General features: G+C 37.8%; 1 pseudogene, besides 5 other annotated features; it reads left to right on the top strand.

Moving 5' to 3' along the window:
- Positions 28,401 to 29,393: an enhancer, noted in NCBI's record as "OCT4-NANOG hESC enhancer chrY:13658561-13659553 (GRCh37/hg19 assembly coordinates)". NCBI's record gives its function as "activates a minimal SCP1, AML or CMV promoter by ChIP-STARR-seq in primed H9 embryonic stem cells {active_cell/tissue: H9 hESC(primed)}" and the evidence as "EXISTENCE:reporter gene assay evidence [ECO:0000049][PMID:30033119]".
- Positions 36,928 to 37,625: an enhancer, noted in NCBI's record as "OCT4-NANOG hESC enhancer chrY:13650329-13651026 (GRCh37/hg19 assembly coordinates)". NCBI's record gives its function as "activates a minimal SCP1, AML or CMV promoter by ChIP-STARR-seq in naive H9 embryonic stem cells {active_cell/tissue: H9 hESC(naive)}" and the evidence as "EXISTENCE:reporter gene assay evidence [ECO:0000049][PMID:30033119]".
- Positions 38,024 to 38,587: an enhancer, noted in NCBI's record as "OCT4-NANOG hESC enhancer chrY:13649367-13649930 (GRCh37/hg19 assembly coordinates)". NCBI's record gives its function as "activates a minimal SCP1, AML or CMV promoter by ChIP-STARR-seq in naive H9 embryonic stem cells {active_cell/tissue: H9 hESC(naive)}" and the evidence as "EXISTENCE:reporter gene assay evidence [ECO:0000049][PMID:30033119]".
- Positions 38,721 to 39,271: an enhancer, noted in NCBI's record as "OCT4-NANOG hESC enhancer chrY:13648683-13649233 (GRCh37/hg19 assembly coordinates)". NCBI's record gives its function as "activates a minimal SCP1, AML or CMV promoter by ChIP-STARR-seq in naive H9 embryonic stem cells {active_cell/tissue: H9 hESC(naive)}" and the evidence as "EXISTENCE:reporter gene assay evidence [ECO:0000049][PMID:30033119]".
- Positions 43,531 to 44,134: an enhancer, noted in NCBI's record as "OCT4-NANOG hESC enhancer chrY:13643820-13644423 (GRCh37/hg19 assembly coordinates)". NCBI's record gives its function as "activates a minimal SCP1, AML or CMV promoter by ChIP-STARR-seq in naive H9 embryonic stem cells {active_cell/tissue: H9 hESC(naive)}" and the evidence as "EXISTENCE:reporter gene assay evidence [ECO:0000049][PMID:30033119]".
- IGKV1ORY-1 (immunoglobulin kappa variable 1/ORY-1 (pseudogene)) lies at positions 58,040 to 58,516 on the top strand (annotated as a pseudogene).

Genomic DNA, 72,089 nt, shown 5'->3' with positions numbered 1-72,089 from the left:
TTCATTCGAGTCCTTTCCATTCCAGTCCATTCCATTCGTGTCCACTCAATTCCATTCCATTACTTTTAATATCTTTCCATTAAACTCCATTCCATTCTATTCCTTTCTATTCCATTCAATTCCATTTTATTCGATTCCATTCCTTTAGATTCCATTACATGTCACTCCATTCCATTCGAGTCCATTCCATTCCATTACATTCGATGGCATTCCTTTCGATTCTATTCAATTCTACCCCATTCCAATCTGTCCCGTTATATCCGATTCCATTCCCTTCTATTCCTTTTCTTTGCATTCCATTCTATTCTATACCATTCGATTCCAATTCACTCGAGTCCATTCCGCTCCATTCTATTCCTTTCAAGTTCATTCCATTCCAGTCCTTTCCGTTTGTGTCCATTCCATTCAATTCCATTCAATTCGATATCTTTCCATTACACTTCATTCCATTCTATTTCTTTCAATTAACTTCATTCACATTCCATTCGGTTCGATTGCATTCGATTCCTTTCCATTTGATTCTATTCTCTTCGACTCCGTTTCATTCGAGTCCATTGCATTCTATTTTGTTCTGTTTGATTAAAATCCTTTCCATTCCATTTGTTTCCAATCCATTCCATTCGTGTCCATTCCATTCTTTTCCATTGCATTCGATTCCATTCCTCTAGATTCAACTGAGTTCTCTTCCATTGTTTGCATTCCATTTTATTCCATTCCAATGCACTCCATTCCATTCCATTTGATTATATTCCATTTTATTCCATTCCATTTGAATCACTTACATTGCAATCCATTATATTCGAGTCTGTTCTATACCTGTGTATTTCATTCCATTCCACTCCATTCTATTCCATTCCATTTGATGCTATTCCATAGTTTTGCATTCCATTCCATTCCATTCCATTCAACTTGATTAAATTCCATTCGAGCCCATTGTTTTCTAATCCATTCTATTAAAGTCCATTTCATTAGAGTTCATTACATTTGGGTGCATTCCATTCCATTCCATTCCATTCCATTCCATTCCATTCCATTCCATTCGTGTCCATTACATTCGAGTCCATTCCATTCCATTCCTTTCCAATCGATGCCATTCCATTCGATTCTATTAAACTAGATTCCATTCCATTCGAGTACCTTCCGTTCCATTCCGTTCCATTTCGTTCGATTCCAATTCGTTCGATTGCATATTTTTCCATTCCATTCAATTCGTGTCCATTACATTCGATTCGATTCCATTGGTTGCCATTTCATTGGAATCCATTACACTCGATTCCACTCCGTTCCATTTCATTGCATTACATTCTATTCCATTCCATTGCATAAGTTTCCATTCCATTTGATTGCATTAAAACCGATTCCATTCCATTCATAGTAATTACATTGAAATCCATTACATTTCTGTCTGTTCTATTAATTTCCATTCCATTCTGGTGCCTTCCATTGGAATCTATTCCCTTAGAATCTATTAAATACTATTTCATTAAATTCGATTCCATTCTAATCGAATGAATTGTTTTGAGACCATTCCTTTCAAATCCATTATATTTGAGTACAGTCCATTACATTTCGGTCCATACCATTCCATTCCATTCCATTCCTTTCCCTTCGATGCCATACCATTCTAGTCTATTCCATTCGAATCCATTCCATTTCAGTTCACTCCATTCCATTCTTTTCGATTTAATTCGATGCCTTTCCATTCAATTCAATTCCATTGGGGTCCTTCCCATTCGAGTCAACTCCCTTCAATTCCATTCGATTCAATGCCATTCCATTCGATTCTATTCTATTAGACTCCATTCCCTTCCATTCCATTCCAACCGATTCCATTTAATTCTATTCGTTTCCATAGAGTTCCATTCCATTCCATTCCTTTCCTTCCTATTCCGTTTATTTCCTTTCCATTCTCGTCCATTCCACTCCACTGGATTGCATTCGAGTGCATTCCATTCGAATCAATTCCTTTCCAATCCATTCGATATCTTTCCAATACACTCGATTCCATTCTATTCCTTTTGACTCCATTCATTCTCATTCCATTAGAGTGCATTCCTTTGGATTCCGTTCCATTCGACTCCATTCCAATCGATTCCATTCTGTACGGTTCTAAGCCGTTCGATTGCATTTTTTTCCCTTCCATTCCATTCAGATACATTCCATTCCAGATCATCCCATTCGATTCCATTCCATTCGATTCCCTTTCACTCAATTCCACTCCATTCCATTCCATTGCATTCCTTTCTGTTCCATTCCATTGCAGTCCATTCCATTCCCTTTGATTACATTGTTTCGATTCCATTCCATTCGTTTCAAATACACCGCTATCCAGTACATTCGAGTCCGTTCTATTCCAGTCCATTCCATTGCCTTCCTTTCCATTTGATGCCGGTCCATTCGATTCCTTTCCATACTATTGTATTCCATTCCTTTCAATTCTAATCAAATCAACTCCATTCGAGGCCATTCCTTTCGAGTCCATTCTATTTGAGTCCCTTTGATTCGAGTCCATTACATTTGGGTCTATTCCATTCCATTCCATTCCATTCCATTCTATACCGTTCCATGCCATTCCATTCTATTCGACTCCATTCCATTCGACTCCATTCCAATCCATTCCATTCTGATCGATTCTAAGCCGTTCAATTGCATTTTTTTCCCTTCCATTCCATTTGGATACATTGCTTTCCAGACCCTACCATTCGATTCCATTCCATTTGATTCCTTTTCACTCCATTCCACTCCATTCTATTCAATTGCACTCCTTTCTATTCCATTCTATTGCACTCTATTCCATTCCATTTGATTATATTTTTTCGATCCATTCCATTCGTTTCAACTACACCGCTATCAAGTACATTCAAGTCCATTCTATTTCAGACCATTCCATTCCATTGCCTTCCTTTCCATTTGATACCTTTACATTCGATTATTTTCCATACTATCGTATTCCATTCCATTCCTCTCTATTCAAATTAACTCCATTCGAGGCCATTCCTTTGGAGTCCGTTCTATTTGACTGCCTTGGATTCGAGTCCATTACATTTGAGTCTATTCCATTCCATTCCATTACACTCCATTCCATTCCATTCCACTCCATTCCATTGTATTCCATTCCATTCCATTCCATTCCATTCCATTCCATTCCATTCCATTTCATTCCATGATATTCCATTCTATTCTATTCCATTGGAGTCGATTATATTCGGGTGCATTCCATTAAATTACATTCCATTATATTCGATACCCTTCTCTTCGGTGCCATTCCATTTTATTCTATTCCATTTCACTCCTTTCTATTCATTTCCGTTACATCCAATTACATGCATTCTATTCCTTTCCTTTCCATTCCTTTCCATTCCATTCCTTTCCTTTAATTTCCATTCCATTCGTGTCCTTTCAACTCCAGTCCATTCCATTCGATTATATTCCATTCGTCTCCATTCCATTCGAGTACATTCCATTCCTTCCAATCCATTCTATTCCATTAAATTCTATTCTATTCCATTTGAGTCCATTCCATTCGAGTCCATTCCATTCCCTTCCATTCAATGCCATTCCATTTGATTCTATTGCATTCGAGTCCATTCCATTCCATTCTGTTCCATCTGGTTCCATTCCATTCTATTCCATTCCATTCGTTTCCATTCCATTCGAGTCTTTCCTTTCTATTTCATTCGATGCCATTCCATTTGATTATAATCCATTCGACTCCATTCCATTTCATTCTGTTCCAGCCGTTTCTATTCCATTCTATTCCTTTCCCTTCCATTCCATTCCATCCGTTTCCATTTCTTTCGAGTCCATTCCAGTTCACTCCTTTCCATTCAAGACCATTTCATTGAAGTCCATTCCATTCGATTCCATTCCATTCTGTTCCATTCAATATCTTTCCATTAAATTCCTTTTATGCTATTCCCTTGCATTCCTTTCGATTCCTTTCACTTTGATTCCATTCCATTCGACTCAATTCCTTTTGAAGCCATTCCATTCCGTTGCATTCCTTTCCATTCCGTTTGATTCCTACTCGTTCGATTCCATTTTTCCATTCCATTCCATTCGAGTCTGTATCATTCCAGTATATTCCAATCTACTCCATTCCATTGAAATCCATTCCCTTCGATTCAATTCCACTCGATTGCAATCCATTCCATTTCATTGCATTCCATTTTATTCCATTCCATTGCATTCCATTCCATTCAATTTCAGTACATTACATTCGATTCCATTCCATTCGAATCTATTTCTTTGTAGCTCATTACAATAGAGTCCTTTCTATTCCAGTATATTCCGTTCCTGTCCATTTCATTCGATTCCTTTCTATTCTATTACATATCATAAAAGTGTATTCCAGTCGATTCAATTCTATACGAACAATTGCCTTTCGAGACCATTCCTTTCAACTCCATTCTGTTTGATTCCTTTACATTTGTGTCCATTCCATTCCATGCCATTCCATGCCATTCCATCTCTTTCTATTCCATTCAAGTCCATTCCATTTGAGTCCATTCTCTTCCATTCAACGCCATTACATTCAATTCTATTCCGTTCGTCTCCACTCCGTTCTATTGCATACCATCCACTTCCATTTCATTCTATTACTTTCCATTGTGTTCCATTCAATTATATTTTATTCCATTCCATTCCATTCCATTCCATTCCATTCCATTCTTTTCCATTCCATTCGACTCCATTCCACTCCCGTGCATTCCATTAGAGTCTATTCCATTATTTTCCATTCAATTTGTGTCCATTTAGTTGCATTCCATGCCATTCGATATCTTTCCATTTCACTCCATTCCATTCTAATCCTTTCAACTCCATTCAATTCCATTCCATCCGTTTCCATTCCATTCGATGCCATTTCGTTCTACTCCATTCCATTCCATTCTATTCCATTTGATTCCAATCCGTTTGATAGCATTTTGTTCCAGTCAATTACATTCGAGTCCATTCCATTCCAGTCCATTCCATTCTATTCCATTCTACTCGATTCCACTCCATTCCCTTCCATTGCATTCCATTCTCTTCCATTCCATTGCACTCCTCTCCATTCCGTTTGATTACATTGCATTCGATTCCATTCCATTCATATCAATTATATTGCATTTCATGAAATATTCCAATCTATTCCATTCTGGACCATTCTATTCGATTCAATTCCATTCGATTCAATTGCACAGTACTGCAATCCTTTTGATTCCTTTCTATTCAAATATTTCCCATCCGAGTCCATTCTTTCGAGTCCATTCTATTTGATTCCACTGCATTCAAATAAAGTAAATTTCAATACATTCCATTCCATTCCATTCCTTTCCATTCTATTTGATGCCATTACATTCAATGCTATTCAATTCGAGTACATTCCGTTACAGTCCATTCCATTGCATGCCATTCCATTTGATTCATTGCCATTCCATTCTATTCTATTCCATTCGAATCCTTTCCACTCCATTCCATTCCACTCCATCCCATTACATTCTATTTTATTCCATCCCGATCCATTCCATTCCATTAGTTTCCATTCCATTCGAGTCCATTCCACTCCAGTCCAGTCCATTCTAGTCCATTCCATTCCAGTAAATTGCAATCGAGTCCATTCCATTGTATTCGGTATCTTTACATCACACTGCAGTCCATTTGATTCTTACGATTCCATTCAATTCCATTCAATTAGATTCTATTTAATTTGACTCGATTCCATGTGAGTCCATTCCATTCCATTCCATTCAATGCCATTGCATTTGATGCTATTGCATTTGAGTCCATTCCATTCGAGTCCATTCCATTCCATGCCATTCCAATCTATTCCATTCCTTTCAATATTATTCCTTTCCATTCTATTCCATTAGAGGCTATTACATTACATTCCTTTCCATATGATCCCATTCCCTTTTATTCCATTCCATTCCATTCCACTGCATTCCTTTCCTTACCATTCCATTCATTTCCATTCCATTCTATTCCATTCAATTCTAGTCCTTTCCATACGAGTCCATTCCATTCCAGTCCATTCCAATTGAATCCATTCCTATCCAGTCCATTCTATTCCTTTCCATTTGATTACAATCCGTCCTATTCCATTTTGTCCCAGTCCATTACATTCGACTCCATTCCATTGTATTCCATTCCATTCCATTCCATCTGATTCAATTCCATTCTATTCCTTTCCATTCCATTCCACTCGATTCAATTCCGTTGGTCTCCATTCCTTTTGATTCCTTTCCATTCCATTACATTCAATTCCGTTCCTTTTTATTCCAGTCTCTTTGATTCCATCTTTTTCAGTCCATTTCATTCGAGTCCATTTCATTCGATTCCATTTCATACGATTCCATTCTCTCGATTCCACTTCGTTCCATTCCATTGCATTGCATTGCATTCCATTTGATTACATCGCATTCGATTCCACTACTTTCAAATCAATTACATTTTAATCCATTATATTAGTGTCCTTTCTATTCCAGTCCATTCCTTTCCGGTCCGTAACCTTCGATTCCATTCCATTCGTTTCCATTCCATACTATTGCATTCCACTTGTTTCCATTCTATTCTAATAAATTCCATTCGATTCATTTCTTTCAAATCCATTCTATTTGAGTCCATTCCATTCGAGACCACTTCATTTTGTTCTATTCTATTTCATTCCATTTCATTCCAGTCCATTCCATTCAATTCAATTCCATTCCAATCCATGCGATATCTTTCCACTACACTCTGTTCCATTTTATTCCTTTTGATTCCATTCCATTCCATTCCATTCCATTCCATTCGACTCCATTCTATTCGATTCCATTCCATTCCGTTCCACTCACTTCTATTCTATTTGATTCCATTTTGTTCCAGTGCATTCCATTCCAGTCCAGTGCATTCGAGTCCATTTCTTTCGAATCCATTCCAATCCATTCCGTTCATTTCCATTACATTGGAGACCATTCCACTCCATTTCATTCCATTCGAATCCATTCCATTCCAGTCCATTCCATTCGATTCCATTCCATTCCATTCGATATCTTTCCACTACACTCTGTTCCATTTTATTCCTTTCGATTCCATTCCATGACATTCCATTCCATTCCATTCCTTTCGACTCCATTCCTTTCGAGTCCATTCCATTCCGTTCCACTCATTTCCATTCTATTTGATTCCATTTTGTTCCATTCCATTCCATTCCAGTCCATTCCATTCGAGTCCATTCCATTCCATTCCATTCAGTTCTGTTCTATTCCAATCCGTTCTGTTCCATTTTGTTTCAGTCCTTTCCATTCCATTCCATTCCATAATATTCGATTACAATTCGTTTAATGCCATTTACTTCCAGTCCAATCCTTTCTACTCCATTCCTTTCCATTCCATTCCATTCCACTCGATTGCACTCCGTTCCATTCCATTGCAACCCATTCTATCCCATTCATTGCATTACATTGCATTGCATTTGATTCTATTCCATTTGATTCCATTCCCTTCAAATTAACTACATTGCTATTCGTTACATTCTATTCCGTTCTTTTCCAGTCCAGTCCATTCCTTTCCACTCCATTCGATTCCATTCCATTTGATTCCATTCCATACTAATGCATTCCATTTAATTCCATTCTAATGGAATCAACTCCATTCGAGACACTTCCTTTCGAGTGCATTCTATTTGAGTCCATACCATTAGAGTCCGTTACATTTGGGTCCATTCAAAACCATTCCATTCATTCCCATTTCATTCAAATCCATTCCATTCCATTCTATTGCACTCGAGTACATTCCATTTGATTCCATTCCATTCCACTCCATTCCATTCCCTTCCATTCCATCCGATTCCATTGTATTCTATGCATTTCTATTCCTTTTCATTCCATTCCATTCATTTCCATTCCATTCAAGTCCATTTCACTGCAGTTCATATTATTCAAGTCCATTCCTGTCTTGTCCATTCCATTCGAGTCCATTCCATTCCATTCAGTATCTTTCCATAACACTCCATTCCATTCTATTCTTTTTGATTCCATTCAATTCCATTCCATGCGATTCCATTCCATTCGGTTCCATTCCATTCAACTCCACTCCATTTGAGTCCATTCCATTCCATTCCTTTCCATTCCTTCAATTCCAATATGTTCGATTCCATTTTTTCTTGTCCATTCTTTTCGAGTCCATTCCATTCCATTTGATTCCATTCCATTCGATTCCATTCTACTCTATTCCACTCCATTGCATTCGAATGGATTCCCTTCTATTCCATTCCAATGCATTCAACTCTATTCCATTTGATAACATTCCATTCGATTCCATTGAAATCGTATCAATTATATTGCAATAAATTACAATCTAGTCCATTTAATTCCAGTCCATTCCATTCCAGTGCATTCCATTCAATTCCCTTCCATTCGATTCCATTCCATACTACTGCATTCCATTCGGTTCCAATCTATTCGAATAAATTCCATTCGAGACCGTTCCTTTCGAGTCCACTCTAATTTAGTCAGTTTCATTCGATTCACTTAATTTTCGCTCCAGTCGTTTCCAGTCCATTCCATTCCATTCGATGCCTTTCCATGCTAATCTGTTCCATTCTTGGACACCCCATTTCATTCCATTCTATTTGTTTCCATTCCATTCGATTCCATCCAACTCCTGACTATTCCACTCGAGTCCATTCCATTTCATTCCATTCCATTCGAGTTCATTCCATTCCATTCCATTCCATTTGATTCCGTTCCATTCCATTCCATTCGATATCATTGCATTACACTCCATTCCATTCACTTCCTTACGATTGCATTCATTTCCATTCCAATCGGTTCCATTCCATTCAAGTCCATTCCATTCCATTCTGTTCCGTTTGATTCCAATCCATTCCATTCCATTTTGTTACACTCCATTGCATTCTGTTCTATTCCATTGTAGGCCACTCGATTCCATTTCATTCCATTCAATTCCATTCCACTCGATTTCCCGCTGTTCCATTCTATTATATTCCATTGTTTTAAATCTCATGGCATTCCATTCCCTTCCATTTGGTAACATTCCATTCTATTCTATTCCATTTCATTCCATTCCATTCCATTTGATTACATTCCATTTGATTCCATTCCATTAGAATCAATTACATTGCAATCCATTAAATTTGAGTCTGTTCTATTCCAGTCCTTTCCCATCCAAAATATTCCTTTTGATTCCAAGCCATTCGATTCCATTCCATACTATTGCATTCCATTTTATTTCATTCTCTTCGAACAAAATCCATTCGAGAACATTCATTTTGAGTTCATTCTATTTGAGTCCATTCCATTCGGGTCCATTACATTTGGGTCCATTCGCTTCCATTCCATTCCATTCCTTTCCATTCGATGCCATTCCATTGGGTTCTATTCCATTCGAATCTATTCCTTTCGAGTACATTCCATTCCATTCCATTCAATGCCATTACAATTGATTCTATTCCATTCGAATCCATTCAATTCCAATCCATTCCTTCCGATTCCATTCCATTCTATTCCTTTCCATTCCATTTCGTTCCATTCCAATCAATTCTTTTGCATTCCATTCGAGCTCATTCCACTACAGTCCATTGTATTCAAGTCCATTCCATTCCAGTCCTTTCCATTCCATTCCATTCCATTCAATATCTTTATTAAACTCTATTCCATTCTATTCATTTTGATTCCATTCAATTCCATTCCATTTGTTTCTATTCCTTTCGATTCCATTCCATTCGACTCCATTCCATTCGAGCCCATTCTGTTCCATTCCTATACGTTTCATTCCAATACTTTCGACATTTGAGTCCATTCTATTCCAGTCCTTTCCATTCTTGTCCACTCTATTGGATTCCATTCCATTCGATGCCATTCCATTCTTTTGCATTCCATTCGATTCCATTCTATTCGAATAAATTCCATTTGATACCATTCCTTTAGAGTCAATTTAATTTGAGTCCATTCCATTCTACTCCATTATATTTGGGTCCATTCCATTCCATTTCATTCCCTTCCATTCCAGTCGAAGCCATTTCATTTGATTCTATGTCATTCGAGTCCATTTTATTCCAGTCCATTCCATTCGAGTCAATACCATTCCATTCCATTCCATTCCATTTGATATATTTCCATTACACTCCCTTCCATTTTATTCCTTTCGATTCCATTCAATTCCATTCCATTCGATTCCATTCCATTCGTGTCCATTCCATTCGTGTCCATTTCATTGCATTCCATTCCACTCAATTTGATTACGTTCCATTCTATTGAAAGCAATTACATTGCAATCCATTATATTCCAGTCTGTTGTATTCCAGTCCATTCCATTCCGTTCCATTCCATTTCATTGCATTCCATTCGATTGCATTCCATACTATTGCATTACTTTTGATTCCATTCTATTCGAATAAATTCCATTCGAGGCCATACCTTTCTAATGCATCCTATATGATTCCGTTCCATTTGAGTCCATTACATTTGGGTTTATTCCATTCCATTCCATTCCATTCCATTCCGTTCCATTCCATTCCATTCCATGACATTCCATTTCATTCTTTTCCACTCAATTCCTTTCCATTCACATCCCTTCCACTACATTAAATTCCAATCCATTCGATGCCATTTAATTCAATTCTATGCCATTCGACTACATTCCATTCCATTCCGTTCCATCCAATTCCATTCCATTGCATTCCATTCCATTCCATTCCATTTCATTCCAATCCACTCCATTCCATTCGAGTCCATTCAAATCCAGTCAATTCCATTCGATTCCATTCCATTCCATTACATTACATTCATTATACTTCCATTACACTCCATAACATTCTATTCCTTTGGCATACATTCAATTCCATTCCATTCGATTCCATTCCTTTCGATTCCTTTAAAATCGATTACATTCCATTTGATTCCATTCCACTCGATTCCACTGTGTCAATTCCTTTGCATTCCATTCTATTACAGTCCATTGCATTCCATTGCATTATATTTGACGACATTCCATTCGATTCCATGCCATTAAAAACAGTTAGATTACTATCCATTATATTTGTGTACGTTCTATTCCATTCCATTCCATTCTTGTGCATTCCATTCGATTCCATTCCATTCGATTCCGTTGCATACTTTGAATTCCATTCCATTCCATTTTATTTGAAGAAATTCCATTCGAGACCATTCCTTTCGATTCCATTCTAGTAGAGCCCATTCCGTTCGGGTCCATTTGTGTCCCTTCCATTCCATTTCATTCCATTCCATTCTCATCCATTCGAGTCCATTCCATTCCATTCCATTCCATTCCATTCCATTCCATTCCATTCCATTCCATTCCACTGCATTCCATTCCAATCGATTCCATTCCATTCTATTCTATTCCATTCGACTCTATTACATTACATTTCATTCCATCCGATTCCGTTTTATTCTTCCCCTTTCCATTGCATTGATTCCATTCCATTCATTTCCATTCCATTCGAGTCCATTCCACTCCAGTCCATTCCATTCTAGTCCATTACATTCCTTTCAATTCCATTCCATATGTTTCCATCACACTCCATTAAATTCTTTTTCTTTCTATTTTTTCTATTCCACCCCATTAGATTCCATTTCTTTCTACCCCAATCCATTCAAGTCCTTTCCAATCCTTTCCATTCTGTTCCACTTGATTCCAATCCATTTGATTCCATTTTGTTCCAGTAGATTCCACTCGAATCGATTCCATTCCAGTACATTCCATTCGATTCCATTCCATTTGATTCCATTCCACTCGATTCCACTACCTTTCATTCCATTGCATTCCATTCTATTCTATTCCAATGCATTCCTTTCCATTCCATTCGATTGCATTCCATTGGATTTCATTCTATTCCAAACTATTTCTTTGCAATCCATTACATTCGAGTCAATTCTCCTGCAGTCCAGTCCATTAAGCTCCATTCCATTCGATTCCATTCCATTCGATTCCTTTCCACACTATTGCACTCCATTCTATTTGATTCTATTCGCGTGAATTCCACTAGAGTCCATTTCTTTTGATGCCGTTCTATTTAAGTGAATTCCATTTGAGTCCTTTACTTCTGAGTGCATTCCTTTCCATACTATTTCATGCCATTCCATTCTCTGTCATTCCATTCGATTCTATTCCATTTGTTTCCATTCCATTCCCTTTCATTCCTTTTGATGCCATTCCATTCGATTCTATTCCATTTGATAACATTCCATTCCATTCCGTTCCATACGATTCCATTCCATTCTATTCTTTTCCATTCTGTTTCATTCCATTCCATTCCATTCAGTTCCATTCCATTCGTTTACATTCCTTTTGAGTCCATTCCACTCCAGTCTACTGCATTTGAATCCATTCCACTCCAGTCCGTTCCGTTTGAGTCCATTAGATTCCAGTCTATTCCATTCGAGTGAATTCCATTCCAATCCATTGGATATATTTGCATTACAATCCATTGCATTCTATTCCTTTCGATTTCATTCAATTCCATTCCATTCGATTCCATTGCATTTGATTCCACACCTTTCAATTCCATTCCATTCTATTCCACTCCATTCCATTCCATTGCATTCCATTCTGTTCCATACGTTTGCACTGCATTCCATTCCTTTCCATTTCATTTCATTCCATTCGATTCCACTCCATTCGAATAAACTGCTTTGCAATCAATTACATTCGAGTCCATTCTATTCCTGTCCTTTCCATTCTGGTACATTCAATTTGATTCTACTCCATTGCATTCCATTACATACTATTTCAATCCATTCTTTTCCATTCTATTCGAATAAATTCCGCTTGATACCATTCCTTTTTGGTCCATTCTATGTGAGTCCATTCCATTCTTGTCCATTACATTTGGGCCCATTCCACTCCATTCCATTCCATTCCATGCCATTCCATTTGATTCAATTCCATTGGTGTCCATTCCATTCCATTCCATTCCATTCCATTCCATGCCATTCCATTTGAGTCCATTCCATTCCACTCCTTTCATTTCCATTACTTTCCATCCTATTCCATTCCATTCTATTTATTTCCATTACATTCCATTCCATATATTTCCATTCCATTCGAATCCATTCCACTCCATTCTAATCCATTTGAGTTCATTCCATTGTAGTCCATTCCATTTGAGTCCATTCCATTCCATTCCATTCGATATCATTCCATTAGATTCCATTCCATTCTATTCCTTTCGATTCCATTAAATAATATTCCATTTGATTCCATTCCATTCTATTCCATTCCATTCGACTTTTTTCCACTCGAGTCCATTCCATTCCATTCCATTCCGTTCCATTCTATTCCAATCCGTTCTATTCCATTTTGTTCCAGTCCGTTCCATTCGAGTACATTCAATTCCAGTTCACTCCAGTTGATTCCTTTCCATTCGATTATATTCCGTTCTATTCCATTCCACTCAATTCCACTCAGTTCCACTACATTGCATTCCATTATATTCCATTCCATTGCTTTCCATTTCACTACTTTTGATTTCATTCCATTCGATTCCATTCCATTCGAATCTAGTATGCAGCAGTCCATTATGTTCAAGTCCTATCTATTCCAGTCCATTCCGTTCAGGTCGATTGCATTCGTTTCCATTCCATTCGATTAAATTCCATTCGACACCATTCCTTTCAAGTCCATTCTATTTGAGTCCATTCCATTTGAGCCCATTACATTTGGGTCCATTCCATTCCATTCCATTCTTTCCTTTACATTCTATTCTATTCCATTCTATTCCATTTCATTCGAGACTATTCCATTCCATTCCATTCCATTCCATTCCATTCCATTCCATTCCATTCTATTCGATGTCATTCCAATGAATTTGATTCTATTCAACTCCATTTCATTCCATTCCGTTATATGCAATTCCATTTCATTCTATGCCTTTCCTTTCCATTCTAATTCATTCCCTTGGTTTCCATTCCATTAGAGTACATTTCACTCCAGTCCATTACATTGGAATCCATTCCATTCCAGTCCATTCCTTTCCATTCAATTCCATTCGATATGTTTCAATTACACTCCATTCCATTGCATTCGTTTCAATTCCATTCAATTCCATTCCTTTCAATACCATTGCATTAGTTTCCATTACATTCGACTCCATTCCTTTTGAGTCGGTTCTATTCCTTTCAATTCCGTTCCTTTCCATTCCATTCCATTCCGTTCTACTCCAATCCGTTGTATTCCATTTTGTTCCTTTCCATTTCATTCGTGTCATTTCCATTCCATTCTATTTCATTCAATTCCATTTCATTCGCTTCCATTCCATTTGATTCTGTTGAATTTGATTCCATTCCATTCGATTTCATTTCACTCGATTCCACTCCGTTCCATTGCATTGCATTCCATTCTATTGCATTTTTTGCATACCATTCCATTCCATTTGATTACATTACTTTGAATTCCATTCCATTCAAATCAATTGCATTCCAATCCAGTACATTCGAGTTCATTCTATTCCATTCCATTCCATTCCAATCCATTCCATTCATTTCCTTTCAATTACATTCCATATTATTGCAGTCCATTCGATTTCTATTCGAATAAATTCCTTTCAAGACCTTTCCTTTTGAGTCCATTCCATATGAATCAATTCCATTAGAGCTCAGTACATTTGGGTTCATTTCATTCCATTCCATTCGAATCCATTCCATTCCATTTGATGCCATTCCATTCGATTTTATTCCATTCTACTCCTTTCCATTCCAATTGATTCCATTCCTTTATATTCCTTTCTATTACATCCCATTCCATTCCATTCCATTCCTTCCCATTCGTTAACGTTCCATTCGAGTCCATTCCACTCCAGTCCATTCCATTCAAATACATTCCATTCCATTCCACTCCATTCCATTCCCTTCTGTTCCATTCAGTTTGATTCCAATCCTTTTGATTCCTATTTGTTCCAGTCCATTCCATCGCTCTACCATCCGTTCGATTCCATTCCATTGGATTGCATTCCATACTATTTTATCCCATTCTTTTCTGTTCTATTCGAATAAATTCCATTTGAGACCATTTCTTTCGAGTCAATTCTATTTGAATCCATTGCATTTGAATCCTTTTCATTTGGGTATATTCCATTCCATTACATTCCATGATATTACATTCCATTTTATGCCATTCCGTTCGATTCGTTAACACTCGAGTCAATTCCATTCACATCCTTTCCATTCCATTATATTCCGTTATTTGCCATTACATTCGATTTTATTCCATTCCACTCCATTCCATTCCATTCCATTCCTTCAGCTTCCATTACATTGTATTCCTTTCCTTTCAATTCCATTCCATTCCATCCCATTGGTTTCCATTCCATTCGAGTACATTCCCCTTCAGTGAATTCCATTCAAGTCCATTGAATTCCCGTCCATTCCATTCCAGTCCATTCTATTCCATTCCATTACACTCTATATCTTTCCATTACACTCTATTCCATTGTATTCATTTCTATTCCATTCAGTTGCATTCCATTCGATTCCATTCCATTCAATTCCTTTCCATTTGACTATTTTCCATTCGAATCCATTCCATTCCATTCCGTTCCGTTCCGTTCCGTTCCGTTGAATTCAAATCCATACGATTCCATTATTTTTCCATTCCATTTCATTCGAGTCCATTCCAATCCAGTCCATTCCAATCGATTCCATTCCGTTCTTTCCACTGCATTCGTTTCTATTCTATTCCATTGCATTCCACTCCATTCCTTTTGATTTCATCCCATTTGATTCAATTCAATTCGAATCAATTTCATTGCAATCTATTACATTCATGTCCGTTCTATTCCACTCTATTCAATTCTGGTACATTCCATTAGATTCCATTCCATTCAATTCCTTTCGATACTATTGCAATACATTCGATTCCAGCCTATATGAAGAAAATCCATTCGAGATTATTTTTTTCGAGTCCATTCTATTTGAGTCGATTCCCTTCGAGTCCATTATATTTTGTCCATCCGTTTCCATTCCATTCCATTGCATTCGATGCAATTCCATTCGATTCCATTCCACTAGAATCAATTCCTTTCAGTCCATTCCATTCCATACCTTTCCATTCCATTCAATGCCATCCCATAAGATTCTTTGCCATTACACTCCATTCGATTCCATTCCATCGAATTCCATTCCATTCTATTCCTTTCCATTACGCTCCAATCCATTCCATTCCATTCGTTTCCTTTCCATTCGAGTCCACCCCACTCCACTCCTTTCCATTCAATTTCATTCCATTTCAGTCCATTCCATTCGAGTCCAATCCATTTCATTTCATTCCATTCGATATATTTCCATTACACTCCATTCTATTCTATTCCATTCCATTCCATTCAAATCCATTTCATTCTCTTCAATTCCTTTGAATTCCATTGCATTCGATTCCATTCCATTCAACTCCATTCCATGCAAGTCCATTCCACTCCATTACATTTCTTTCCATTCAGTTCGATTCCAGTCTTTTTGATTCCATTTTGTTCCAGTCCATTCCATTTTGTTCCATTCCATTGCAGTGCATTCCATTCTATTCCATTACATTGCATTCCACTCTTTTCCGTTTGATTCCATTCCATTAGATTCCATTCCATTCGAATCAATTACATTGCAATCCATTACATGAGGGTCTGTTCTATTCCAGTCTATTCCATTCCTGTTCATTCCATTCGATTCTATTCCATTCAATTCTATTCCATACTATTGCATTACATTCTATTTCATTCTATTCGAATAAATTGCATTTGAAACAATTCCTTTAGAGTCCATTCTATTTAAGTCTATTCCATTCGATTCCATTACATTTGGTTCCATTCCCTTCCATATCATTCCATTCCATTCTGTTCGATGCCATTCCATTCTATTACATTCCGTTCCAGGCCATTCAATTCGAATCCATTCCATTCCATTCAATTCCATTCCATTTTTCCATTTTATGTCAGTCTATTAGATTCTATTCCATACGACTGCATTCCATTCCTTTCCATTCTATCAGATTCCATTCCATTCTATTGCATTCATTTCCATTCCATTCCATTCCATTCCTTTCGTTTCCATTAAATTCTAGTCCATTCCACTCCAGTTCATTTCATTCGAGTCCATTCCACTCACGTATATAACTTTTGATTCCATTCTTTTCCTGTCAATTCCATTCGAGTCCATTTCATTCCATTTCATTCCATTTGATTTCGTTCCATTACACTCCATACCATTCAATTCCTTTAATTCCTTTCAATTCCATTTCTTCCAATGCTATTCTATTCAATTCCATAGCTTTCGACTCCATTCCGTTCGAGTTCTTTCCATTCCAGTCCATGCCATGTGAGTCCATTCCATTCCATTCCGTTCCATTCGATATCTTTCAATTACACTGAATTCCAATCTATTCCTTTTGATTCCATTCAATTCCAACCCATTCAATTACATTCCATTCAATTCCATTCCAATTAACTCCATTCCATTCGAGTCCATTTCACTCCATTCCGTTTGGTTCGATTCCACTCAATTAGATTCCTTTCCATTCAATTCCTTTGCATACCATTCCATTCCATTCCTTTTGTTTCCATTCTTTCAAGTCCATTCCACTGCAGTACATTCCATTCGTGTCCATTCTATTCCAGTCGATTCCATGTGATTCCATTCCATTCCACTCCATTCTATTTGATAACATTTCATTACAATCCTTTCCAATCTATTCCTTTTGGTTCCGTTCTACTCCATTCCATTCGTTTCCATTCCAATTGATTCCATTCCATTCGACTCCATTCCATTCGATTCGATTCCATTCCTTTCCGTTCCATTCAATTCCAATCGTTCGATTCCGTTTTGTTCCAATCCATTCGATTCGAGTCCATTCCTTCCCAATACATTTTATTCAATTCCAATCTATTCAATTCCATTCAATTAGATTCCATTCCAATCGATTCCTTTCTATTCCATTCCATTTAATTGCATTCCATTCCATTCCATTCCATTGCATTCCATTCCATTCCATTCCGTTGGTTTATATTCCGTTCAATTCCATTCAATTCGAATCAATTTCATTGCAATGCATTACATTCATTTCCATTCTATTCCTGTCCTTTTCTTTCCGGTCCATTCCATTCAATTCCATTCCATACGATTCCATTCCATTCGATTCCAATCCATTTGAATCAATTACATTGCAATCCATGACGTTCGAGTCCGTTCTATTCCAGTCCATTCCATTCTGGTACATTCCATTCAATTACATTTTATTTGATTCCATTGCATATTATTGCATTCCTTTCAGTTACATTGTATTCGAATAACTTCCATTCGAGACCATGACTTTTAACTCCATTCTTTTGAGTCCATTCGTTTCTAGTAAATTATATTTTGGGCCATTCCATTCCATTCCATTCCATTGCATTCCATTTGATGCCATTCCATTCAATTCTATTCCATTTGACACCATTCCATTCCATTCCATTCCATTCCATTCCATTCCATTCCATTCCATTCCATCTGATTTCATTCCATTCTATGCCTTTCCATTCCATTCCATTAGTTTTCATTCCTTTAGAGTCCATTTCACTCCAGTCCATTCCATTCGCATCCATTCCATTGCAGCCCATTCCTTTAGGGTCCATTTCATTCCATTCTATCCCATTCCATATATTTCCTTTACACTCCATTCCATTCTATTTCTTTCAATTACATTCAATTCATTTCAATTGGATTCCATTGCATTACTTTCCATTCCTTTAGACTCCATTTGATTCGAGTCCATTCCATTACATTCTATTCCATTCCATTCCATTCCATTCCTTTCCGTTCTACTCCAGTCCGTTCTCTTCCATTTCGTTCCCATCCATTTCATTCTTGTCCTTTCCATTCCATTTCATTCTATTCAATTCCATTCCATTCGTTTACATTCTATTCGATTCCATTCCATTCAATTGGATTCCATTCCATTTGAGGCCATTCCTTTCGTTTTTATTCCATTTGACACCATTCTATTCCATTCCATTATATCTGATTCCATTTCATTATATGTCTTTCCATTCTATTCCATTCGTTTCCATTCCATTAGAGTCCATTTAACTCCAGTACATTCCATTCGCATCCAATCCATTCCAGCCCTTTCCTTTAGGGTCCATTTCATTCCATTCTATCCTATTCGATATATTTCCATTAAAATCCATTCCATTCTTTTCCTTTCATTTCCATTCAATTCATTTCCAGTCGATTCCATCGCATTACTTTCCATTGCATTATACTCGATTTGATTCGAGTCCATTCCATTCAATTCTGTTCTACTCCATTCCGATCGGTTCCAGTTTTTTTCCTGTCCATTTCATTCGTGTCCTTTCTATTCGATTCCATTCTGTTCAATTCCATTCCATTCGTTTCCACTCCATTTGATTCCATTCCATTTGATTCCATTCCATTCGATTCCATTCCACTTGATTCCACTGCGTTTCATTCCAATGCATTCCATTCTATTGCATTCCATTGCATACCCTTCCTTTCCATTTGATTACATTACATTTGATTCCATTCCATTCCAATCAATTGCATTGTAATCCAGTATATTCATGTCCTTTCTATTCCATTCCATTGTATTCCATTTCATTCCATTCTATTCCGCTCCATTCTATTACGTTCCATACTATTGCAGTCCATTCGATTACATTCTGTTCCCATAAATTCCTTTGAAGACCATTCCTTTTGAGTCCATTCTATTTGAGTCCTTTCCATTACAGCCTAGTACTTTTGGGTCCATTTCATTCCATTCCATTCCAATCCATTCCATTCGATTCCATTCAATGCCATTCCATTTGAATCTATTCCATTCAAAGCCATTCTATTACATTCCATCTGAAACAATTCCATTATATTCCTTTGCATTCCATTCCATCCCTTTCCATTCCATTCGTTTCCATTCCATTCGTCTCCATTCCACTCCAGTCCATTCCATTTGAGACCATTCCATTACATTCCATTCCACTCAATTCCATTCCCTTCCATTCTGTTCAGTTCGATTTCAATCTGTTCGATTCCATTTTTTCCAGTTCATTCCATTGCGCTATATTCTGTTCAATTCCATTCCTTTCTATTGCAATCCATACTATTGCTTCCCATTCTTTTAGATTCTATTCGAATATATTCCATTCGAGATCAATTCTTTCGAGTCCATTCTATTTGAATCCATTGCTTTCGAGTTCATTACTTTTGGGTCCATTCCATTCCATTCCATTCCAATCCATTCGATGCCATTCCTTTTGATTCTATTCAACCTGAGTGTGTTCCATTCTAGTCCATTCCATTCCATTCGATGCCATTCCATTAGATTCTATTCCGCTCAACTCCATTCCCTTCCATTCCATTCCATCCGATTCAATTCCATTCCTTTCCTTTTGTTGCCATTCAATTCCATTCCCTTCCTTCACATTCGTTTCCATTCCATTTGAGTTCTTTCCACTACAATGCATTCCTTCCCAGTCCCTTCCAGACCAGTCCATTCCATTCGTGTCCATTCGATTCCATTCCATTCCATTCCATTCTATATCATTCCATTACACTCCATTCAATTCCATTATATTCGGTTCCATTCAGTTGCATTCCATTCGATTCCATTCCATTCGAGTACATCCCATTCGAGTCCACTCCATTCAATTCCATTCCGTTCTGTTCCATTTGATTCCAATCCTTACGATTCCATTTACTTCAAGTCCATTCCATTCGAGTCCATTCCATTCTATTCCTTTCCATTTGATTCCATTCCACTCGATTCCACTGAATTCCATTCCATTGCATTCCATTCTATTCCATTCAATTGCATTGAATTCCATTCCATTTGATTACATTCCATTCGATTTAATTCCATTCGAATCAATTTCATTGCAATCCATTATATTCTTGCCCATTCTTTTCCTCTCCATTCCATTCTGGTACATTCCATTCGATTCCATTCCATTCAATTCTTTTCGATCCTATTACAATACTTTCGATTCCATTTGTTACGAATAAAATCCATTCGAAACCCTTTTTTTTCAAGTCCATTGTATTTGAGTCCGTTCCGTTTGAGTCCATTACATTTGGGTCCATTCCATTCCATTCCTTTCCATTCCATTATATTCCATTCCATTCCATTTGATGCCGTTCTACTCGACTCTATTCCATTTGAATCCATTCCATTTGATTTCATTCCATTCCACTCCCTTCCATTCCACTCAATCCGATTCCATTCGATTCTATTCCATTCGATTCCATTCCATTCGACCCCATACAGTTCGACTCCATTCCATTCCATTCTATTTCATTCCATTCAGTTCGATTCCAATCTGTTCAATTCCATTTTGTTGCAGTCCATTCCATTTGATTCCTTTCCATTCCAGTGCATTGCATTCGATTCCATTCCTTTTGATTCCACTGAACTCGATTGCACTCCATTTCATTACACTGCTTTCCATTCTATTCCATTCCATTGCCTTCCATTCCATTACATTTGATTATATTCCATTCAATTCCATTCCATTCGAATCAATTTCATTGGAACCCATAACATTCGAGTCCGTTGTATACCAATCCATTCCATTCTGGTACATTCAATTTGATTCCATTATTTTAGATTGCAATCCATTCTATTACCTTCCATTTGATTACATTCTAATTGAATAAATACATTCGAAACCCTTCCTTTTGAGTCCATTCTATTTGAGTGCATTCCATTTGAGTCCAATATATTTGGGTCCTTTCCATTCCAATCCATTCCATACCATTCCATTCCATTCCATTCGATGCTATTCCATTCGATTCTATTCCATACGAATCCATCCCATTTGTTTCCACTCCACTCCATTCCACTCCATTCAATTCAATGCCATTCCATTCTATTCTATTCCATTCGACTCCATTCCATTCCATCCAATTCCGTTCCATTCTATTCCTTTCCATTAATTCCATTCAATTCCTTTCCTTTCGTTTACTTTGCATTCGAGTCCATTCCACTCCAGTCCATTCCCTTCAAGACCATTCCAATCAACTCCTGACCATTTGAGTCAATTACATTCCATTCCATTCGATGTCTTTCCATTATACTGCATTCCATTCTATTCTTTTCGATTCCCTTCAATTTCATTCCATTCGATTCCATTCCATACTATTGCATTTTATTCAATTCCATTGTATTTGAATAAATTCCATTCGCTACCTTTCCTTTCGATTCCATTCTCTTTGAGTCTATTAAATTGGATCCAGTGTATTCCATTCCATTCCATTCCATTCCACTCTATTCCATTCTGTTCTACTCCGTTTTTTCCCTGTCTAATCCATTCGAGTCCATTACATTCCGGTCAATTCCACTCGATTGCATTCCATTTGATTCTATTCCATTCAATTCCATTCCACTCATTTCCACTCCATTCCTTTCCTTTGCATTCCATGGACTTCCATTCCATTGCATTACAATCTATTCCGTGTGATTACTTTCCATTTAATTCCATTCCATTTGATTCCATTCCATAGTGTTGCATTCCATTAGATTCCATTCCATTCGAATAAATTCCATTCGAGACCAATCCTTTTGGAGTCCATTCTATTTGAGTACATCACATGTGTGTCCAGTCCATTCCATTCCATTCCTTTACATTCCATCCCATTCCATTGCATTTCATGCCATTAAATTCGATTCTATTCCATTTGAGTACGTTGCATTTCAATCCAATCCATTCCATTCAATTCCATGCCATTTGATGTATTCGATTCTATTCAATTTGAGTCCATTGCATTTCAATCCAATCCATTCCATTCCCTTCCATTCGAAACCATTCCATTTTATTTTATCCCATTCGAGTCTATTGCATTGGAATCCAATCCATTCCATTCCATTCCATTTCATTCCATCCCATGCGAAACCATTCCATTGTATTCAATTGCATTCTACTGCATTCCATTCCATTCCGTTCCATCCGTTTCCGTTCCATTCTTTTCCTTTGCATGCAATTTCATTCCTATTCATTCAATTCCATTCGTTTCCAATTCATTCGTGTCCATTCCACTCCATTCCTTTCCATTCGCGTCCATTCCACTCTTGTCCAATCCATTTGATTCCATTCCATTCCATTCAATATCTTTCCACTACACTCCATTCCATTCTATTCCTTTTGAATCCACTCAATTCCATTACATTCGATTCCATTCCAATCGGTTACATTCCATTCAACTCCATTACTTTCAAGTCCTTTCCATTCCATTTCATTCCATTCCATTCCATTCCATTCCATTCCATTCCATTCCATTCCATTCCTTTCTGTTCGATTCCAATCCGTTCCATTCCATTTTGTTCCAGTGCATTCCATGCGTGTCCACTCCATTCCACTCCATTCCATTTGATTTGGTTCCATTCGACTCCATCCCATTAGAGTCCATTCCATTCTATTCTATTTCATTCCATTCAGTTCGATTCCAATCTGTTCAGTTCCATTTTGTTGCAGTCCATTCCATTGGATTCCTTTCCATTCCAGTCCATTCCATTCGATTCCATTCCATTCGATTCCATTCCACACTATTCTACTCTGTTTCATTCCATTGCATTGCATTCTATTCCATTCCATTGCATTCCATTCCATTCCATTTGATTACATTCCATTTGATTCCATTTCATTCGAAACTATTACATTGCAATCCATGAGAGTCCGTTCAATTCCATTCCAGTCCATTCCATTCTATTCTATTCGATTCCATTCCATTCTATTACATTCCATAATATTACATTACATTCGATTCCATTCTATTCGAATAAAATCTGTTCGAAACCATTCCCTTCATGTTCATTCTATTTAAGTACATTCCATTAGACTCCATTACATTTGGTTCCTTTCCCTTCCATCCCATTCCATTCCATTCCACTCGATGCCATTCCATTCAATTATATTCTGTTCGAATCCATTTCATTTGAGTCCATTCCATTCTAGTCTTTCCATCCTATGCCTTTCCATTAGATTCTATTCCATGCGTCTGCATTCCATTCCTTTCTGTTCTATAAGGTTCCATTTCATAGTATTCCATTCCATTCCATTCCATTCCTTCATTTCAATTCGATTCTAGTACATTCCACTCCAGTCCATTTCATTCGAGTCCATTCCACTCCAGTCCATTCCATTCAAGTCCATTCAATTCCAGTCCATTCCATTCCATTCCATATGATATATTTCTTTTTCACTCCATTCCTTTCTATTCCTTTAATTCCTTTCAATTTCATTCCTTTCAATTTCATTACATTCGATTCCATTCCTTTCGACTCCATTTGATTCGAGTTCATTCCTTTCCAGTCTATGCCATTCGAGTCCATTCCATTCCATTCGTTTCCATTCCATTCCATTCCATTCAATTCCAGTTCCTTCCATTGCACCTCATTCTATTCTATAACTTTCGATTCCTTTCAATTCCATTTCATTCGATTCAATTCCATTTAATTCCAATCCATTCAATTGCATTCCATTCGACCCCATTCCATTCGAGTCCATTCCATTCCATTCGTTTCCATTCAATTTCGTTCCGTTCGTTTCCAATCCATTCTATTCCAATTTATTCCAGTCCATTCCATTCAACTCCATTCCACTCGGTTCCATTCCACTCGATTCCATTCCATTCGATTCCATTCAACTTAATTCCACTCTGTTCCATTCCATTTCATTTCTTTCAATTCCATTGCATTGCATTCCATTCCATTACTTTTGATTATATTCCTTTCGATTCCATTTGAATCCGTTACATTGCAATATGTAACAATCGAGTCCGTTCTATTCCATTCCATTCCATTCCGGTCCATTCCATTCGTTTCCATTCCATTCGATTCCTTTCCATACTATTGCATTCCATCCTATTCCCGTCTATTCATATTAATTACATTCGAGACCATTCTTTTCATATCCATTCTATTTGTGTCCATTCCATTTGACTCCATTAAATTTGGGTCCATTCTATTCCATTCCATTAAATTCGATGTCATTCCATTTGATTTTATTCCGTTTGTCTAGATTGAATTCCATTCCATTCCATTCCATTCTGTTCCATCTGATTCCTTTCCATTCCATTCCTTTCCGCTCCATCCGGTTTCCATTCCATTCTATTCCTTTCCTTTACATTCCATTTATTTCCTTTCTTTCGAGTCCATTCCACTCCACTCTATTTCATTCGAATCCGTTCCATTGCAGTCCATTCCATTCGAGACCATTCCTTTCCATTCCATTCCATTCGATATATTTCCATTACACTCTATTCAATTATTTTCCTTTTGATTCCAATCAATTCCATTCCATTTGATTCCACTGTATTTGAATCCATTCCATTCCATTCCATTCAATTCCTTTCCTTTGCCTTTGATTCCAATCCGTTCAATTCCGGTTTTTTCCAGTCTATTGCATTACAGTCCATTCCATTCAAGCCCAATCTATTCGATTCCATTCCATTCGTTCCCATTCCAATCAATTCCACTCTGTTCAATTCCATTGCATTCCATTCTATTCCATTCCATTTTATTCCATTCCATTTCGTTGATTATGTTCCATTCGACTAAATTCCTTTTGAATAAATTACTTTGCAATACATTGCATTCGGGTCTGTACTTTTCCAGGCCATTCCATTCCTCTCAATTCCATTCGATTCTATTTCATTCGATTACGTACCATACTATTGCATTCCATTCAACTCCATTCTATTCGAATAAATTCTATTCAAGTCCATCCTTTTGTTTCCATTCTATATCAATCCATTCCATTCGAGTCCATTCCGTTTCAGTCCACTATATTACATTCCATTCCATTCGAGGCCATTCCAAATGATTCTATTACATTTGACTCCATTCAATTACATTCCATTCCAACCGATTCCATTCCATTCGATTGTTTCCATTCCATTAAATTCCATTCCATTCCATTCCATTCCATTCCATTCCATTCCATTCCTTTCGTTTGCATTCCATTCTAGTCCATTGCACTCCAGTCCATACCATTCGAGTCCATTCCATTCCAGTATATTCCATCCGAGTCCATTGCATTCCATTCCATTCGATTTATTTCCATTACCCTCCATTCCATTATATTCCTTTCTATGTCATTGAATTCCATTATATTCCATTCCATTCGATTCCATTCCATTCGACTACATTACATTCAACTCAATTCCATTCAATTCTATTCCATTCCATTCCCTTCTGTTCAATTCCAGTCTGTACGATTTGATTTTTTTCTAGTCAAAACCATTCGAGTCCATTACATTCCAGTCCATTCCAATCAATTCCATTCCATCCGATTCCATTCCTTTTGATTTCATTACACTCGATTCCACTCCTTTCCATTCCACTGCATTCCACTCTATTCCATTCTATTGCCTTCCATTCCATTACATTTTATTATATTCCATTCAATTCCATTCCATTCAAAGCAATTACTTTGGAATCCATTACATTCGAGTCCGTTCTATTACAGTCCCTTCCATTCCATTCCATTCAATTCTATTCCATTATCTTCGATTCCATTCCATTCTATTGTATTCCGTTCGATTACATTCTAATAGAATAAATTCATTTGAAACCATTCCTTTTGAATCAATTCTATTTGAGTGCATTCCATTTGAGTCCAATATATTTGGGTCCTTTCCATTCCATTCCATTGAATTCCATTCCATTCCATTGCATTCCATTCCATTCCATGCCATTCCATTCGATTCTATTCCATTCGAATCCATCCCTTTCATAACCATTCTATTCCCTTCCACTCCATTCTATTCAATGCCACTCCATTCTATTCTCTTCCATTCGACTCCATTCCATTCCATTCCATTCCATCTAATTCCTTTCCATTGTATTCCTTTCCATTCCATTCCATTCATTTCCTTTCTATTCTTTTACTTTCCATTCGAATCCATTCCACACTAGTCCATTCCATTCAAAACCATTCCATTAACGTCCTGTCCATTTGAGTCCATTCCATTACATTCCATTCAATATCTTTCCATTACACTGCATTCCATTCTATTTCTTTCGATTGCAATCAATTCCATTCCATTCTATTCCATTCCATACTATTGCATTTTATTCAATTCCATTGTATTCGAATAAATTCCATTCGCTGCCATTCTTTTCGAGTACATTGTATTAGAGTCTATTACCTTTAGGTCCATTCTATTCCATTCCATTACATTCCATTCCATATGATTCCGTTCCATTAGAATCCATTCCACTCGATTTAACTCCGTTCCATTCAAATGCCTTCCATTTGCTTTCATTCCGCTGCATTCCATTCCATTCCATTTGATTACATTGCGTTCGATTCCATTCCATTCGAATCAGTTACCTTGCAATCCATTGCATTCGTGTCCGTTATTTTCCAGTCCATTCCATTCCGGTCCATTCCCAGCGACTCCATTCCATTCCATTCAATTCCATTCTATTCCATTCCATTCGATTCCATTCTATTTGTATAAACCCCATTCAAGACCATTCCTTTCGAGTCCATTCTATTTGAGTCAATTCCATTCGAGTCCATTACATTTGGGTCCATTCCATTAAATTCCATTCCATTTCATTTGATCCCATCCCATTTGATTGTATTCCATTCCAATCCTTTTAATTCTATTCTGTTCCATATAATTACATTCTATTATATTGATTTCCTTTTCATTCCATTCCACTCCTTTCCATTACATTCCATTCTTTTCTATTCCATTCCATTCCATTCCATTCCACTCCTTTCCATTACATTCCATTCGTTTCCATTCCATTCGAGTCCATTCAACAACAGTCCATTACATTCGTATCCATTCTTTTCGATTTCTTTCCATACACTCCATTCCATTGTATTCCTTTCGATTCCATTCAATTCCGTTGTATATCATTCCATTCCATTCGACTGCATTCCATTCGACTCCATTCCATTATAGTGCATTCCATGCAATACCATTCCGTTATGTTTGAATCAAATCTGTTCGATTCCATTTTGTTCAATTCCTATCCATTGGAGTCCACAACTGTCCAATCCATTCCAATCGATTCCATTCCTTTCAATTTCATGCCACTCGATTCCATTCCACTCGATTCTACTCGTTTCCATTCCTTTGCATTTCATTCTGTTCCATTCAATTGCATTCAATTCCATTCCTTTTGATTACATTCCATTTGATTCCATTCAGTTTGAATCAATTACATTGGAGTACATTACCTTCTAGTCCATTCTATTCCAGTCCATTCAATTCCGGTCCATTACATTCAACTCCATTCCATTCTATTTCATTCCATACTATTGCATTGCATTCAATTCCATTCTATTCGAATAAATTCCATTCGAGTCCATTCCTTTCAAGTTCATTCTATTTGATTCCATTGCATTTGAGAACATTACATTTGTTTCTATTCCGTTCCATTCCATTCCATTCCATTCGATGCCATTCCAGTATATTCTGTTCCATTCTAGTCCATTCCATTCGAATGCGTTCTATTCCATTAAATTCCATTCCATTCAAACACATTCCATTGGATTCTATTCCAATCGACTGCATTCTATTCCATTCCGTTCCATCCAATTCCATTCCATGCTATTCCTTTACTTTCCATTGCATTCCATTCCATTCCATGTCATTCCATTCGTTTCCATTCAATTCGAGTCCATTCCTCTCCAGTCCATTCCATTCCACATCATTAATTTCCAGTCCATTCCATTCTATTACATTCCATTCGATTCCATTCCATTCGATTCCACTTCGTTCCATTCCATTGCATTACATTCTATTCGATCCCATTGCCTTCCACTCCATTCCAATTGTTTACATTCCATTCGATTCCATTTCATTCAAATCAATTACATTGCAATGCATTACTTTCGAGTCCGTTCTATTCCAGTACATTCCATTCCGGTCCATTACATTCTCCTCCATTACATTCCTTTCCATTCTATGCTATTGCATTCTATTCTATTCCATTCTATTCATATAAATTACTTTCGAGACCATTTCTTTTGGGGTCATTCTATTTGAGTCCATTCCATTACATCCCATTACATTAGTGTCCATTCCATTACAATCCATTTCATTCCATGTCACTCCATTCAATTCTATTCCCTTTGAGTCCATTCAATTCCATTTGATGCCATTGCATTCGATTCTATTCCATTCGACTCCATTCCATTCCATTCCGTTCCATCCGATTCCATTCCATTCTAATTCTTTCCATTACACTTCATTCCATTCCATTCCATTCCTTTCCATTCCATTTCATTCAATTCGTCTCCATTCCACTCGGGGCCATTCTACTCCAGTCCCTTCCATTCGAGTCCATTCCATTGCAGTCCATTCCTTTCGAGTCCATTCCATTCCATTTGATATGTTTCTGTTACACTCCTTTCCTTTCTATTCCTTTTGATTCCATTTAATTCCATTCCATCCGCTTCCCTTCCATTCTATTCCTTTCCGTTCTACTCCTTTGAACACTACTCCATTCCATTCCATTCGTTTCCATTGCATTCGAGTCCATTCAACTCCAGTCCATGACATTCAAGTCCATTTAATTCCGATACATTCTATTCGAGTCCATTCCATTCCATTCCATTCGATTTCTTTCCATTACACTCTATTCCATTCTATACTTTCAATTCCATTCCAGTCCATTCCATTCGATTTCATTCCATTTGACTCCATTAAATTCGACTCCATTCCTTTTGAGTCTATTCCATTCCATTCCATTCCATTTCGTTCCATTCCATTCCATTAGATTCCAATCTGTTCGACACCATTTTTTTCCTGTTTAATCCATTCGAGTCCATTACATTCCAGTCAATTCCATTCGATTTCATTCCATTTAATACCATTCCATTCGACTCCATTGCACTCAATTCCACTCCTTTCTTTTCTTTTGCATTCCACTGAATTCCATTCCTTTGCATTCCAATCCATTCAGATTGATTACATTTCATTCAATTCCATTCCATTTGATTCCATTCCGTAGTATTGCATTCCATTAGATTCCATTCTATTGGAATAAATTCCATTCGAGACCAATCCTTTTGGAGTCCATTCTATTTGAGTCCATTACATTTCAATACATTACATTTGTGTCCATTCCATTCCGTTCTTTCCTTTCCATTCCATTCCATTCCTTTGCATTTCATGCCAGTATATTCAATTCTATTCCATTCCATTCAAGTCCATTGCATTTCAATCCAATCCATTCCATTCGATTCCATGCCATTCGATGCCATTCCATTCGATTCTATTCCATTTGAGTCCATTGCATTTGAATCGAATCCATTCCATTATTTTCCATTTCAATGCATTCCATTCTAAACCAGTCCATTGTGTTCTATTCCTTTCGAGTCCATTGCATTTGAATCCAGTCCCATTTCATTCTATTCCTTTTGAAACCATTGCATGGTATTCTATTCCATTCTACTGCATTCCATTCCATTCCGTTCCATCCGATTCCATTCCATTCTATTCCTATGGATGCAATTGCATTCCTTTTCGTTCAATTCCATTCGTTTCCAATTCATTCGTGTCCAATCCACTCCAGTCCCTTGCATTAGCGTACATTCCACTCCTGTCCAATTCATTTGAGTCCATTCCATTCCATTCCATTCAATATCTTTCCATTACACTCTATTCCATTCTCTTCCTTTTGAATCCTTTCAATTCCATTCTATTCGGTTCCATTCCAATCGGTTCCGTTCCATTCATATCCATTCCGTTGAAGTCCATTCCATTCCATTCCATTCCGTTCCATTCCATTCCTTTCTGTTCGATTCAAATCCGTTCCATTGCATTTTCTTCCAGTGCGAGTCCATTCCATTCCACTCCAGTCTGTTCGATTCCATTCCGTTCGATTCCTTTCCATTCGATTCCATTCCACTCGATGCCACACTGTTCCTTTCCTTTGCATTCCATTCTACTACTTTCCATTGCATTCCATTCCATTCCATTTGATTAAGTTCCATTCGATTCCATTCCATTCGAATCAATTACATTAAAATCCATTACCTTTGAGTCCATTCTATTCCAGTTCACTCCATTCAATTCCATTTCATTCCATTCGATATTTTTGCATTAAATTCGATTTCATTTTATTCGGACAAATTCCATTCGATACCATTTCTTTCAAGTCCATTCTATTTGATTCCACTTCATTTGAATCCTGTACATTTGGGTCCATTCCATTCCACTCCATTCCATTTGATGCTGTTCCATTCTATTCCATTCCATACGACTCCATTCTATTCCATTTTGTTCCATCCGAGTTAATTCCATTCTATTCCTTTCCATTCCATTCAATTCCCTTCTTTCCCATTCCATTTCTGACTGTTCCACTCCATTGCATTACATTCGAATCCATTCAATTTCAATCCATCCCATTCGAGCACATTCCATTCCATTCCTTTCCATTCAATATCTATCCATTACTCTCCATTCAATTATATTCCTTTTGATTACATTCAATTCCATTCCATTCTATTCCATTAAATTCGGTATAATTCCATTGAACTCCATTCCAATAGAGTTCATTCCATTCCATTTCATTCCTTTCCATTCGATTCCAATTCCTTCTATTCCATTTGTTCCAGTCTTTTCCATTGGAGTCCATTCCATTCCAGTCCATTCCATCCAATTCCATTTCATTCGATTCCATTCCATGTGATTCCATTCCACTTGAATCCACTCCATTCCATTACATTGCATTCCATTCTATTCCGCTCAATTGCATTCCATTACATACCGTTAGATTTCATTCCATTTGATTCCATTCCATTTTTATCAATTACGTTGCAATACAGTCCATTCTATTGCAGTCCATTCCATTCCGGTCTATTACATTTTATCACATTCCATTCGATTCCTTTCCATACTATTGCATTCCTTTCGATTCGATTCAATTCTAATAGATACCATGCGAAACCATTCCTTATGAGTGTATTATATTTGCGTACGTTCCTTTCGAGTCCATCACATTTGGGTCCATTAAAATCCATTCCATTTCATTCCATTCTATTACATTCCTTTGCATTCCTTTCCATTCCATTTCTTTACGTTCCATTCGATTCGAATCAATTACATTGCATTCCATTACATTCGAGTCCGTTCCGTTCCAGTCCATTCCATTCCGGTCCATTCCACTTGATTCCATTCCTTTCGATTCCATTTCATATTATTTCATTCCTTTCAATTCCATTCTATTCGAAAAAATTCCATTCGAGACCATTCCTTTTAAGTCCAATATATTTGAGTCCATTCCATTCGAGTCCATTTCATTTGGGTCCATTAGATTCCATTCTTTTCCATTCGAAGTCATTTCATTCTATTCTATTCCATTCCATTTGAATAAGTTCCATTCGAGTTCATTCCATTCAATTCCATTCCGTTTGATGCCATTCCTTTCGATTTTATTCCTTTCGACTCCATTGCATTCCATTAAGTTCCATCCGATTCCATTCTATTCCTTTCAATTCCAGTACCTTCCATTCCACTCGTTTCCATTCCATTCGAGTCAATTCCACTCCAGTCGGTTCCATTCGATTCCACTCCATTCCATTCCTTTCGACGCCATTGCTTTCTGTTCTATGCCATTGGACTCCATTCCATTCCATTCTATTGCAACCTATTCCATTCCTTTCTATTCCTTTCCATTCCGTTCCATTCCATTCCATTCCATTCCATTCCATTCCATATCATTCCGTTTGCTTCCATTCCATTCTAATCCATTCCCCTCCAGGCCATTCCACTGGAGTCCATTCCATTACCGACATTTCCATTTGAGCCCATTCCATTCCATTCCATTCCATTAGATATCTTCCATTACACTCCATTCAATTCTATTCCCTTTGATTCCATTCAATTCCTTTCTATTCTATTCCATTCCAATCTATTCCACTCAATTCGACCACTTTTCATTCCTGTCCATTCCATTTGAATCCATTAAATTCCTTTCTATTCCATTCAATGCCTTTCCATTACACTCCATTCCATTCTGTTCCTTTTGATTCCATTCAGTTTCATTCCATTCAGTTCCATTCCTTTCGATTCCATTCTACTCGAGTTCATTCCATTCTATTCCATTTTTTTCCTTTCCATTCAGTTCAAATGCATTCGATTCCATGTTGTTCCAGTCCTATCCATTCGAGTCCATTCCCTATCAGTCCATTAAATAGCAGTCAATTCCAATCGATTCCATTCCATTCGGTTCCATTGCATTTGATTCCACTCCGTTCAATTCCATTGCAATCCAGTTTATTCCATTCCGTTGCATTCCATGCCATTACATTTGATTAAATCTCATTCAATTCCATTCCATTTTAATAAATTACATTGCAATCCATTACATTCTGGTCCGTTTTACTCCATTCCATTCCATTCCATTCCATTTCACTTTATTGAATTCCATTCGATTCCAGTCCATACTATTGTATTCCATTCGATTCCATTCTATTTTAATAAATTCCATTCGAGACCATTCCTTTGAGACCATTCTATTTGAGTCCCTTGCTTTCGAGTCCATTACATTTGGGTCCATTCCATTCCATTCCAATCCATTCTATTCTATTCCATTCTATGTCATTCCATTGCATTCTATTCCATTCGAGTCCATTCCATTTGAGCCCATTACATTCTATTCCAGTCGATGCCATTTCATTCGATTCCATTCCATTCGACTCCATTCCTTTCCATTATTTTCAACCTGATTCCATTTCATTCTATTCCTTTCCGTTCCATTCCATTCCATTCCACTCCATTCCATTCCATTCCATTTGTTTACTTTTCGTTCGAGTTCATTCCACTCCATTCTATTCCATTCGAGTAAATTCCACTCCAGTCCATTCCATTAAATTCCAATCCAGTCTATTCCATTCGATTCCATTCCATTCCTTTAAATTCATTCGATATCTTTCCATTAAACTCCTTCCCTTCCATTCCATTCTATTCTATTTCTTTCGAGTCCATTCCTTTCAAGTCCATTCCATTCCATTCCGTTCCATCTGATTCCATTCCATTCTATTCTATTCCATTCAAAATTATTTTATTCATTTCCATTTCATTCGAGTCCTTTCCAGTTCTGTCCATTCCTTTCGAGTCCATTCCTTTACAGTCCATTCCATTTGAGTCCATTACCTTCCATTCCATTTCATTCGATATCATTCCATTACACTCAATTCCATTCTATTCCTTTCAATTCTATTCAATTCCTTTCCATTAAATTCCTTTCCGTTCGATTCCAATACTTTCAATTCCATTTTGTTAAAATGCATTCCATTCGAGTCCATTCCATTCCAGTCTTTTCCTTTCGATTCCATTCCATTTGATTCCATTACACTCGATTCAACTCCGTTCCTTTCCTTTACTTTGCTTTCTATTCCATTTCTTTGCATTGCATTCCATCTCATAAGATGATATTCCATTCAATTCGATTCCATTTGAATGAGTTACATTGCAATCCATTTCATTCGAGTCCGTTCTATTTCAGTCCTATCTATTCCGTTCCATTCCATTCGATTCCAATCCATAGTATTGCATTCCATTCGATTGCATTCTATTCAAATAAATTACATTCGATACCATTCTATTTCTGTCCATTCTATTCCGTTCCATTCAATGCCATTCCATATGATTCTTTTCCATTCAACACCACTTCATTCCATTCCATTCCATCAGATTCCATTCCATTCCAATCCTTTCCATTCCATTCCATTCCAATCCATTCGTCTCCATTCCATTTCAGTCCATTCCACTCGAGTCCATTTCATTCCAGTCCTTTCCATTCGAGTCCTTTCCATTGCATTCCTTTCGATGTCTTTCCATTACCCTCCATTCCATTCTATTCCATTCAGTTCCATTCAGTTCTATTCTAGCCTTCAATTCCTTTCGAATCCATTCCATTCCATTCCATTTCATTCCATTCCATTCCATTCCATTACATTGCATTCGATTCCAAACTGTTCAATTCGATTTCGTTCCATTCCTTTCCATTCAAATCCATTCCATTCCAGTGCATTCCATTCGAATCCATTCCATTCAATTCCATTCCATTCGATTCCATTCCATTTGATTTCACTCCATTCCATTTTATTGCATTCCATTCTATTACATTCCATTGCATACCATTGCATTCCATTTGATTATATTCCAATGGAATCCTTTCCTTTCAAACCAATTACATTGCAATCTATTACATTGTTATGCGTTCTATTCCAGTCCATTCACTTAAATTCATTTCCATTTTATTCCATTCCATTCGATTTCATTCCATACTACTGCATTCCATTCAAATCCATTCCATTCGATTTCATTCCATTCTACTGCATTCCATTTGAATCCATTCTATTAGAATAAGTTCCATTTGACACCATTCCTTTCAAGTCCACTGTATTTGAGTAAATTCCAATCTAGTCCATTACATTTGGGTCCTTTCCATTCCTTTCCAATTAATTTTATGTCATTCCATTCTGTTGTATTTCATTCGAGTCCATTCCTTTCCATTCCATTCCATTAAATGCCATTCCATTGGATTCTATTCCATTCCACTCCATTGCATTCCATTCTGTTCAATCCTATTTCATTCTATTCTATTCGTACCCATTCTATTCCTTTCCATTCCCTTCGTTTCCATTCCATTCGAGTCCATTCCGTTGTAGTCCATTCCATTGGATTCCATAACTACCCCGCCCATTCTTTTTGATTCCATTCCATTCCATTCCATTCCACTCCATATTTATCCATTCCACACTATTCCATTCTGTTCCTTTCCATTCCATTCATTTCCATTCCATTTGACTCCATTCCATTCGGTTCCATTCCATTCCATTCCATTCCATTCCATTCCATTCCATTCCATTCCATTCCACTCCATTCCACTCCATTCCGTTCTGTTCGATTCCAATCCATTCAATTCCATTTTATTCCACTCCATTCCTTTCGAGTCCATTCCATTCGATTCCAATCCTTTCTTTTCCATTGCATTCGAATCTATTCCACTTCTTTCCATGCGATTCCAGTCCATTGAATTGCATTCTATTCCATTCCATTCCATTCCATTTGATTACTTTCCATTCGATTCCATTCCATTCAAATCAATTACTTTGCAATGCATTACATTCGAGTCCATTCCATTTCACTCCATTCCATACCAGTACATTCCATTCGATTCCTTTCCATTGAATACCATTCCATACTGTTGCATTCCATTAGATTTCATTAAATTCAAATAAATTCCATTCGAGACCATTCCTTTCGTTTCCATTATATTTGAGTTGATTCCATTCGAGTGTATTATATTTTGGTCCATTCCATTCCATTCCATGGAATTCCATTCGATTATATTCCATTCTAGTCCGTTTCATTCGAGTCCATTCCATTTCATTCATTCATTGCCATTCTGTTGGATTCTATTACATTTGGCTCCATTAAATTTCGTTCCATTCCATCCGATTCCATTCCAGTCTATTCCTTTAAATTCTATTCCATTCCATGCCATTCCATTAGATTCCTTTCCATTCTAGTCCATTTCATTCGAGTCCATTCCGTTTCATTCCATTCGATTCTATTCGATTTGACTCCATTAAATTCTGTTCCGTTCCATCTGATTCCATTCCATTCTATTCCTTTCCATTCCATTCCATTCCATTCCATTCGTTTCCATTCCATTCGAGTCCCTTGCAATCTATTCCATTCCATTCGAGTAAATTCCAATCCAGTCGATTCTATTCGAGTCCATTCCATTCTATTTGATATCTTTCCACTACACTCCCTTTCATGCCATACTATTCGATGCCATTCCATTCTATTCTATTCCATTGGAGTCCATTTCATTTGAATCTATTCCATCTCATTCTGTTGCATCTGATTCCATTCCATTCTATTCCTTTCCGTTCCTTTCCATTCCATTCCATTCCTTTCCATTACATTCTACTGCATTCCATTCCACTACATTCCCTTTGAATCCATTCCATTCCAGTCCATTCCATTCGAGTCCTTTCCATTCCCTTCCATTCGATATCTTTCCATTACAGTCAATTTAATTCTATTCATTTCGATTCCATTCAATTCCATTCTATTCGATTCCATTCCATTCGACTACATTCTGTTCGAGTCAATTCCCTTCCCTTCCATTCCATATAATTCTGCCCGATTCCAATCCGTTCGATTTCATTTTGTTCCAGTCCATTCCATTTCAGTGCAATCCATTCTAGGCCGTTCCATTCTGTTCCATTCCATTCCATTCCTTTCCATTCCATTGCATTCCATTCCATTCCATTCCATTCCGCTTGATTCCAATCATTTCAATTCCATTTTTTTCCAGTCCATTCCAATTCAATCAATTCCAATAGATTCCATTCCGTTCCATTCCATTCCATTCCATTCCATTCCACTCGTTTCCTCTCCATTCCATTCCATTGTATTCCATTCTATTCCATTCCATTGCATTCCATTCCATTCCATTTGAATACATTCCATTCGATTCCTTTCCATTCAAATCGATTACATTGCAATTCATTGCATTCTGGTCCGTTCTATTCCAGTCCATTCCACTCCAGTCCTCTGTGTTCGATTCCAATCTATTTGATGCCATTCCATACTGTTGCATTCCATTTGATTCCATTCTGTTCGAATAAATTCCATTTGAGTAACTTCCTTTTGATTCCCTTACATTTCGGTGCACTGCATTCTATTCCATTCCTTTAAATTCCATTCCATGCCCTTCCTTTCCATTCTATTCCATTTGAGTCCATTCCCTTGGAGTCCATTCCATTCCATTCTATTCCATTCCACATGATTGCATTCCATTCTATACCTTTTCATTCCATTCTGTTCCATTGTATTGCATTCCTTTCCATTGTATTTCATTCTTTCCATTCCATTGATTTCCTTTCAATTAGTTTCCATTCAATTCCAGTCCTTTCTATTCGATTCCATTCCATTCCACTCCATTCCAGTCGAGTCCATTCCTTTCAGTTCCATTCCATTCTTGTCCGTTCAATACCTATCCATTCGTTTGCATTTTTTGCAGTGCATTCAATTGGAGTCCTTTCCGTTCCAGTCCATTACATTCGATTCCATTCCATTTGATTCCATTCTACTCGATTGCACTCCTTTCCATTCCATTGCATTTCTTTCTATTTAAATCCATTGCATTCCATTCTATTTCATTCCATGGCATTCCATTCCATTTCATTTGATTACATTCCATTCTATTCCACTCAATTCCAATCAATTGCTTTGAAATCCATTACATTCGAGCACTTTCTATTACAATCTGTTCCATTACGTTCCATTCCGTTTGATTCCATTCCATTCTATTCCATTCCATACTATTCCATTCCTTTCAATTCCATTCTATTCGAATAATTTCCATTCGAGGCCATTCTTTTCGATCCCAATCTATTTGAGTCCATTCCATTCGAGTCCATCACATTTGGGTCCATTATATTTCTGTCCATTTCATTCAATTCCATTCCATTTCATTCGATGGCATTCCATTCTTTTTAATCCATTCGAGTCAATTCCATCAGAGTTCATTCCATTCCATTCGAAGTGCCATTCCATTCCAATTTATTCTCTTCAACTCCATTCCATTCCATTCTGCTACATACAATTCCATTCCATTCTATTCCTTTTTTTTTCCATTCCCTTCGATTCGATTCGTTTCCATTTCATTCGAGTCCATTCCACTCCAGTCCATTACATTCGATTCCACTCCATTCAAATCCTTTCCTTTCGAGTCCATTCCATTGCATTCCATTAAATTCCATTCGATGCCATTCCATTCGATTATATTGCATTCGACTCAATTCCTTTCAAATGCGTTCCATCCATTTCAATTCCATTGTATTCCTTTCCATTCCATACCCTTGCATTCCATTCATTTCCATTCAATTTGATTCCCTTCCATTCCATTGAATTTGATGCCATTCCATTCAACTCCTTTTCATTCCATTCCGTTCCATCTGATTCCATTCCATTCTAATCAATTCCATTCCATTCCATTCCATTCCATTCCATTCCATTCCATTCCTTTACATTCCATTCCATTCCATTTCAGTCCATTCCACTCCAGTCCATTCCATTGGAGTCCATTCCTTTCCAGTCCATTCCATTTGATTCCATCCATTCGACACCATTCCATTCGAGTCCATTCCATTCAATTCCATTCGTTTCCATTCAATTCCAATCTGTTCTATTTCATTTTGTTTCCGTCCAATCCATTCGAGCCCATTTCATTCCACTCCATTCCAGTCAATTCCATTCCATTTGATTCCATTCCACTAGATTCCATTCCATTCTATTCCATTCCAATGTATTCCATTCCATTCCGTTTAATTATATTCCATTCTATTCGATGCCATTTGAATCCATTCCATTCGAATCTAATACATTGCTGTCCATTACATTCGAGCCATTCTATTCCAATCCATTCCATTCTGGTCCATTCCATTCGACTACATTCCATTCGATTCCCTTCCATATTATTGCTTTATTTTCGATTCCATTCTATTCGAATAAATTCCATTCAAGGTAATTCCTTTCAAGTTTACTCCATGTGTGTCCATTCTATGTGAGTACATTACATTTGGGTCCATTCCATTCCATTCCATTATACTCCATTCCATTCGACTTCTTTCCATTCCATTCCATTCCATTGCATTTGGAGACATTCCTGTGGATTCTATTCCATTCGACTCCATTCCATTCCTTTCCATTTCATTCCATTCCATATGATTCCATTCCATACTCTTACTTAACATTCCATTACTTTCCTTACCATTCCATGCCATTCAGTTCTTTTCCATTCCATTCGAGTCCATTCCACTCCAGTCCATTCCATTCGAGTCCATTCCATTCCACTCCATTCCATTCAACTACATTCCATTCCATTCCTTTCCATTTGGCATCTTTCCTTTAGACTCCATTTCATTCTATTCCTTTCGAATCCATTCATTTCCATTCCATTCAATTTCATTCCATTTGGTTCCATTCCATTCGAGTCAATTCCATTTGAGTCCATTCCATTCCGTTCCTTATCTTTCCTTTCGATTCCAATCCATTCCATTCCATTTTGTTCCAGTTCATTCCATTGTAGTCCATTCCATTCCAGTCCATTCCATTTGATTCCATTCCATTTGACTCCATTCCATTCAAATCTATTCCACTCGATTTCACACATTTCCATTTTATTGCATTCCATTCTTTTCCAATCCGTTGCATTCCATTCCCTCCCGTTTTATTACATTCCATTTTATTCTAATCCATTCGAATCAATTACTTTGCAATCCATTACATTCGATTCCCTTCTAGTCCAGTCCAGTCCATTCCATTCCTATCCATTTTCTTCCATATCTTTCAATTCCATTCCATGCTATTGCATTCCATTCGATTCCATTCTATTGAATAAATTCCGTTAGAGACCATTCTTTTCGATTCCTTTCTATTTGAGTCCATTCCATTCGAGTCCATTCCATTTGGGTCCATTCCTTTCCATTCAGTTCCATTCCATTCCATGCCAATCCTTTTGATTCTATTCCATTCGAGTCCATTCCATTCGATCCCATTCCATCCCATTCCATTCCATTCCATTTGATGTCATTCCATTCGATTCGATTCTGTTCAATTGCATTCCATTCGATACCATTAAATCCGATGCCATTCCATTCTATTCCATTCCATTCCATTCGTTTCCCTTCCTTTCGATCCACTCCACTGTGGTCCCTTCCATTCAAGTCCATTCCATTCCAGTCCATTCCACTAGAGTCCATTGAATTCCAATTCATTCCATTCGAATGTATTTCATTCAAGTACGTTTCATTCCATTCCATTACATTCAATATCTTTGAATTACACTCCATTCCATTGTATTCTTTACAATTCCATTCAATTCTGTTACATTCGTTTCCATTCCATTTGGTTCCATTTCATTCGACTCAATGCCATTTGAGTACATTCTATTCCATTCCATTCCAATCTGGTCGATTCCATTGTGTTCCAGTTCATTCTATTCGAGTCCATTCCTTTCCAGTCCATTTCATTTGATTCCGTTCCATTCGATTACATTCCATGGAATTCCATTCCAGTCGATTCCACTCCGTTCCACTGTATTGCATACCAATCTATTCCATTCTTTTTCATGACATTCCATTCCTTTTGATTACATTACTTTTGATTCCCTTCCATTCAAATCAATTACTTTTCAATCCAATACATTCGAGTCCATTCTATTTACGTACATTTGGTTTCAGTCAATTCCATTTGATTCCATTCCATTCGATTCCATTCCCTAATAATGCATTCCATTCGATTCAATTCTATTTGAATAAATTCCATTAGAGACCATTCCTTTCGGGTCCATTCAATTTCATTCCATTCCACTCGAGTCCATTACATTTGGGTCCAATGCATTCCATTTCATTCTATTCCATTCCATTCCATTCTTTGCCATTACATTCTGTTCTATTCCATTCAAGTATATTCCATTCCATTTCATTCCATTCCATTCCATTCTTTTCCTTTCCATGCCATTCGATTCAATTGCTTTTGATTCATTTCCATTCATCACCATTCCATTCCATTCCATACCATCTGATTCCATTCCACTCTATTTCTTTCAATTCCATGCTCTTCCTTTCCATTCGTTTCCATTCCTCTCGTGTCCAATCCACTCCAGTCCATTACATTTGATTCCATTCCATTACACTCCTTTCCATTCGAGTCCATTCCACTCCATCCCATAGAATTCAATATCTTTCCATTACACTCCATTCCATTCTATTCTTTTTCAAACCATTCAATTCCATTCCATTCGGTTCCATTCCATTCGGCTCCATTCCATTCAATTCGGTTCCATTCTATTCTGTTCCGTTCCATTCCAGTCCGTTCGATTCCCTTTTATTCCAGTCCATTCCATTCGAGTCCATTAAATTTCGTTCCATTCCATTTCATTCGATGCCATTCCATTCGGTTATATTCCATTCGTCGCCATTCCATCAATCATCAAAAGGAATCGAATGGAATCATAATCGAATGTAATCAAATGGAATCAACGAATGGAATTGAATGGAATCATCATCGAATGGATACAAATGGTATCATCCAATGGAATCGAATTTAAAATCATCGAATGGAATCATCAAATGGAATCATATGGAATCATCAAACAGAATTGAATGGTATCATCATCGAATGGAATCATCCAATGGAATGGAATGGAATCATCAAATGGAATCATTGAATGAAATTGAATGGAATCATCGAATGGAATCATCATCAAATGGAGTCGTCCAATAGAACCGAATTGAGTCATCATCACATGGAATCAAATGGAATCATCAAATGAAATCGAATGGAATCATCATCACATAGAATCGAAAGGAATCATCATCACATGGAATCGAATGGAATCATCATTGAATGGTATCAAAAGGAATCATCGAATGGAATCAAATGGAATAAATCGAATGGAATCGAATGGAATCATCATCGAATGGAATCGAATGGAATCATTGAATAGAATCAAATGGAATCATCAAAAGGAATCGAATGGAATCATAATCGAATGTAATCAAATGGAATCAACGAATGGAATTGAATGGAATCATCATCGAATGTTTACAAATGGTATCATCCAATGGAATCAAATTTAAAATCATCGAATGGAATCATCAAACAGAATTGAATGGTGTCATCATCAAATGGAATCATCCAATGGAATGGAATGGAATCATCCAATGGAATCATTGAATGAAATTGAATGGAATCATCGAATGGAATCATCATCGAATGGAATCAAATGGAATTGTCCAATGGAACCGAATTGAGTCATCATCACATGGAATCAAATGGAATCATCAAATGGAATCGAATGGAATCATCATCACATAGAATCGAAAGGAATCATCATCACATGGAATCGAAAGGAATCATCATTGAATGGTATCAAAAGGAACCATCAAATGGAATCGAATGGAATAAATTGAATGGAATCGAATGGAATCATATTCGAATGGAATCAAATAGAATCATTGAATGGAATCATCATTGAATGAAATCGAAAAGAATCATCGAATGGAATTGAATGCAATCATCATTGAATGGAATCAAATGGAATCATCATTGAGTGGAATCGAATAGAAACTTCGAAAGGAATCAAATGGAATAATCATCAAATGGAATCAAATGAAATCCTAGAATGGAATTGAAAGGTATCATCAAATGGAATTGAATGGAATTATTATCAAATGGAATCGAATAGAATCATGAAATGGAATCGAATGGAATCATCATCGTATGGAATAAAATGGAATCATTGAATGTAATCAAATGGAATCATCATTGAATGGAATCATAATAGTATGGAATTGAATGGAATAATCATCGAATGGAATCGAATGGAATCCTCGAATTTAATCGAATGAATTCATCAAATGAAATCAAATGGAATCATCATCGAAGGGAATCGAAATGAATTATCAAATGGAATCAAATAGAATCATCATTGAATGGAATCTAATGGAATCATCAAATGGAATTAATGCAATCATCATCTAATGCAATCTAATGGAGTCATTGAATGGAATTGAGTAGAATCATTATCGCATGGAATTGAATGGAATAATCTAATGGAATCATCATTGAATGGTATTGAAACAAATCATCAAATGGAATCTAATGGAATAAATCAAATGGAACCTAACGGAATCATCATCAAATGGAATTGAATTGAATCATTGAATGGAATCATGATTGAATGAAATTGATAAAAATCATCAAAAGGAATGGAATGGAATCATCATCGAATGGAATCAAATGGAATCATCATTGAATGGAATTGAATGGAATCATCAAAAGGAATCGAATGGAATAAACATCGAATGGAATCGAATGGAGTCATCGAATGGAATCGAGTGGAATCATCACTGAATGGAATCAAATGGAATCATTGAATGGAATCAAATGGAATCATCATTGAATGGAAGCGAATGGAATCATAGAACATAATCGAATACAATAATCGAATGGAATCAAATGGAATCATAATAGAATGGAATCGAACGGAATCATTGAATGGAATCAAATGCAATCATCATTGAATGGAATCAAAAGGAAGCATCAACGAATGGAATCGAATGGAATCATCAAAATGAATCTAATGGAATAAACATATATTGGAATTGAATGGAATCTTCGAATTGAATTGAATGGAATCATCTTCGAATGGAATCGAAAGGAATCATGGAATAGAATCGAATGGAAACATCATCACATGGAAGGAAATGGAATCATCAAATGGAATTGAATGGAATAATCATCAAATGGAATCATCGAATGGAATAGAATGGAATCATCGGATGGTATCATCCCATGTAATTGAATGGAATCATTGAATGGAATCAAATGGAATCATAAAATGGAATCAAATGGAATAAATGAATGGAATCGAATGGAATCATCATCAAATAGAATCGAATGGAGACATCCAATGGTGTCAAATGGAATCATCATTGAATGGAATCAAGTGGAATCATCATCGAATGGAATTGAATGGAACCTTCGAAAGGAAACGAATGGAATCATCATCGATTTGAATCAAATGGAATCATCATCGAATGGAATTGAATGGAATCATCGAATGGAATCGAATGGAATCATCATCGAATTGAATCAAATGGAATCATCATAGAATGGAATTATCATCCAATGGAATCGAATGGAATCATCATTGAATGGAATCAAATGGAATCATCAAATGGAATCGAATGTAATCATCGAATGAACTCTACTGGAATCATCATCGAATGGAATTGAATGGAATCATTGACTGGAATCGAATGGAATCATCCAATGGAATTGAATGGAATAATAATCAAATGGAATCATCGAATGGAATCAAATGGAATCATCGAATGGAATCGAATGGCGTCATCATTGAACAGAATAATCCAATGTAATCGAATGGAATCATCGAATGGAATCGAATGGAATCATCATCCAATGGAATCAAATGGAGTCATCCAATGGAATCGAATGGAATCACCATCAAATGGAATCATGGAATTAAATCGAATGGAATCATCATTGCATGGCATCGAATGGAATCATCATCACATGGAATCAAATGGAATCATCATCAAATGGTATCAAAAGGAAACATCGAATGGAATCTAATGGAACAAATCAAATTGAATCAAATGGAACCGTCATCGAATGGAATCAAATGGAATCATCAAATGGAATCATCATCCAATGAAATCGAAAAGAATCATCGAATGGAATCAAACGCAATCATCATCGCACAGAATCGAATGGAGTCATCATTGAATAGAATCGAACGGAATCATCGAAAATAATTGAATGGAACAATCATTGAATGGAATTGAATGAAATCTTAGAATGGAATCGAATGGAATCATCGAATGGAATCATATGGAATCATGATTGAATGGAATCATGTAATGGAATCAAATGGAAACATTGCATGGCATCAAATGGAATCATCGAATGGAATCGAACGGAATAATCATCGAATGGAATCGAATTCAATCATCGAATGGAATCGAAATGAATCATCGAATGGAATCATTGAATGGAATCAAATGGAATCATCATCTAATTTAATCGAATGGAATCATCCAATGGAATTGAATGCAATCATATAATGAAATCGAATCCAATCATCATCAAATAGAATCGAGTGGAATCATCGAATGGACTCAAGTGTCTGTTCAGACAGGTCTGGGGGATATCTAAAGGACTCATGAAAGGCTGTTTTTTTCTGTGTTGCTAGAATAAGGAACACATAAGGAATGGACATTTTTAAGAAACTCTGAAAGGAGACCTAACAAACCATGGATGCTTAGGGTATAAATTAGAGTTTACACATATAGTAGATCACCTTCAGCACAGGAAGAAAAGTTGGAGAAGAGTATTTGGAAAATTAAGACATTAAAAATCATTCACGTACATGGGAGAGTCTAGAAAGTCACATGTATGCATAGGTTAAGCCACATGCTGACAAATGTCATAAGAAGACCCTACACTTTTACCTTGGTTGATACCTCCCCTCAGTGCAAGCTCTGTGCAAGAGTCAACTTGAACTTCACTCAGTGCAAGAGTGAACACACACTTTGTGGCGGCTTTAAAGAACCCAGGACAAAGCCAGTCTGCATGGCCTAGAGATATATTTTGCTGGGTAATGACTACTTGTTTTTCTTTGTTTTTGTTGTATTTCCCTGTTTGCTTAGTTCCTGACATACAAGAAAGTCACTGCCAAAACATTAGCTTAACATTTGTTAAGGAAGCAAAAAAACTTTGGTGACCACACCTTATAAAGCAAACTGTTTTGTAAATCACTTTGGAAAATTTCACTAAAAAAAAATCCTTAACCATATAATAAGTAAAGAAAATTTAAAACCACAAAACATTACTGTGTTTGTAGGGGGGGGTTCTGATTTACAGAGTAACCACATAGTAATTATAATTATTATAATGTCCAGTTTTCAAAAAAAAGGTACAAGGCATACAAAGAACGGGAAAGTATGGCTCATTCAAAGGAACAAAACAAATTGACAGAGAATATATATAAGGAAACCCAGACATTAAACTTACTAGACAAATACTTTAAAACAACTCTCTTAATTATACTCAAATGTAAAAAGGAAAACATAAACAAAGAAATCAAGCAATCAGAAAAAAATATTAAAAAGTAGGAATATCAACAGAAATAACGGAAATTCTGGAGCGGAAAACTACAACGATAAAAATTTTAAAATCACCAGAGGGATTTAAGAGTATATTTGCACACACAGAAGAAAACGTGAGCTTGAAGATAAGAAAATGGAAAACATTGACTCTGAGAAACAGATAAAAAATGAGCAGAGACTAATGAATCTGTGGGACATTATCAAATAGACCAACATTCATATTCTAAAAGGATAAATTATGTTGTTGAAAACTTTAGCATTCTTTCTTTTCACCTTTCTTTCTTCCTCCCTCCCCCTCCTCCTCCTTTTTACTTTTCTTTCTCTTCCTTTCTCTTCTTCTCTCTCCTTCATTATCCCTTTTGCTCTGTTTCTCCTTCTCGCTTTCTCTTTTCTTTCAATTATCTCAATTACTAAGAGATGTTTAAATACCCTTACCATGTGAGTTGATATGGTTATTTCTCCCTTTAGTTCTCTTTTGAGATTTATAGTCACTCTAAGTAAAGAGATAACCCAAACATAAGCCTCACAAACAGGCTTCCATACCATTCTAAATTTGGTCCTGTAATTCTTCATTGCTGTATTAAATTTCTGATGCTTTTAAGGATGTTTTATAACAAATTGTTTAGTTTTTTCCAATGGAATATTTATTCTGAATTATCTAATTCATATTGTAATTATAGAGGGAGTTTAATATAAAATTATTAAACTGATATTTGTGAATGAATGTATTTGTGCATTTAACAAATATGTTAATCTTCAGACTGTTATTGGGCAGCTGAACATACAGCAATAAAAATAACATAATTTTTATGTGTACAGTATTTATGGAATACGTTACTGGACCAAATAAATAATTTAGTTAATAACATGACAAAGAACAGAAATTGTATACACTATAGAGCATAGTAATGGAATAATGAATGATTAAAGTTATTAATATTAGGTAGAAAATGAAGGGTATCTTTGAGAGCAGAACTCAAGTAAGCAAGCAATTCGCCTGATGAGGAAGGAGTTACCTGTGGATAAAGGAGAAACTGAAAAATTTACAAGTCAAGACTTTTTGAGCAAAAACAAAAATATGACTATTAGTCACCTATTCAGTACAGTGAAAAAAAAGTTGAAGAGACATCTTGGAAGTAAACCATGTTGTGGAAGAGCATGTACGGTTTTGATAATCATGGGATTATTCTGAATTAATTTTAAATGTGATAGGAATATATGAGATAATTTCACCAGAGAATAACATGATTGGGTTTGCATTTCAAAGGGGTGTATCTCGTGCACTGTGTAGAATAAACAGGTTATGTGAGCAAATAAATTGGGAGGTTACTCTAATCCAGAGAAAAAAGGTAATGACTTAGGTGAGAATGCTGTCAGGATGAGTGGTAGTAGTGGTGAGAAGTCGTTAGGCCATGGATGTATTTCATAGGACTGGCCAAGAGAACTGCAGCTAAATTGGAGTGTAGGGAGTGAAATGGAGAACTCAAAGATGACTCTCAGCACTGGAAGGTGACAGCTGTCACTGAAGCATGCTGAAACCTCTTATTAAGAGAGTTACTTGGGAATGGTAAGCTCAAAACTTCTCACTTTCAAAATTATGAAAAATATTGTTTTCAGGACGAATGACTTTGGGATCAGAAAGCCACCGTTCTAATTGATGGTTCCACGGCTACACGGGCTCACACTCCCAAGAGCAAAAGTAAATCATCACAAAGGTGCTTCTTGATAATTCTAGAGAATGGAGAATTACTGTTAACAACTTTCTGATTTTAGGAGAGGCAGCAGTTCCCTTTTTAGCATAAACGCTATTTTTTTAAAGTTCAGCCAATAGACTCCATTATAATTTTCACATGTGTGTAACTTAAATTCTCATATGAAATACCACTATGCTTAAATTAGTCAAAACATTTTCCCCATCTGCAACTTTATCTTGTCATTGCAATCATTTTCACAAAAGTGACTGCAGCTCACAGACCCTAAAAGGAGAAAATCCAGGGCAGGTTATCTGATCTAGTTAGTTTGGAAGACAGGATCTAGAGATTATTTAATATGAAATAGGTCACCTGAAATGAAGTGTTTACTGAAAACAGCTTGGATCAGCCCAGTTTTCTACCACTGAACCATGCATTTGCATTAAAAAACACAACAACTCTGGGGAATATTAGCTGCTTCCAACTGTGTTGAAGGTGTTAAAGAAAAGAGCATAAAATTAAAAATGATCATCTGAGGCCTTTATAGTCTCTGCTCAAGAGACTAGAATCTTCTATTCTTAGCGAAACACCGAAATATCTTAATAATTGGGCAAAATCTAAATATCAGAGAGATAATTTTATCTTGAAGATTGTTAAATTATAATGGTGATTCACTACCTTGTCACGTCTCTGAGTCAAAAATTAGATCTTTGTTTAGGAATCAATGGTACTCTGCAACTTGGAAATAGGAAGATTTTAGATGACTCAGACTGACTTTCTTGTGTGCAAAAAAAGACGTATTGAGATAAGACAAGTCTTTCCTTGCAAGGATACCTCTAATGCTCATACACCACCTCCCCTAACATTAATATAGCTTCCAGGTCACTAACCAGTGTCAGAGAGCAGCCCATGCAACTAGAAATTCAAAAGATGTCAATCATAGGGTCAAGCCTAGAATAAGAACTCTTAGCTACTTAAGTATGCTTTTTTCCCCAAATTCATATTAACAAAAACTTGGATATGTCAGAGAATGCATTCTAAGTTCACTCAACCTAGGAGGGAGAAACATAATTTTAAATTAAGAGCTGAAGCATTCTTGTCCTAACAGAAAGCAAGGAAAACGAAATATCACACCACAGGAGGGATTTCACAAATTAGTGTCAACATCAAAACCTTAAAATAGGCAAGGAGAATGCAGATTCACAATGAAATTTTGTACTTGTTTTGTTCAGAGAAGAGATGGTTCTGAGAGAATGACAGTGAACTAACCCCAGCTGGTTTAGTTGGTGCTTTCAACTGCTGCTTCTGATCAACTCCTTTAGCTAGAATAAATTGATGAGGATTTTGGCATGTGGTATTAGAGATGGTTATTAATTTTTTCCTCTTATTTGCATTCTTCAATGTAGTAAATACTAGCTGTATAGGCTTCTTCAATTCAAATTAATTACAATGAAATATACTTCAATATTGAAATTTTAGTCACTGTTGGTTCATTATTGAATATCTTCGGCTAAGATTTCCCATCTAAATACACTAAGAGGTGGCTTAGTTAACTGGTCGTCCACAAATATTGAAGCTGTTGTTAACTCCTGATATATTCTCTGCAAAGAGAATATTCATGAGCTTCCTCCTAAAATCAGCAGCCTAGAGATAGTTTTATAAATTGGATATCAGTTGGAAATCTATCCTCCTTAAGATTTTGAAATATTAGCTTCCCAGGGAAGAAAATCAAATTCATAAGATATGTTAGGACAATTTAACTCAAGATGTTCAAAACTGAAATGACATATTCTACAATATGTGATAAAACCACCCCCTAACAACTTAAAGCAAAACAGGGATTGACCTTAAAGAGCTGACTTTTCCTCATCCCCCAGACAATCAGTTTTCAAATCTTGCATTTTATTTTGAAAGGTCCTTATCCCCCTGGTCTCTTGTTTCTAGACTTGGCACATAATTAAGTTTGTTACCTCTATCTTCTGACTTTTCTCTCTTCAAACGTATCTATGCCTGCCAAATGTGAACATACAAAAAACAAATCAGAATGTGCAATTCTGATTTAAACTGCTTATAAGTTAATACCCTCAAGGTAACATCTGGGTTCTTAGCTGCAATGAGTCAAGCCTACTTACATCTTTTTTTGTCTTTGGCTGCACATTTCCTATCACATCAGACTCCAGCAATGCCAAGCTGTGCCGGCCTTCTACCCCATCTCCACTATTTTGCCCTCCGCCTCCGCGGCTTTTTGCCCCCACGCCGCCACGGCTTTTTGCCCCCTGAAGTCGCGGCTTTTTGCCCCCCATCTCCACGGCTTTTTGCACCCCGCCGCCGTGGCTTTTTGCCCCATGGTCATCCTCAGAAGCGTGAGTGGAACAGAGTGAAGGGAAAGCTGTTTTCTTCTAAAGCTCAAAAATCTTGAACTTTCAAATAGGGATAAGTGTTATTTTTGCTCCAAGCACACATTTGAGAAATCTTCCATTTAGCGGATCTGATGATAAACCCACATTTTTTGTTTGTTTTAATCTGAAAATGTATTTGTATGGTTTATGGAAATATTTTTTGCATATAAAATTATATTTCATCAGCTTATTTCAAGTTTTATTTACCATTTGATAATTACTCCTAAAATGTAATTGATTAAAGAAAGAATCATCTATTGCTCCATCTGTTCTTTACTAAAGGTAATTTGTCTTTTTAACCTCATCAGGCTCCTTTTAAGCTCTCAAACTGACCTTATTTTTTTTTTACAGATTCAATGCATTAAGTCAATTTATTATTTATGATGAATTTATTTATGTATTTATTTTCGCTATCACAAGTAGAAAAAGCCTGTAAGTTGCTATGCCAAAAACCTGCCTCTAGATGGCAAACAAACCCCACAATACACAAAAGAGAGCCAAATTCTTAGAAACCCTGGGAAAGGAAGAGGACTACTGTCCCATTAACAACTTGGAGCCCTTAAGGCAAGAATGAGGTGGAACATCTGGAACATCTGGGAGGAGACACCAGGGTGCGGAGTAGTGGGGAACCTGCTCTGTGCTCTGAGACTGAAAGCCCAGCCTTGCCTCTCACCGCTGCCTTGACTGTGTCCCCATCTGCTCTGAAGTGAATGGTGTCTTCTAAATTCATGCTGAGCCCTAATTGCTGAAAAATGTAAGACATGCAATGGGGGGATTATGTGCATTTTCCCGACACCAACATGATGCTCAGGAAGATGACTTCTTGTTTTCTCTTAGGATTCTCTTACTAATCAAGATTTTGCCTCTACTGCATATTTCCCTTTGTTGATTGTCCCTCCCTTTTGACAGAAGATGGCCCAGGGCATTCACTACTAAGTCTCAACCTCTTACCCAAAGCCCTCAGTCTAGTGTTGCTCTTTTCTTCATGCTATTTTTGTTTGTTTCTTTTCTTGTAATCATCTTGGCAATAAAATAATCACTTTTTTCTTTCTGCCTATTAAAGATGTTACCTTAGTTAATTACAGTGGTTTCCTTCAGAATTATAAATGGTCTTTCAAAATGATGTAAAGAAATCTAAATCCGTGTGCTCCAGAAGTTGAATGAAGCTCTGTCTAGCACGGGTGCCAGTGACTCTCCCAGAGTGCTCCATGCAGCTGGCCCCACAGAGTCCCTCTGTGCTGTCATATCACCCACTGCCTTCTGTGAATGAGATATTCTGATTGGAATCCTGGTGGATGCTATTTGAGCCAGTGCCCTCACAACTCCTATGAAGGCTAAGGACCACAGGCCCCTGAAGACAATCACAGGTCTCTAGATTCAGAGCTCATGACCGTTCTCTGCAGACACAGCTTCTCCCCGGATGGCTGAGGGTTGTCATTGGCTGTGTCCTTCCTTGTGCATGACAACAGGAGACATAGAAGGTCTGTAAGCAGCCCTGCAAGCCAGGTTCTGAGCATGCCTTCCTGTGTGGGACCCTCTTACCTGGACACAGGTGTGTAAACCAAAAATGAAACTCTAAGCTCCCTAACCAACTGAATGAGCTCCTCCTCTCAGCCAAGGACACACCAAAATCAACCTGAAATGCAATGCAGTCCATGATCGGAACGGATGATTGGATATGCCTTAACTTGCCCTCTTCCCTTTAAAATTCAGGCACAACTGACCAGCTTTTAATAAGAAGACAGAGACCTTGAGACTGACAAAGAAAACTCTTTATAGCAATAAGATACCAATGTGAGAGATACCACGTCCTAAGAGAAATAAAAGTATTTTCCCCAAGATATTGTTATTTAATGTATTTTAAAATGTCTCTGCAAAGCTGGTTCTTGTGGGAAAAATCTACATTCTGTAGAGATTACTTTTTAAGTCTCTTTCCTGACCCAGAGAGATTTAACTAAGAGTTTGGCACCTTTTAAGTCTACTAAGAAACAATTACAATCTATTCTCTCTGAAGCCTGCTACCTGGAAGCTTCATCTGCACGATGCAACCTTGGCTCCAAAACCCTTTTTCGAAACCCAGAAACTCCCTTGTGTTGATTACAGGTCATTAGATAAACTCTTTCAAACACCTATGAAATCTTTGAATCCACCTATGACCTGGAAGTCCCCAACATCCCCCCTCCTTCGGGCTGTCCTGTCTTTCCATATCAAAGCAATGTACAGCTTACACGTATTGATTGATATCTTATGTCTCCCTAAAACGTGTAAAACCAACCTGTAGCCCGACGACCTTTGACACGTTCTCAAGACCTCCTGAGGCTGTTTCACTGATATTTCTTTAACTTTGACCAAATAAATTTCTAAACTGATTGAGACTTTTCTCAGATACTTATTTGTTTATAGGTGTCACTGGATACACTTAAGGAATTGAAGAGATTTATGACATTGAGAAAAGGAGGAAGCCAGGGTGTGTGGAGAGAGAGAGAGAGAGAGAGAGAGATTATGATGTATGTACAGGACTAACACTGAGACCTGGTTATGTAATGGTGTAGTACTGAGTATCATCCCCAAATAGTGAAGTTTCATTCCAAGAAGACTATGCATGTATCTCATTTGGGAAAACAGCTTTTGCAGGTGTAAATTAAGGAGCTTGAAACAGGGAGATGGTCTTAGATTAATCAACTGGGACTTAAATGGAAACTCACGTGTCCTAAAAAAAACAAGAGGTAGAGAGACATTTAGCATAGACTGAAGTGGAGAAGGCAATGTGAACACAGAGACAGAGATTGCAGTGATGTGTCCACATCCTGGGAGGGAGAAGCCACCAGAAGCTGGAAGAGCTAAATCAGACTGCTCCCTAGAGCTTCAGAAGGAGCCAGAACTGATGACTCCAAGATCTTAGCCCAGTGAAACTGATCTGGACTTCTGAACTATGAGAGATTCTATTCCTGTTGTTTGAAGCTACCACGTTTTTGAGAACTTTCTACAGTAGCCCGAGGACACTAACACAAATGGGGCTCCGGGAAAATCCAGACTAAAAGTATTGTGTTGGTTTACAATCTCCTTGCTTAACTTTCTGATATTAGACATAAATAGATTGGTGAAAAATTTTGTGATTGAAGAAATGTACATGAAACCTACAGTGTACAGAGAAGCATCTGTTAGTTATAAGATAAATATTGATAATTTTAGTTGAAAATGACATATGACTGTGAATATCTCACATAACATTCTGAGTTACTCAAGAATGCATAAAAGGGGCACTAGATACGCTTCTCATATATGTGTGTCTGTCTATACATGTATGTACACTTCATGGTGCATCAGCTGGAGGAACCCTTAGGACACCCCTTCACATCCTCAGTGCCCCATTTCACACATGAGGAAACTGTTCATGACAGCACATGGCTGATTTGCATAAAAGTCACTTGGTCAGCAGTTGTTGAAGCTGAACTTGGAGTCTAGGTCTGTCTGACCTTAACTATGTTCCTTCCACATAGCCACGTTCATTCCATAGAGGAACCCATCACCTATAAAACCAGAAAAGAGACAAAGCCAGAAGTGCAGGGTGGATTTCTTAACACAAGCTAACTGCGACCTCTAGTCCTCATCACGCTGACACTAAGCTTAAACCCAGACCCTTCTACAGTTTTGTCTACAAAGCACAATTTGCCCAAAGCCTTTACAAACACCAACAGCCTTTCTTTCAGATATGGCAGCAGGGTCACATCTTACACGGCCCTGACCACATTTTATCTCCTCTGCCATCCCCATCTCTCTGACTCAGTTCTCGCTTGCAACCATAAAAAAGGATGAGTTCATGTCCTTTGTAGGGACATGGATGAAGCTGGAAACCATCATTCTCAGTAAACTATCGCAAAGACAAAAAAAAAAACAATCACTGCATGTTCTCACTCACAGGTGGGAAATGAACAATGAGAACATATGGACACAGGAAGGGGAACATCACACACCAGGGCCTGTTGTGGGGTGGGTGGAGGGGGGAGGGATAGCATTAGGAGGTATACCTAATGTAAATGACGAGTTAATGGGTGCAGCACACCAACATGGCACCTGTATACATATGTAACAAACCTGCACGTTGTGCACATGTACCCTAGAACTTAAAGAACAACAACAATAATAATAATAAGAAGAAGAAGAAGAAGAAGAAGAAGAGGAAGAAGAATGGGTCTTGTACATCTAGTTTGCCCCACAAATGTTAAAACAGCAAACCCGCATCTCCTTCCTCTTCTCATGTGCTGTGAGGGATGACCTCCAGGCTCTCAGATACCGAGATTGTACAAGACCTAACCCAGAGAATTACTCAGGACACTTTCTACATAAGAAGAATTGTGGTGCTAGCTCTCCTCATAGAAAAATGTTTTCTGTCTCTTGTTGAAATTGACAGCAAACACAAAAACACAGAACTATTTGGGAGAACAGAGGACAGTGATACACTAGGGAAGTAAAACACACCCCTTCCCCTTGCATTGGTTTCCTGTTGCTGCTGAAACAAATTACCACAACCTTACTGCTCCACATAACACAAGTGCATTATCTTACATTTCTGGAGGTCAGAAGTCTCAATGAAGTAAAATCAAGGAGTAATAGGGCTCTATTCATTGTAGACTTCAAGAGAGAGAATCTAATATCGAGCATTCCACCCTTCTGATGTTCCCACATTCCTAGCAGCATGGCTCCTTCCTCCATCACTCCAGTTTCCATGTCCATTGTCCCAGGTCCTTTTTGGCTGTTACCTTCCTCCCTCCCTATTTTAAGGACACTTGTGATTATGATGGTCTCACCTAGATAATTCAGGTTACTCTCCTAACCCCAAAATTCTCAACCATGTCTGCCAAGTTATTTTTGACATATTAATAAGTAATGATGATAGATTTCAGATATTAGGACAGTGATGTCTTTAGTGGGTGTATTATTCATTGCACAAACAACTCTCATCATTCACACAATGGTCTTCCCCTAAGGCAGAATAAAAATATCACAAGGCAGATTTATGAGGCAATTGACCTAGAAAAAACCTGAGACTCTAGGACTGTCTGATGTGTGGATGTCAAATCCTGGGGAGATTCTGAGTCTCTGCTCTATGTGGACTCTATGTTGTGTAGCCATTTGTGGAAGGCTTCTGTGATTTTGTGACCTAGAGAAAATGAATCTCTGCTAAAATCAAATCTAAGAAAGATTGGCAAAGGGAATTTAAAGATTTCCTAAATTTTTGGAATTTCCCTATGCATTAAAACTTGAGAAGTGGCAATAATTCAAACAAACGATGCCCTCCAAAAATGAGGATTTTTCCAATGCATTAGGTTGGATCCCCTCAGTGAGAAGGATGCCAAATATTCGCATGCAGGCAGTATATTTACAAAGCGTGGGAAACAAGCAAGTGAGCAAGGGAGGGGAGGAGGGAAAGGGAAAATGAAAGGTGCCTCAGAAGGAGCCACCTATGAGGATGATGAGAGCTCAAGCCCACATAGAAATACAGGAAAAATGACTCTGTTATTCCACCTGAGAGGTGAGGGAGCTGGGGGATGTGTACCCCTCCCTTGTCATCACTGATTGACAGCCATCCTAGGGGATGCTAATTCCAGGCCATGAGGTCTGCCTCATTTGCAGCCTGAGCTGCTTCCCCAGGTTCAGATAGAGCAGTGAAGGGGAGAAAGGGCCATAGAGAGTCAGCTGAAGTATAATGACTAGAATCCCCAAGGCGTAGTAACAATGACTGCTAAAATTATGCACAAAGAAAAAGCGCATTTGAATTCAGACATGTGTCTTTCTGAATCTGGATATATGGATCCTGGCAGCCTGTTCAGTAGCCATTTCCCAGAAATCTAGTCCTCTGGAAAAGCAGCAGGAGGTTTGTGCACAGGCTGCACTACCTTGGTCTGGCCACTGGTAGTCGTGCATGAGAACTACTCCCTGGAGTATTTCTCAGTCCACTGACACTGATGTAATTGGCTCCACTTCCCCTGCTGTTGAGCCAGGCCCACACGCCCTGGACAAAGGCATCTGTGTGAAGTATTGAGGTTCAAATCAGTGCTTAAGATATGTTTGGATGCAAAATATTTTTTCGTCTGCATGGGCAGTCTCTTGGCACAAGATGGAGATTCTCTCTAAATGGATGTGAGAGAGGGTGGCTGACATCTGGGTCAGGATGATGCCGTGGTGCATGGCAAGAACACGCATTGGGCAGCAGCTGCCCTCGCTAAGGAGAGAGGTTCACTGACCTGGCTTTTCCCCACTCACCTGCTCTCCAGAAAGCCAGACTCTAGGGCAGATTCACCTGAGACCCCAGGAACAGGCTGGTGGGGAGTGCAGCTCACAGCATTACTCAGGGGATGTGGCCTTTGTCATCCTACTTTGAAACAATTGACTATTTGAGCCTAGATTGATAGAGGGCTTCAAGTTGATTTTAATCCAGGCTTCTATAGTCAGCGAGTGAAACAGAGATTTTAGTTGAAATAATGAGACTTGGTATTACTAGTCAACACTCCATGCTGGAGAACCATAAGAAATTATACCAAAGGCAGGAAAGGGGATAGAATATGGGGATCATCACGCCAAGAATAAGGTGCAGCCCATTTAGCCCCGGAGTCTTAAAGAGACCCATAGCTCTGGATAATGGCATATCTATGCGTGACACAGTTATCATCTTTGTGCATCTTCAGAGAATTGTTTTTCCTTTTACTCCTAGGAACAATGTCTTAAGTTTGTTAGTAAATTCTATTGAATTTATTAAAGACGCTTCTGATAAATTCTTTTTATATTCATTTCATAAAAGAAGCAATTTCACACTGACAGAGACATTTTTATTATAGCACTAAATACTCTTACACTCATCAAATTCCTTTGAGACTAACTGAAATTTCTGACAGCCCCACATTCTACAATATTATTGTAAATTTTCTGCCAAAAATGATGCTTTCCTATACACTCCTAATACAAGTATAAATATATTATTTAATCTAGTCTTAGGTTGATTTAAAATTTGAAAATTCACTACAAAAATATGTTCTGTAACCATATGGCCACCAATGAGAAGTGTGATCTTTCAAGGTAAATCTGTGCTGCCCTGGTCTGACCTGGGACTCTGGGGATACTGCCCCCCTGTGCTGAGTTACTGAGATGAGCCAGCCCTGCAGCTGTGCTCAGCCTGCCCCATCCCCTGCTGACTTGCCTGTTCCTAGAGCACAGCCTCCTGCCCTGAAGACTTTTTATAGGCTGGTCACACACGGTGCAGGAGTCAGCCCCAGTCAGGACACAGCACGGATGTGAGGGCCCCCACTCAGCTCCTGGGGCTCCTGGTGTTCTGGCTGCCAGGTAAGGAAGGAGAACACTAGGATTATACTCGGTCAGTGTGCTCAGTACTGTCTGGAACTTCAGGGAAGTCCTCTGATAACATGATTAATTGCAAGAATATTTGTTTTTATGTTTCCAACTTCAGGTGTCAGATGTGACATCCAGATGACCCAGTCTCCATCCTCCCTGTCTGCATCTGTAGGAGACAGAGTCACCATCACTTGCCGGGCGAGTCAGGGCATTATCAATAATTTAAATTGGTATCAGAAGAAACCAGGGAAAACTCCTAAGCTCCTGATCTATGCTGCATCCAGTCTGCAAAGTGGGATTCCCACTCGGTTCAGTGACAGTGGATCTGGGACAGATTACACTCCCACCATCAGCAGCCTGCAGCCTGAAGATTTTGCAACTTACTACTGTCAACAGAGTGACAGTACCCCTCCCATAGTGTTACAAGTCATAACATAAACCCCAAGGAAGCAGATGTGTGAGGCTGAGCTGCCCCAATGCTCCTTCTGGTGCCTCTATCTGCTGAGGGAAGTTCTCAAACTCAGTCAGGTTTGGAAAGTCATTGGGAGATTTTCCTAGAGGAGGCCAGGGAGGTTCCTCTGAACCCTAAGCCTCTTTCGCCCTCATCCCCAGCAGAAAAGACGTGACAATGCCTGTCCTGACTGAATAAAGAAGAGAGATAAGTCCAGCTGAGGAGTCTGTGTTATGGGATAATAGGAATTTGTACAGCAAAAGAGAAGCTATTCTCAGTATTTCAAGGAGAAATTATTCAAGCTGAATAAATTAAAGTCTAAACCACAGTCCTTCCGAAGCCTATGAAGTGTTATTCATGAAGCAGGTACTAGACACAGGGGATTCTCAGGTGCTACTTCAGAAGCCAACGTGCACCTGCCCCTGGTGGTATGTGCTGAACACCGTGTGATGATCCTCAGTCCTGTCTGGGAATCCCAGGGCTGGGGGTGCTGATGCTCTCAGCTGCCTGCAGCGCATCTCCAGGTGATTCTCCAGTCCACACCTAACTGCATATGTTTTACTTCAGGTGTCAGTGTACATGAATCCACCACTCTGACTTCCCAATCTCATGACAGTAATTAGTTGTAATTTATTGTAACCTCATGGAGCTATTCTAAAGAAATCATAGAGAGAAAAGGAGTTTTGGAAAATGTGCTCCCAGAAGTGATAGTAATGATGGGGAATTGACAGCTGATGGGGAAGTAAGGTGACTCTTTCCACAAGGCTTAACGTTTCACCAGTTATGAATTGTTGCAAAATACATTTGAATGTGCTTTCAAGTATTACCAGTTTGGGGTCATAGCTGAAAAACTTTATTAAGTCACAGATAAAATGGGAAAATCAGGAAATTGTATGAAATATACAATAACACTGTGTGTGACAGCTCAGGTCTGTAATCCTGTGATAGTTAATACTGACTGTCAACTTGACTACATTGAAGGATGTAAGCATTGCTCCTGGGTGTGTCTGTGAGGGTGTTTCCAAAGGAGATTAATATTTGAGTCCGTAGTCTGGGGAAGGCAGACCCCCTACTTAATCTATGGGCACCACTTAATCAGCTGCCAGTGAATATAAAGCAGGCAGAAAAAAGTGAAAAAGTGAGTCTGGCCCAGCCTCCCAGCCTACATCTCTCTCCCGTGCTGGATGCTTCCTACCCTTGAACATCGGACTCCAAGTTCTTTAGTTTTGAGACTCGAGCTGGCTCTCCTTACTCCTCACTCCTCATGCCTGCAGACAGTCTACTGTGGGACCTTGTGAACTGTAAGTTAATATGTAATATATATAATACATATATTATATATTATATATATGGTATATAATATATATATATAGAACTTATTAGTTCTGTCCCTCTAGAGAACCCTCACTAATACAGATTTTAGTACCAGGAATAGTTCTGCAGGAACAGAATATTAAGGTTGGAGTTCTTTTGTTGGTTTTGGGGTTTCTGGATTTGGCTGCTAAATATGACTAGATCCCAAAATGCTAAGGACTCTACTTTTAATAGTGTAGAGAACATTGACAGTTCTTGGCATGAAAGGTTTAAAGAGCTATGCAAAACAAATTCATTTGACCCTAATGAATCATCGCTCGTGAGAGGCAAGGAGTTTAGTGACTCTGTACCTATTACCTTTGACAAACACCTTGCAAAATAGATTTGTGAGGACAGCACCTGCATCTTTGAAGAGCCCTGTAAAGGCTCTTCTCTGTATGTCAGATCTAATGGTGAGAACTGCAGTCACTCAGTTACAGAAGTTAAATACAATTTGGAATAATTGGATCCTGAAGTGGCAGGGGCCAAGTGGTAGCACTCAACCCTCAAAGGCACGGTGGGCGTAGCTACTGTAATGGGCAGAAAAGACAAAGCAGCAATCTGAACAGTCTGACTCATGTAGAGCTCTGGCATTGGCTAACTAATCACAGTGTTCCTAGAAGTGAAACTGACAGGAAGACTAATGTATTCCCACTTAATTTATGTAAGGAGGAAACTTAAGGTCAAACACATAAAAGACTAATTGGAACTATAAAAACAGAGATTCATGGCCCCTCAATCAATTTCCAGCCTTGAGACAGTTTACAGACCCAGAACCCCTTGAATGAAGGGGAGGCTGGGTCCCCCCGAGGTGTCCATGGCAGATAGGAATGCTGCTTTGAGGCTTTGGCAGGCCTCCATAGGTGAATCATGGTGGAGGCCTCATTTTGCAGCAAGGCCCTGTCATCTTCTCCAGTTAACTACTCTCCTTTTGAGAGACAGCTCTTGTCCTATACTGGGCTTTTGGGGAAACTGAACATTTGACTATGAGTCAACAAGTCACCATGCGACCTGAACTTCCTATCATGAACTGGGTGCTTTCTGACTCATGTAGCCATAAAGTGGGTCATGCACAACAGCACTCAATCATCAAATGGAAATGATGTTTAAGTGGTTGGGCTGAAGCAGGTCCTGGGGGCACAAGAAAGTTACATGAGGAAGTGGCTCAATTGCCCATGGTCTCTACTCCTGCCACCCTGCCTTCTCTCCCACGGCCTGCACTGATGACCTCATGGGGACTTGCCTTTGAGCAGTTGACACAGGAAGGGAGGACTAGGGCCTGGCTCAGAGATGGTTCTCCACAATAGGCAGGTACTGCCCAAAAGTGGACAGCTGAAGCACTACAGCCCCTTTCTAGGACATCCCTGAAGGACAGTGGTGAAGGACAATCTTCCCAGTGGGCAGAACATTCAGCAGTGCACCTGATTGTGCACTTTGCATGGAAGGAGAAATTTCCAGATATGCGGTTATATACTGATTCATGGGCTGTAGCCAATGGTTTGGCTGGATGGTCAGGGACTTGGAAGAAGCATGATTGGAAAATTGGTGACAAAGAAAATTGGAAAAAGAGTATGTAGATGGACATCTCTGAGTGGTCAAAAACTGAAGATATTTGTACCCTGTGTGAGTGTTGACCAACAAGTGACTTCAGCAGAGGAGGATTTTGATAATCAAGTGGATAAGATGACCCGTTCTGTGGATACCACTCAGCCTCTTTCCTCAGACACCCCTGTCATTGTCCAATAAACCCATGAACATAGTGGCCATGGTGGCAGGGATGGAGGCTATGCATGGATTCAGCAATGTGGACTTCCACTCACCAAGGCCGAACTATCTGTGGCCACTGCTGAGTGCCCAATTTGCCAGCAACAACAGAGACTAGCAGTGAACCCTTTGTATGGCATCATTCCCTGGGGTGATCGACGAGCTACCCGGTGGCAGGTTGATTATATTGGACGTCTTCCACCATGGAAAGGAGAGAGGTTTGTCCTCATTGGAACAGGAACTTACTCAGGATATGGGTTTGCCTATCTGCATGCAATGCTTCTGCCAAGACTACAATTTATGGACTCAAGGAATGCCTTATCCACTATCACGGTATTCCACACAGCATTACTTCTGACCAAGCACTCACTTTACAGGTAAAGAAGTGAGGCAGTGGGCTCATGCTCACGGAATTCACTGGTCTTACCATATTCCCCATCTTCCTGAAGCAGCTGGATTTATAGAATGGTGGGACGGCCTTTTGAGGTCGCGATTACAACGTCAACTAGGTTACAATACTTTGCTGGGCTGGGGCACCATACTCCAGAAGAGCATGTGTGCTCTGAATCAGCGCCCAATGTATGGTATTGTTTCTCTGATAACCAGGATTCACAGATCCAGGATTCAAGGGGTGGATATGAAAGTGGAACCACTCACTATGATGCACTAGCAAAATGTTTGCTTTCTGTTCCCACAACATTAGGTTCTGCTTTATTAGTCTTCTTAGCTCCAGAGGGAAGAACGCTGCTACCAGGAGACACAATAAGGATTGTATTAAACTGGAAGTTAACATGGCCACTTAAAAGCTTTGGGGTACTCCTACCTTTAAGTCAACAAGCTAAGAATGGAGTTACAATGTTGGCAGCAGTAATTGACCCAGACTATCAAGATGAAGTCAGTCCGCTACTCCACAATGGAAGTGAGGAAGAGTATGCATGGAATATAGGAGATCCATTAGGGCGTCTCCTGGTATTATCATGCACTCTGATTAAGGTAAATGGGAAATTATACCCAATCCAGGTAGGAATACAAATGGTCCAGATCCTCTCCGGGCCACGACCTGCTGAGGTGCTTGTTGAAGGCAAAGGGAATACAGAATGGATAGTGGAAGAAAGTAGTTATGAATACCAGCTACGACCACCTGACCAGCTGCAGAAATGAGGACTGGAACTATCATGAGTATTTCCTTCTTCTTTTGTTAAAAACATGTTTGTGCATGTATGCCCTTGTACTAAGAAAATATCTTCATTTCATTTCCCTTTTCTTTATCAGGTGACATAGATTTACTGACCTCATATCAGCATTTAAGTATTGTTTGCTTTATGTAATAGTATTTAGGTTGGGGATTGGTGCATTTCCAACTGTAGGAAGGATAGTTTATTATGTTAGGTGTAATTATGACCTTACTATTGTCTGTATTTTAAGATTATGTATGATCTCAGGAGATGTGTGTGGGTTGAATTTCACAAGGGGTGGGATTGTGATGGTTAATAATGAGTGTCAACTTGACTGGATTGAAGGATGTAAAGTATTCATCCTGGGTGTGTCTGTGAGGGTGTTGCCAAAAAAAGATTAATATGTGAGTCAGTGGGCTGGGAAAGGCAGACCCACCCTTAATCTATGTGGGCACAATCCAATCAGCTGCCAACCCAGCCATACTATAAGCAGACAGAAAAACGTGAAAAGAGACGGGCCTCACCTCCCAGCCTACATCTTTCTCCTATGCTGGATGCTTCTTGCCCTCGAACATGGACTCCAAGTTCTTCAGTTTTGGAACTCTGGCTGGCTCTTTTTACTCCTCATCCAGCAGATGGCCTATTGTGAGACTTGGTGATTGTGTGAGTTAATACTTAATAAACTTCCTGTATTAGCCAGTTACATCTAGAGGGACAGAACAGGATATATGCATATATATATATATATATATATACACACACATACACACACACATACATATATATATGCAAACACACATATATGTATTTATTTATAAAGGGGAGTTTATTAACTTACAAGATCATAAGTTACACAATGGACTGTCTGCAAACTGATGAGAAAGGAGAGCCATTGAGTCCAATGTTTGAGGGCAGGAAGAAATCAGCATGGGAGAAAGATGTAGGCTGGGAGGATAGGCCAGTCTCTCCTTTTCAAATTTTTCTGCCTGCTTTATATTTGCTGGCAGCAGATTAGATTGTGCCCACCAGATTAAGGGTGGGTCTGCCTTGCTCAGCCCGCTGACTCAAATGTTAATCTCTTTCGGCAACACTCTCACAGACACACCCTGGATCAAAACTTCATATCCCTCAATCCTATCAAGTTGACACTCATTATTAACCATCTCACTCCCCTTCATATATATATATATATATATGTATATAGTCCTTTAATTCTGTCACTCTAGAGAACCCTGACTAATACATCTACACTTCTGATGATCTATTTCTTTGATTTTAGGTCATTTATTTCCCCTAGGTTGCCTATTCTCGCTTCTTCCCACTCCCCTATGAAGGCCAATATAAGCCTCTGGACCTCACTAGGTCAGGGCATGTCCCTGCTTGCACTATCCATGACACTTTCCTCTTTTAGTCTTTAGCAATGAGGGAATGTCATCCTTACCCAGATGCCAGCCACCTGTCTCACATCCAGGACAGAGAGTCTCCATCTCCTCTCCAGCAAACACCCATGTATGTGGGCATGGTGGCATGCCCCTGTGATCCCAGCTACTCCACAGGCTTAGGGGGGAGAATCACTTGTGCCTGAGAATTCAAGGTTGCAATGAGCCATGATCACACCACTGCACTTCATGCTGGGTAACTGAGTGAGACCCTGTGATTTTTCCGCTACATTATACAGAATTTTTTTTTTGCCTCTTTCTTCTATTAATTTATGTTTTGTCCATTCACTTTCTGCAAACCTTTAGAGGGCAAATAGAAAGTTTACCTTTTTAACGTGGTGGCTCACGCCTGTAATCCCAGCACTTTGGGAGGCCGAGGTGAGCAGATCACCTGAGGTTGGGAATTCGAGACTAGCCTGAACAACATAGAGAAACCCCGCCTCCACTAAAAAAAATACAAAATTAGCAGGGTGTGGTGGTGTGCACCTGTGATCCCAGCTACTCAGGAGGCTGAGGCAAGAGAATTGCTTGGACCTGGGAGGCGGAGGTTGCAGTGAGCCCAGATTGTGCCACTACACTCCAGCCTGGGTGACAAGAGCGAAACTCCGTCTCAAAAAAAAAAACAAAACGAAACAAAAACAAACAAACAAAAAAACACCTACTGCCCCACTGAATTAAAGGCGTGTTCAGTAGCTTCTTTGTTATTTCAAAGAGTGGCATCTGCTTCAGCAGGGTCAGTTTTTAATGTATTTGTTTTGTTTCTTTTTTGTCTCTCTCGTGTTCTTTTCTATTTTATTATACTTTTTTAAATTTGAGGGATGAGGTTGTCATAGTACTGAATATCAAACAATGAATCCGCATGAATGATTCACCTTATTTTCTTGGTTTTAGTCCTCTATACAGGTTTTATATAGCAAAAGAACCATTTAAAGACTTGGGTTACAAATGTATTTTATTTTACCTCTGGCATGCCTCGGGCTGAGAAAGCATTATATGGTGGCACAATGTTTGTAACATTCTCATAGCCATCTGGTGGTGGTTCGAGGTATGACGTTTTGAAAATCTAGCAAGAATTAAAATATGTCAAGTTAGAGAGAAAAATTCCAGATTATTATTAAGATATAATTCATTTTGCCCCAAGTGTATACTTCAGATTAAGCATCCTGGAACTCGGTTCTACAATTAAATAGATAAATTACACTGACAAAAATGAGAAAGAGCCTTATCATTATTATTGTCTTCCTAATAATAGAAACTTTTATAAATGCATGCAATCCCAGGTAACCAAAAGTTTCCTTATAAAGTGTAACAGCAGAGCTTCAAAGGTGGCACTTTGGCAAGCCTCTTTTTTGACTATGCCTTTTCATCTTCCTTTGTGGGCTCCTTTTCTTTCATCTTTATTTAAATAATATTTCCCTATGTTTTATCCCCAGCCCATTGCTTGCCTCTGTACTGCCTCCCTGCGAGACTTCATTAAGTATCAGCATTTTACCAATAGCTAATATGCTTATGATGCTTACCTTTTCAGATTCTTATATTTAAATGTCTTGTGGTTATTTCATCCTGGATGTGAAAACTCAACATGTCAAAATGCAAATTTATCATCTCTCACCCCGGGCCTGCTTTTGGTCTGCATTTCCTACCTCTATTAATAGCTTCAGTCATTAGCCACTTACACCAGACAGTCTCGGAGTCATCCTGAACTCTATCTTTCCCTCCTTCCCCAAGTCAATCACTAATCAAGTCCTGCTAATACATTTCCTTACTATTTCTGAAATCCATCCCTCTTCCTCATTCTTACTAACATCCTAATTTAAAACTTTATTATTTTTACCTGGACTATTGTCTTAAGATAACAACTTTAACCAGTTGCTTAGCCTAGGTGTAATCCACAGAGGATCTTGTCTGTCTAAAATGCCCCTCTAGCCACATCCTTCCCCTGCTCAGATCTTGTCACTGGGTCCCATGAACTGAAGCTGAAGTTTAAGCTCCTTAGGACAACATACACTCCCTTCTATGATCTGTTCCCAGAACATATTTACTGGTTTATCTCATATCATGGCCCACTTTGTATTTTACACTTTTGAAATAGAGAAAATCATTACATTCTCCCAATAATACTAAGCTAGTATATGCCTAAAAGACTTTGCCAATATTTTGTCTTTTGTTGAGAATTCTCTTAGCTTATTTTCTCACGGGGTTAACTCCTTATGTCCTTTCATGACTCACATGTCAAGACTTCAGGAAACCTTCTCTAACTCCCAGGCTGCGCTGAGTGACACTTTTCTGGGTAAATAATGAACTTTAATCATACTTTTCATAGCACTTACCATACTAATTTGAAGTCTGAAGTATTCCATTGTCTGCCTCACTTTACTTAGGCAAAGGAACCATGTCCTAGTCTCATTCTGGCCTCAGGACTTCAGCCTGGGAGACAGTGGGAGACTGTGTGTCAAAAAAAAAAATTGCCAATGATTGAAGCCTAATACTGAAGATTCTGGTTTATTAATAGTCTATTGCTGGGTGTTCATTGAGCTTCCCAAGTGATTACTCATGTAGGACTTCAAACCAATAATTTAGAACCTTGTGACTCAAAATCTGGGGAAAAATAAGCAGCATCAGTATCACCTGGGAGCAGCTTCAGGTCTCACTTTAGATTTATTCTGAGTCTAAATATTATATTTTTATTAAAAAAAATTAAGAACAGATGACAAGCTTCAACTACATCTCAATTCTTTAGATTTACTTTAAAAGAATCAACATTTTGACACAATACCAAAGTGAACTAAATTCGCTTTTTATTTTTTTTGAGACAGAGTCTTGCTCTGTTGCCCAGGCTGGAGCGCAGTGGTGCAATCTCGGCTCACTGCAACATCCACCTCTCCAGTTCAAGCGATTATCTTGCCTCGGCCTCCAAAGTAACTGGGATTACAGGCACATGCCATCATCCCCGGCTAATTTTTGTATTTTTAGTAGAGAAAGGGTTTCACAATGTTGGGTCAGCTGGTCTCGAACTCCTGACCTCAAGTGATCTGCCCGCCTCGGCATTCCAAAGTGCTGAGATTATAGACATGGGCCACAATGCCCAGCCTAAATTTGCTTTAATTTGGAGAAGTACTGGTCTAGAAAACACAAATCCCAAGGAGACTCAGGTACTTAAGTTGATTTCTTGAGTATAAGTCCTTCAAATGAATTCTCCAAGATTATTTTTTTTTTTTTTACTTTTTAAATTGACAAAGATTATACATATTCATGGCTATACGGGGATGTTTCAGTACATGTAGATGGTGATCAGATCAGGGTAATTAGCATATCTATCATCTCAAACATTTATTATTTCTTTGTGTTGGGAACATTTAAACTACTCCTAGGTATTTTAAACTACATAATATAGTATGTTAACTATAGTCATCTACAGTACTATAGAACACTAGAACTTATTACTCCTACCTAGCTGTAATTTTGTATCCATTAACAAATCTCTTACTATTCCTCCTTTCTCCCTACCCTTTTCAGCCTGCAGTATCGTCTGTTCTACTTTTTACTTCTATGAGATCAACTTTTTTTTAGCTTCTGCGTGAGTGAGAACATGTGGTGTTGAAATTTCTATTCCTGGCTTATTTTGCTTAACATAATATCCTCCAGTTCCATCCATGTTGCTGAGAATGACAGGATTTTATTTATTCTTTTTTATGGCTAAATAGCATTTCTTGATATATATATACCATAGTTAAAAAATCCATTCATCTGTTGTTGGAAACCTAGGTTGATTCCATATCTTGGCTATTGTGAACACTGTTGCAATAAACATGGGGATGCAGATGTCTCTGCAATATAATGCTTTTCTTTCCTTTGGATAAATTCCCAGTAGTGGGATTTCTTGAGGTGTTTCAATATTGTTCTCCATACTGGCTGCACTAATTTACATTCCTACCAACAGTACGTAAGAGTTCCTTTTTCTCCAGCTACTCAGGAGGCTGAGGGAGGAGAACTATTTGAACCCTAGAGGCAGAGGGAGCCAGATTACACCACCACTGCACTCTAGCCTGGACGGAGAGTGAGATTCTGTCAAAAAAAAGTCCCTTTTCTTCACGTCTTTGTCAGCATTTGTTATTTTTGTCTCTTCTGTAATAGCCATCCTAAGTGGAGTAAGATGATGCCTCACTGTGGCTTTGATTAACATTTCCTTGCTGATTAGTGGTGTTGAACATTTTTTTCATATATTTGTTGGTCATTTGTATGTCTTCTTTTGAGAAATGTCTGTTCAGAGCATTTGTTTATATTTAATTAGATTGTTGTGCTTCTTTGCTGTTGATATGTTTGAATTCCTTGTATATTCTTGTTATTAATTTCCTGCCAGATGAGTTTATATTTTCTCCCATTCTGTAGGTTGTCTTTTCACTCACTTTATTATTTCCTTTGCTGTGCAGAAGATTTTTACCTTGATGTGATCTCATTTGTTTATTTTTTCTTTTGTTGTCTGTGCTTTTGATGCCTTATTCATAAAATATTTTCCCAGAGCAATGTCCTGAAGGATCTCCCCTATGTTTTCTTCTAGTAGCTTTACCATTTTGGGTCTTATATTTGGGTATTTGAGATACTTTGAGTTGACTTTTGTATAGGGTGAGAGGCAGAGGTTTAGTTTCATTCTTCTGCATATGGATATCCAGTTTTCCCAGCACCATTTATTGAAGAGACTATCCTTTCCCCAATGAGTGTTTTGGCATCTTTGTAAAAAATCCGTTGGCTGAGATATGTGGATTTTCTGGGTTCTTTATTCTATTCCATAGGTCTATGTGTCTGTTTTTATGCCAATACCATGATGTTTTGGTTACTACAGTTTTGTAGTATATTCTGAGGTCTGGTAGCATGATACATCCAGCTTTGTTTTTTTTTGCTTAGGGTGGCTTTGGCTCTTCAGGATATTTTTTGATTCCATAAAATCTCTTTGGATTTTTTTTTTAATTTTGTGAAGAATGTTCATAGGTATTTTGATAGAGATTGCATTGAATCTGCAGGTTGCTTTTGAGTAGTACTGTCACTTTAACAACATTCATATTTCTGATCCATGAGTGTGAATGTCTTTTCATTTGTTTGTATCCTCTTCAATTTCTTTCATTAGTGTTTTGTAGTTTTCATTTTACCTCCTTGGTTACATTTATGTCTGGGTTTTCTTTTGGTAACTATTGTAAATGGGTTTGCCTTCTTAATTTCTTTTTCAGCGAGTTTGTTGTTCATACATATAAATGCAACCAATCTTTGTGTATTAGTTTTGTGTCTTGCAACGTCACTGAATTTGTTTGTTCTAAAAGTTTTCTGGTAGAGTCTTCAGGTTTTCCTATATATAAGATCATGTCATCTGCAAATATGAACAATTTGATGTCCTCCTTTCCGATTTGAATGCTCTTTATTTCTTTCTCTTGTCTAATTACTCTTGATAGGACTTCACATTTATATACTTTGAATATTTAAAATGTTTACATAAATGTCAGAATCAACTTTCAGTTTTCATAGAAAAAGAAGACCCGACTTATTTTGTAGTTTTAATATTAATAAATTATTATTATCTGAGACAAGTTATTTAACAAATTAAACTGTCTATTAAAATATTTCACCACAAATAAATTCCATAAGGAAAATATCTACAACTGCTTTTATGAAAGAAAAAAAGGCTTCTCTACAGTTGCTTAGGCCTGGTGCCATGGCACACACCTATAAATCCCAGCACTGTTGGAGGCCATGGCAAGAGGATCCTTTGAGCCCAGGAGTTTGAGACCAGCGTGGACAACAAAGTGAGACCTCATCTCTAAAAAAATCAAAAAGAAATTAGCTGGCCATGGTGGTGGCGTGCCTGTGGTCCTAGCTACTCGAGAGACTGAGGAAGGAGGATCACTTGAGCCAGGGAGGTGGAGGTTTCACTGAACCATATTCACGCCACTCCACTCCAGCCTGGGCAGCAGAGCTAGACCTTGTCTCAAAAAATTAAGTTAGTTAAATTAAACATAAAGTTGCATTGTATTTAAGAAATTGGTAAAACAGAAAATGCTTCTGTTTTTCTTTTGAGTTGAACAATGAGAACACATGGACACAGGGAGGGGAACATCACATACCGGGGCCTGTCAGCGGAGTGGGAGGCTGGGGGAGTGATAGCATTAGGAGAAATACCTAACTTAGATGATGGGTTGATGGGTGCAGTAAACCACCATGGCATGTGTATACCTATGTAACAAATCTCCACGTTCTATACATGTATCTCAGAATTTAAAATGTAATAATAACAATAATAAAAACGACAAAAAAGGAAATGCTTCTTGTTAGAACAGATTACATACTCTCATTGATTTTTATAACAGCCTGTAATAACAGAATATCCACCAGGTGGCAGTAATATATCAGTTTCATCCTCTGAAATTAAAACTTTCGCCTATTCAGTAATACAATGGATCTTTTGAGCTCACTCTAACACGTAGAATACAGCAATTTGATTTAATAATTAGCCTTTAAATTTATAGTCTTGTATTATCACTTTAGTGGTTTGAATTATTTTGTATTTTAATATATTTAAATGAATTAGTCCTATACAAATTGACTAATTTGACATGTGAAGGTGTTTTTATTCAATTTTCAGAAGTTTAGCTTTAAAAAAATTTCTAAACTTCGATATCTGGTGAGTGCCAATGTTTTTATCTTATTAAAAGCTGACAGACCACACTATATTCAACTGAGTTTTTTTTTTTAACAAGGATGCAAAATCAGTTTAAAGGAAGGATATCTTTTTCAACAAATGGTGCTAGAGCAATTGGACATTCACAGGTACAAAAACTAAGACTGATCTAAATTTATACTTTATATAAAATTTAGCTCACATAAATCACAGGCTTAAATGTAAAATGTAATATGATAAAACTTAAAGTTGTGTATGGTAGCTCGTGCCTGTAATCCCAGCTACTACTCAAGTGGCTGAGGTGGAAGGATCACTTCAATCCAGCAGTTAGTGGCTGCAGTGAGTAATGATGGCACCACTGCACTACAGCTTGGGCGAAACCTCGTCTCAAAAATAATTAATAAATAAATAAATTCATTAAACTTTTTAAAATATAAGAAAACTCTTGAGACCTTGGGCTAGGCAAATAATTTTTAGGCTTGATATCAAAAACAAAATCTACAAAAGGAAAAAGTGATAAAACTGGACTTCATTAAAATAAATAAACCCTTTTTTTTTTTTTTTTTTTTTTTTTTTTACTTAGAAAGACCCTGTAAAGAGGTTGAAAAAATGAATTACAGACTGGGAGAAATAATTTGTATACCATATATCTGACAAAGAACTTACATCTAGCATATGTAAAAAATTCTCAAAACTCAATTGTAATAAATAAGGTATCCAATTAGAAAATAGGCATATGTGACCTCTCTGTATTATAACTTAAACCTCATGTGACTACAATTATTTCAAATGAAATAAACAAAACAGTAATACCTGTTTCTAGCATATAAAATAATCAGAGAACACAGAATTGTACAAAGTTAAATTATTGGGCCATTTACTTAATTTAAATATTTTTAAATGCGTGTACCCATTTTTCTTGAAGTTGTGTGCAAGTATGTTTGTACTTTTTTAACGATAATATGGTCACATGAACATTAAATTTATTTTTTAGAAGTTTATATTACCCCACACAAGTTCTTATTGATTCCCTCATTCTTAACACCTGCATAGTATTTCATTTTATAATTGATGGATTGTAGGTTTATTCTTTTAAAATCACTTGTGTTGTTCTCATTTTTTTTCACTAAAAAGTGTTGC

Source organism: Homo sapiens, chromosome Y, assembly GCF_000001405.40.
Source record: "Homo sapiens chromosome Y, GRCh38.p14 Primary Assembly".
NCBI classification, from domain to species: domain Eukaryota; kingdom Metazoa; phylum Chordata; class Mammalia; order Primates; family Hominidae; genus Homo; species Homo sapiens.
The sequence above is the reverse complement of the archived record's forward strand: the minus strand, read 5'-3'. Positions and strand labels throughout refer to the sequence as shown.